We start from the raw sequence: 72,089 nt of genomic DNA, 5'->3' as shown, positions 1-72,089 counted from the left end.
TGGAATTGCATACAGTAGCACACAAAACATACTCCCTGGCGTTTTACGAAGAGAGAAGTTTGTTTAGCTTTTATTAATTTTTTTTGATACTGCAATAATGTTTGAGATTACTGGGGAATACATTTGTACCAATGAAAATGGATAATAAATAGCTTAAAATCAAAAAATTGCAATGGTTCATTGTTTGAAGAAATACATAAAGGTTAAAAATCTTGACCCATGAACTTGAATGTGAAAAATAGTCTTCATTATTTTTATGATATGCTTGAGATGACGTCTCCCTATGTTGTCCAAGTACCCAGCTGCTTCAGTCTCTCAAGTAGCTAGGACTCTAGCTGTACACCATGGCCAAGCCAGTTTTTATTATTTAAAATCAATTTCTTACATTTCTAAAACCCTATACAAGAATAGAACATATCCTTTGGGGGAGTTTCTATAATTTTAACTTTCTTTACCATTTTATAAAACATGTCTGAGCTTCATTTTTTAATAAAGAAACCATAATTATCTGCATAATCTAGAGTAATCATTAAAACTACTTCAGACAAATGGAACAAAAATTCTATCACTGTTTTTCTTCTCTTCCAAACACTACTGATTCTCTGTCTCAGTATTTTCTAAATGCACTATGCTCAAATATTTTCCACATGCAGACCAATTTTCTCTTCTCCTTTTATTTATCCTTACCTTTTGCATCTTCTCTTTATAATAAGCATTAATATTTTTTACTCCATAAGAAATGTGTGAGCATATAAAATAAATAAACCATTGAAGAAAAGCCGAAGACCACTTTGAGAGTGACTATATAACAATACACCCTACTTCACTGCAAAATAGACTAATCTGCTTACTGGAAAATACTCCAAAACTCATTTTTTTCTTTTTCTACACATTTGGTACATGCACGAATAATTGTAGGAAATAGATTAAGAAGTGGCATACGTTAACTCCAAATTGCATATTTGTAGAACTTTTTAACAATCTTTTTCTCTTCAAATATATTTGCAAATCTTTCTAACTACATCTCTTTTTAAAAAACAATAAAACAACACTACATAGAATTACATAGAGAGAACATACTAACATTATCCACCCTTTTATTAGTAAATATTTATGTTTTCCATGATTTCCCAACATTATAAGCACCATTACTTTCTTACTACAAATGTGTGATTTTGTACTTGTGTCAGGTTAAGTCTTACTAATATGTATTTAGTGGAATATACATATTTATGGTAGGTTTTTGAGACACAGCAATGTACAATTTTGAAGTAGATACTAGAAATAATATTCTCTGAAACTGTATACTCTGTTTAAGGTGTGGAATACTCATTCACTTATAGTTTTGTTTCAAAAAAAGAAAAATATTTCATTTTGACAAATTTGTTGTTGAAATGCTTTGCTAATGTTTTAATTTGTAGCTTCCTCATAATTAGTTAATTGGACCATATTTTTAAATTTGATGAATACTCTAAATTACTCTCCACATAATTTGCGTTCTCTTTATTGGGTTGTCTTTTCCTGTTATCTTTATGACTGTAGACATTCTTTAATACTCTTGTTTGGTAAATCCCAGTGTACAAAAGGTACATGTAGCAAAGCAAAATAAGGTTTACTAACTTTCTGCATGAAGGGAGAATATACATGTGGTGAGAGTTCTCGGGGTATCTCAGAATATTCATGTGTTGAAATCCTAGCCCTCAATCTGATGTCATAGGAAATGGGGCATTTGGAAAAAAGTACTTAGGAATGACCCTAGTGTTCTTATAAAATAGTCTCCAGTGATTCCCTTCTCTCCTCCTGCCATAGGAGAGTACAGGGTCAGAGCAGCTCTCCCTGCATCAGAAAATAAGTCATCACCAGACATCAAATCTGCCAGTACCCTGATGTGAGTGAAAAGTCAATGCTCCAGGTATGTGATTTGCTTGCACTTTCTATGTCTGTTAAGTCATGACTAAAGTAAAGTTAATCTCCCCATTATTTCTTCTTACTCTAACCAATGGCAACAATTCTGTACTCACCTCTTCACCATTTCTATATTTATGCAAACTCACAGTAGCATATATTGCTTTCTTTACCTTCAAAATATTATCTGGTTATTATTATTATATATTATTATTAGAATTTTTCATATAAAAGCTATCTTTGATGGCTTTCTCTTTTACTCAGGACTACTAAGGAAAAGTCTTTAATGCTGAATCAGAATATGAAAAAAGATTAATAGAATAGTGAGAATCTGGGCAGAGAAGAACTTAAAACAGGGTAGTCAAATATTTTAGACAAAAGCTAATATAAAGTAAAAGGAGAAGCCGAAAAGGAGTGCTCAAATTTATTAAATTAACAGTGACAACATCTGCCATATCTGGGACCCTTGTTATGAGTTGGGAACTTAATTTCATGACATTTTGGCGGAAAAACATTGCTGAAGTCTATTTTCTATTTGTGTTTTGTTTTCCCATTGCAAATATGATGCTTGGACTATTATTTTCTATGCTATGCTTGTGAGTTTATGATTCATAAATGTTACATGTTGTTACAAGATAAATCTTCACCCCCTAAAACCATTTGCTCAAGGTTTGATCAAAACCCTGTCTGTCATACTATTGGGAAGTTGAGCAAATTTGAAGAGATGGGGTCTAGGTCACTGCAGTGTGGCTTTGAAGTAAATATTAGGACCTGAGCACTTCCTGCCTCACTTCTTGGCCACCCAGAGATAAGCAGCTCAGCTACCCCACCCTCTCCCACCATGGTGTGTTGCCTCATTACAGACCCAAAACAACAAAACCAACTAACTAGGGATTGAAAGCTCTGAAATCATAAACCAAAAAACATTTCCTGTTTTTAAGTTGTTTATCTCAAGTATTTTGTCTCAGTAGCAAAGACGTGACTAACACTCACACCCAAAACAGTTAACATGTTTTAGTTGCCTTCATTTGTTTTACAGGACATGGATATTTTCCCCATCTCAATTCAGAGAGTTGTAACATTATTTTCAAAGGCTGCGAAATATTGAAAATACTGACATACTGTAGTATTTTCCAGCTCTCTTCTTTTGACCCATCAAATTGGAAAACTTTAATATAAATTTATCATACTCAGTGCTTGACAAGGTTTCACAGAATCAGCATTTTCATTCATTTCTTGGATGCATGTGAAAACTACAAAACTTTGAAAAGACAGCCGAAAAGTTCTATCCTGCAGATCTAAAGGCAATAAATAATGTGTAGAAGGAAATATATCTCTCTGTTGTCTGTGTAATAAATAACTGTTAATAATAGACATTTTCTGCTGCATAATTATAGATTTATAAGTACCATTTTGCATTTTTAGTTGCTTCTTTTTCTGGAAATATATGAAACAATGCCATATGTTTTATTCCTGTGATTCATAAGGTCAAGGACGACATCTGTTCCGTTTTAACTGTGGACCACTAAATTCCACCATCAGCCTAGGAGGTGACTTAATTAATATTATCTGAAGATAATGATAATGAAGCACATGGAACCTTCTCTTCATCTGTTAGCAATTCCGTCTCCTTCACTTTGCATGAAAGATATTAATTAGGACATACTCGAACTTTTTCTGAACCCATGTTAACCACAAATTACGCTGAAAAACTTACCACCACCATAGATGCTTTAGGTGAACCAAATTATCCTTCTTGTCGTCCAAAATTTAAGATTTCATAATCTTAAGTAAGTTAGTTACTTTCACATACATTAATTTCATTTAAAATGAAAAACATTAATTTTAAAACTTATTGATGTATTTTGTCATGGTTTTTGAAATCTCTGATCATTCTTTGTCTCATTCTTAGCTGTCTTTGCTATTTTTTAACTTGACTTACCCCTTTCTCTCAACTTTGATGAATTTTATTTTCTTGTGAGTGCTCGGAAACTCTTTGCTTTCATTTTGCTCTTTCTTAGATACCATTATAAATTTTTACCCATATAATTTTTCTTTTATAGAATTTTATAGGCAGTATTATTTAGGTAGAGCCTCGTGGTACTAGCGAGCTGAAAACTCACATGTGATGATACGTGTGAGAGAATGTTTCAGTGAGAAGCTTATGTTTGATCCTGTTGGGTTGTATTCTCATAGAAGCTGCTAGTGCTTATGACTCTCACTAGCCTTATTACAAATATGCTTTCTATTTGCACACTAAATACTAAAGGTGGAAAGCACAAATAATAACATTGTATGTATAAACACTTCCATAAAAACGTCAAATAATATAGTTTACTGAAAATAAAAAATCACAAGAGTTAAAGAATCATAATAGATATAATGCAAAATAAAAAACCAATTTAAATTGCTTTTAAATTTTTATTTTATTAGTATATGTTTGTAGTTCATGATGTTTGCATGCCTTGTGGGAGGTGGTACTTGTATACAGCTCACATTAATTCCTTGTTCATTCCCTTTTTCCTATCTCCTTGCTCATCCCAATTATTGCCGCCCTTCCTTTTTTGTACGTTTGCAGACCGTGTTTGTGCTCCTTGTGTGGTGTTGGATATGACCATAACACATCCCAACTCCTTCGTTCATCTTCTTGCTCTTTTCTTCATTCCCTTCTCTCCTTCTCTTGATCGCCTCCCCTTTTGAGAAACGCATGCAAGTTTCTAAGGAGAATGAAAAAGGAATTTTTCCAGCAAATGTACAGGGTTTTCAAAGGTCTTCAAAATCCTGTGATCTTCTGGACATATGTGAATCATGAAGATCCCTCACTATGTGGTATTTTGTTCTCATTTTCTTTTCCATTGTGATTTTCTGAAAGACCAGCTACATGTCTTATATGTGTCTGTTTCCCTGGTACTTAACATATGTATGTACTCAGTGAATGTTCTTGGCCCTTCATTAACTTACAATTTAATTGAGCTACAATCGTCCTCTTAATAGTGAAGAAATGTATGTTTCCATCCTATCACTAACCACCTGCTCAGCTATGAGAAAGACATGGAAAATGGCAGATCAAAATTGCCTCAAATAAGCAAGTCTTTATAAAGAGAACTCTGTATAAAAAGACTTTGAGGAATGACATTGAAATCATTTGAGGAATTATTTTTGTTTGTCAACATCTTTTGAAAATCTGAAGGTCAGTATCATATCTCTTTCAAGTTAGTTTTCTGCCAAGTTCTCACAAATCGGCTAACCAGATGACACCTGCTTTGAGATTTCTTCAGTCTAATGGAATCAGCACGGAATTAATGCAGAACTAATAGTATCTCAGGAAACAAGTACTCCAGGAAAGAGGGCAGGAATGGCCTTGAACTCAGTCTGGCCTCAAAATGTCTCTGATGTTAATTGACATCATCTATTTGGTTTTGATTGTTTGATTTTCCTGCACATTGGAAATATTTAAAAACTACATCTTGGCCCTATTTTGAGTCATCTATTTGTACTTTGGTGTCACTTTTTTCTGCCCTCTAGCTGAAGAGAGAACCATAACTCTCTGGTACTGGAAAGTGGATTATAGATGACCATTAGCAACATGAAAATGTGGTATAAATGCACAGTGAAGTACTATTCATTCATAAAAACGACTGAACTGAGTCATTTAAAAGAAAATGTACAGATCCTGAGACCATAATACCAAGTGAAGTAAGTCACAGAAGATTAAATATATTATAGTTTCTCTAATGTGAAAAAACCTAAAATATAAGTGGTTTTAAAAGCAAAACAAAAGAAATATATTAAGAAATGAAAAGAGGACCTGGGGAAGAAGGAAGAGAATTGTGAAGGAGGCAGTGGGAGTAATGATGATCAAGAACTATATATGTATGAATTCTTCAGGAAGAATGTAAGAACTATGTGCTGCAAGCATATACCAGTAAAATTTAAATTAAATTTTAAAAAATTCATAACTAAGAGGTCACAATTGGTTGTAATACTTAATGTATGAATAAATATGAAATTTATATTTGATATGCCATTCAGAACTATTTCTATTTTGTATTAATTTGTTTCACTGAGATACTCTGTACCAACTTGGAAAAAGACTTGCAGAATTTCAACAGAGAAAGAGAGAAGTGCAAAGAGCTACAAATACATAGTCTATTCCTTTTCCTGCTACTTATCTCTTTTGCAACTTAAAAATACTACTTCTTACTTGATAATATCAACAAAAATAAATGTTAACATTTCAGTGTTATCTCTTTTGTAGAAGTTAAGTTGCAATATGAATAGCAGTATTTAGGAAACATGCTACCATCACAAGATGTTTGTATTACATTTTCTATTTTAAATTCATGCTATTACTGCTACTTTTTTTTTTTCTTTTTCGTTTTTATCGGTACCAGGGATCGAACTCACGGCTGCCTGCTTGCAAAGCAGGTGCTTATGCCACTGAGCTAAATCCCCAGCCCCTACTTGTTATTTTTGAAAGATGAGCTTATAGTCTGATTGACAGGTGACAAGCTTTCTGATGAAAGACACACACTGTATTTTAATAGTGGTCACTGAATGTGACTGTCAAGTAAAAGGCCAGTAGCTGGTGTGATAAGATGTTGAATCCATCTCTCCCAGAGTGCAACAGCTTGGACTACTTTTTCCACATACATAGTAAGTTTTGAAGAAATGTATAGCTCATCATACGTTGTCATATCCCCTAAAATGGTCTGGATTTGTGTAACTTCCACTTTCCTGGAGATACTTATTATTCACCAACATGTAGATTTTAATTTAAAAACATTATTGAAAAATATCCAACAAAAAGAATTACAAGAGAATCACACAGTGTAGCAGCATTATCCGAGCTGCCATTCCAAAATCATTACTTTCTCAATCATGAAGTTACAGGAGGAATTGAGGATAGACTGGAGGACTACATAACGCCCAGAGTTAAGATAATGCCACGTATATGTAACATGTGATGATCCTAAACTTTTTGCTATTTAAAATGAATATTCATATTTCATTTACATGCATTACTTTGTGAATAAACAAATAACTCCAACTAATTTTAAATACTAAAGTTAAAAATTTCATCATTCCCTAGATGCTTCTAGATCTAGCCATGTAGCTCAAGAGAAAGAAATGCTTATGTTCATGTTTCAAAAAAAAAAATTCTGTACTCCTTGAATTCCATAGAATGAGACAAAGAAATAGAAATTAAAATGAGTTCAATCATTTGTTGGTACTGCTCAAAAAATAAGTGAAGTTTTAGTATTAAATTATTGCAAAACACCAAACAAATGAGTCATTTCTCCAATGAAAACAAAATATTCTTATTTACTGCTTATAAAATTTTATTTATTTACAAGATATTCTGTTTTTACTATAAATCGACCATTGTTCAATATACTAGATATAAATTGGCATTATTATCACTATAGCTCTCTGAGGTTAGCATTTTTAACCACTGTATTAATGGAGGAAGAAAAAGTTATGCAGAGATTAAGAAGGTTTCTAAGGAATGCACAACAGTCAAGTGGGAACACAAGGACCTAATGCCGTCCTGTGGGGCTCCAAAGCTTGTGATCTAGACAGAAACATGGTGTGACTGTTCTTTCTTATGTAGAGTAATTACTTCACACCCCTCTCAAATACCCTAAGATTCTGGGAGTTGTATTGACACACCAGCGACATTGGGCAATTCCTCCACTATCAGTGGAGTCAGGATTTTCTAAATTTTCTCATCCGCTCTAAATGCCCTGTTTACTCTCCCTAGCCTTAAGGGCACGGATGGCTTCAGTTAGTAATTGACCTCAGATGAATTCTTTTTCCTTACATCATAAAAGCCCATAAATATAAATGCCCTTAATTACTTATATAAATCAAGAATTTAGGGAAAAAATGATGTATTTTCTCAGAATTAATAAAAAATGGTCAGTGACTAATAAGATAGTTACTAGAAGGCTTTTCAGCTCTAATGTCTAGAGAGAATGGTTAAGATTTTAGAGTTCTCAGCAGATCTTGAATGGTTTTAGTTAGGAGATTTAATAAAAATTAAATTTAAATGAATAATGTTAATAAAAGTAAAGCCCACTGCATCAAATACACATACAGTAACTTCTTCATTTCTGTCAGGCGTCAATGCTGTATACCCTGCAAAATATCAGTTAGAAAATTGAGTAGGGACTTAATTAATGAATCTCATGGTTATACATAAGAAATAAAAATAAATAAAAACAATTAATTCTGGATTTGAAAGAGGGAAGAGCTGAAAGACAACAAAACCAGCATGACAAGGGCAATGAGGAAGAGATGAATCAGAGGATGATATGGGAAAGTAAGTCTCACATTAAGCAGAATATTTGGCAGAGACGTGCAAGGAGGTGCATTGCCCAGAAGCCTGGAAAAATCCACAGAGCTAACAGCTCTGAGGATATCTGAGACAAGGCTGCTGCAGACAGGATAGTGGAGTAGCTGTGTAAGAGTCATGCTCCTGCCTCCTTAAGAGCAACACCTGTATTTCACTACACCAAAATCCAATGCTTGAGGACACTAAGTTTCTCATTTCTCACCAGCTTCCCGGTTCCTGACAGCTAACAACAATCATACACATTAAAATGCTCATATTTCAAGAGCACATTTTGAAGTGTTTCAGCAATGTCTGAGCCCAATCGAACATATATCAGTCAAAATATAAAATATTTTCATAATTTAGAGTGTCTGTCAAATTGTTTTTCAGAAAGTTCCATTCCCGACCACAGAATTAACTTTTCTCTTAGGTATTCCTTTCTTATATATTTCTCTGATGTGCTACATTTCCTGAATTTCATAGACCAAGAATTTGCAGCGTGTATTTCTTATGCCTGGCTTCTGACATTCTCAACACATAATCTCAGATTCCTTTGTACTGCTAAGTGCTGTCTATATACCAAAATATACTCATTTCAACTTGTTTTCCTGTTGTTGATGGATCACTGTAGTAGTCAGAGTTTTGGGGGGCGGTTGCATTTTGAATTTAGTCCTTCATTTGTTCAAATAGACAGCTGAAATACACAAGATTTTAAAACACAATTTTAAACATTGTTTGAATAAATACTTATTGTAAGACTAACATTGCTAGATGATAAGCAACGTTTAATAAGAACTATATTCTTTTCCACAGTGTTTGTTACACCCCACTACAAATGGGTGCACTATGCTTGATTTTATATCTACTCACTGGTCGCTATTTATAGTCTTCATAATTTTAACTACTATGGGATGGGGATTTAACTCAGCGGCACAAGTGCCTGCCTGGCAGATGCGCGATCATGAGTTCGATTCCTGGTACAAAATAATAATATTAATAATAATTTTAACCATTATATTAACTAAGTTTAGTATTTCTAGTTTTAATTTTTATATTCCTAAAGATGATCACAATGTTGAGAATTATAGTAAGTGCTTTTTGTCTATCAATAGATCCTCTTAAAATGTCTCTATATTATTTTAATTATTCTGATATAGTTATTTTTAACTGAATTTGACAGAAGTGTTTTATCAGTAATATATGAAAATATATTTCTTTCAGTTTGTAGCTCTTCTTTCATGTAATAATAGTGTTTGTGGATACAAATGATTTCTTATATAAACCCCAGTTTATCAAACTTTATGCAGGTAGTACATTTCATAAAAAATATTTTGTTTACTTTAAAGAAAAGTATTTCTTCTAGATTGTGCGTTTATCTTTTATATCTAAGTCAGCCATGCAATTTGAGAAAGTTTTAACATTGTGTGGCTATAATTAGTGAATTTTCTTGTAGGAAACTTTTGCCTTAACTTTTAAATTTAAGTTTGAAATTCTTATTAAAATCAGCTTTTACATGGCATGAGGTAAAGACCAATGTTCACATTTAATTTTTCCATTTGAATATTCAGCAACCTTTGATACTAAAACTACAAGAAGGAAAACAAAAAACTGAACTTCTTTGCCTAATTTAATTTCTGAGAATCTATTTTTAATGATGTTTAATTGTTATATAATAAACTATGTACACATCATTAAGTGTGTCATATTAACATTTTTGAAGATTTCATTTCCCTGTAATTAAAAAACGTTTAATAGAAATTTAATCTTCAGTGTATGCAATTTATACAATCACTTGTCTGCAACAAGCACCTTGATTAATGAAAGATTTTTAAAATTTTATAGTTTGCATTTTTGTATCTAGAAATATTGGTTAGCATACATGAAAATGTCACAGTGTAACCCAAAATTCAATCATTATTATGCACCAATAAAATATTTTTAAAAGTATATCACCCTAGATTGATCATAAACAAAGCTTATTATTTAATGTTTTAAAATATGTTGTGCTTAATGTTTGCCAATTTATGATATTCTTCTAGTCCTTTAAATTCATGCAGTAATTTCACTGACTGTATTTACCGTTAAATATTAAATAAACATTTCAACGAAGTTGGAAATTGAGCTATTTGTTCATAGAATTAGTTGACTTGAGACTATGCTTTTATATGAAATAGCCATTTTTGTGATTACTAACATACAGAAGCATTTTCTTCCAGCAGACAAGACTATAGATATTGACTACTTTGTCCTAAATGTTTATGTATTTGTAGATCGACTGGTTAATTTAGTTAGTTTATGGAGGAAATGGCTGAGAAAGTGTCTGACTATCTGATCTAAGTTGACCCTGTAATCACTATGGATTCCAGGATGACTTGGAACTCACAATATTTCTGCCTCAATCTCAGTGTGTTTCCTTCATGGAAATAATTAAATTGGCTTTTAAAAGCAGAGCTAAAATTAAATGTTTCTATTATTAAATTACATTTCAAGTTTTTTAAAATAGTACAACTTAATAAAATATGGAAATCATATTTAATCTCACAATAGTAAGTAAATCCAACAACATATAATTCACAAAAACAACTTGTAAACTAAAAATGAAATAGAAATATATGAAATACTAAAGTATACTACATGATTAAACACATGTTTCCAAATACAGAAAGGTAATACCACCTGTTTTTAATGTTGCATACAATTTTTACTTGTATTTTGTGATGTATCACTTCATAGAGGCCTTAAACACTTCCATATGTAAATACTGATACTGCCATTAAAACAACAATGAAACACCATTGTTCAGTTTCATTCTGTACAGTGATTTTTAGTCCTTCTTATTCACCACGGATGTCTTGATCACTTCGTGTCTGAGACAAATTTCGCTGTTACTCTGCTCTCTCTAGCTCCTTCTCCTTTTTCGCTTTAGTTAATCATAATCTATTGTTTCACACTAAGGATGAAATCACTCCACTTCCTTTCTGCAGTTTTGTGCATTTAGAAGCATATGTTACAGTAACTGTGCGTTTATTCAGTATTGTACTGAGCAAAACACATGGTGTCAAGAGGTAAGAATTCAGCTGGGTTATCAAAGAAATTTCCTGGCTATTAAGCATCACATACTGCCCTGAGATCTCCTTATATGAGCAGAGGTCTGTAGAATTCATGTCGCCTTACATTGCCTCCTGTTTCCCATAAAAACTTACAAAGTTTGCTATTTTATTTGATATCATAAAAAGCCCTCTCATTTTATGAGCTTGGGCTCAATCCTCCAAATCAATCACAAACCATAAGAACTCAAATACTCTCCACATGTGTTCTTTAGGAGTTCCACTGCAAATATATATTCTACAAGTGTCATGATGCTAAAGAACACCCTGACTGTCTCTTCACTAATCTATAATTATATCTTGTACTGAAATTTGAGCTATGTTTAATTTATTGCTGTATCTTTTAAACCAAAAGTTGGCTGTTTGCCTCTTCATTATTCATCTTCTACTCAGAGTTGGTTTTAAAGCCAATTTATTTTGGAAATAATCAGTGTTATATCTTCAGTCCTCAATATGAAATCTTCACACATCCGTTCCTCTGATCACCCCCGCCCCCCGCTCCCGCTTTATGTTACCACGCTTCAACTTCACCCCTTTTTAACATCTAGCAATCCTTCACGTGGCTTTCATTTCAGTTCTCTCTCCTCAGATTTCAAAAGATGTTTGTATCATTGATAGTTTTCAGACTCCATGGCTTGTAAATTGTTTTGACACCTCTGTAGACTACAGTGTGTAAACTCACACCCACTGGCCTCTAACTCCTGACTGAAGTAAATGTAATTTGCCTGAACCTCAGAAGTTACATTGTCTGTACTGAACCTTGAAATGTTTATTTGCTCTTTACCCTCCAAATGTGTCACATTAAAATATATCCTTCTGAAACCTAATCTCACTTCTCTTCATCCACTGCCTCTTGTGCTCCCTTCAAATTAAAATTATATGGTATAATTATATGGTGTTTAATTTCATGTCCAACAAATACCACACGGTGTGATTTTTATATGTGTTTCTCAGATCACCTCTTCAACTGCTTGATAGAGAAGGCAATGAATCCCTCAGAAGTGCACAATGCGTTTTATTTCTTATGAGGTTTACCAGATGTCAGCGGCAATCTTAAAAGCTCTAGTAATCAGAGAGCAAGAACAGAAAAATTTAACAGTGTTTTCAAGATTTGTTGTTTGTTTGTTTATTTGGTTGGGTTGGTTTTTGTTTTGTTTGTATTCTGCCTTTGAAAGGACATTTCTTTACAAACTATTTGAAACTTCGAATTAGTGGCCTAAGAATTATCCAAAAAAGTGAATTCACACTACAAAACCAAAAATGTAACATGAGAAAAATGAAAATTTCCCCTTTTGCAGCTCTATTTATTAAAAGTCTTTATGCAAGTGTCACCATGGTGAAATTAGACAGATGTTCTCATCAACTGTGCAAACAGCTGACTAAACATCTCCCGTAATGGTAGTTGGAAACAGCATGTTGAGTCCTTGAGACGCATTGGGACCTTTGAGGGTATGAAGACAGTAAGCTGAAATATATAGTATTCAATTCAGATTTCTAATAAGTGAATGACTTGCTTAGCACAGGTATGTCTCAACCAGCACTTGGGATAGATTTATATTAAAACATTGACATCTAAATGGCCATCCTCTGTTTCTATTTGGGTAAAAACTTGAAATATCATTGATACATATAGCAACACTCTTCATCTATTAGAAAAACATGATGTAGAATCAAGTCACCCAGTGACTCTAGTCACAACAATTAATGAAGAGCACCTGTGTATGTTCTATGCCTTTCATTCTAACAAATACATAAAAAGGAAAGGATTTTTTAATGAATCCTCTGCATCCTTACCCCAGCCTTTTTAACAGGAAAACCACAATCAGGCCACCTTTTATCCTGGAACCACAGGTTTATGACACTAGTTTATGTTCTGAAGCTTGTTTTGAAGCATTTAAAGAGCATTTGTCAACCATTTTACAAAGCATCGTGCCAAGCAGTACTATTACCTCAACACCTTTGTACCACATTTAGATCACTGTTCCAACACTTATTAGAACAGAAGATATAATTCAAATAAAACACCTTGGTGAGTATTGGTAGCATGCCATGCTTTTAAAGATACCTGTATCTTCTTTAACAAAATGGGTAAATATGTGCAAACATGAAAATACATGTACTTTTAAGACATAGTTTTTAAAAAATATATTTCCAGTCTCTATGTATATCTAGTCAAAAACAAATCAGAATTACATAGTAGCCCTCTAGATTTCTGTGATTCCAAAATTTTAAAAGAAAATGTAAGCAAGAATGATTTTTTTGAAAAAAGTTGGGAAGGAATATATGCACATGTATACATGGTTTTTAACAAGATTGGATGTACAGATAGTAAATTACAACAGTAAGGTTTTTTTAGGTAATGTGAATTGTACTTTAACATTTTTCTAAATTTTATGTATTTGTAATGTGATGAAATGCTACTTGCATAACCAGAAAAATAAATATTATGAAAATGTATGTTTGCCAATGGATAAATTAAATAAGAGAATGAAGTATTTTAATAATATCCAGCATTTTATGCTGTTTAGTTTGTGGTGGCTGCCATAATAAAATTCTACAAATTAGATATTTCTATGTATTGTCATTTGGTTCTGGAATCAGAAGTACGTATTAAAAATATCATTGATTTTTTAAATATTAGCAGGCTTAAGTTCCTTCTGAGGGCTCTAAAAGAGAGTCAGTTCCGACTCTCTCCCACAAACATTTCTTGGCTTATAGATTGGTCCCACCTGGGTCTACACATTGTCCTCTCTGTATATATTTGCTTCTGTTCCTAAATTGTCCTTCTTTGTAAAGACACAATTACAGTGCACAAGAACCTATCCTGATGATCTCTTCTTAGTTTTATCATCCACAAAGTCACGATGTCCGGATAAGTTCACATTCATAGGTCCTGAAGGTCAGGACTTTGACACCTTCTTGGGGAACACATCTCAACCTGTGAAAATTGCATACTTTTTTCTCTCTAGAAAAAGACAGTCATGTTGCTGAAACCAGCAAAAAACATGCTGAATTCTATCACTCTAGAGGAAGATGCCTCATTTTCTGTACTATAGAAGTTATATTTTTAAATGTCCAACATGATCTTCATATGTAGTCTTCATGAAGTCGTATGTCCTAAAATATGAAAGAATTTAAGATTTTTCCAAGTCACAACTTTTTAAGTTAAAACTATTGATATCACAAGTTTTCAGCCTTCGTTTTCCATCACCATTTATCCCGCGGCTCCCTTAGACTGCCCCGTACCATTTACAATTCGTTCACTGCTCCTTTTTCTTGCTCCATATTTGGTCTTTGTTTTGCATCAGATGTGCTCATTCAATTTCTTCATTCTTTTTTAATGATAGTGGTTAGTGTCTTAGGAATTCATAATCTTTCTCCATATATCTGAAAATGCCATAGTCCTCTGGTCTCAGAGCTATCTGAATGCAGTGTTTGATGAAGAATGTGACTGACACCAACAAGAACTCCATAAAAACTTACAGAAGTCGTGTGGCTTCCACACTACCTCATTTTTATTTTCTCATCTAATTTGTAAACTTTTCTTTACTTGGATACTTGTACATTAGATATCATAGATATCTATAGTGTGCCACCCCAAAACATCAGAATATGCATTCTTGTCAGCTGCATATGGGACACTCTCTAAAATAGGTCATATATTAGCTGACAAAACATGTTTATTTAAGTGTAGAGGAATTGAATTCATCCCATGCATACTATCTGACCATAGCACAATGAAATTTGAAATCAACAACAATGGGAACCACAAAAAGTACATAAACACTTGGAAATTGAATAGCACCCATCTGAATAACCAATGGATCACAGAGAAAATTAAAGACAAAATTAACAGTGTATACAATTAAATGATAATGCTGATACAATATGCCATAACACGAAATACAGTAAAAGCAGTATTAAAAAAGAAATTTATAGCGATGAACTCACACATCAGGAAAACAGAATAAGCTCAACTACACAACCTAGTACTAAATCTCAAACTTCTAGAAAAAGAACATACTAACACCAAGCTTGTACATGGCAAGAAATTATAAAAATAAAAGCAGTTAGACAAGACAAATAAAAGGAACAAAAATAGAGAAGTAAGAACTTAAACTATCATTACTTGCAGATGACATGATAGTTCACATAAAAGACTCTCCCAGAATGCCACCAAATACTTGTAGACTTAATATTCAAGTTCAGAAACATAGCGGGATACAAAGTCAATGCTCAAAAACCAATAGCATTCCTGTACACAAACAACAAACTCAAAGAGAGAAATTAGGGAAAGCACACTCTTCAGGGCAGCATCCCAAAAAATGAGATATTTAGAAATCTATCTAACAAAGGATGTAAAAGATGCATACAGTGAAAATTAAAGTACAAAAAAGAGATTTAAGAAGATATCAGAAAATGGAAAAACATCCCTTGGTCTAGGATAGAAAGAAACAACATTGTGAAAATGGCCATAGTCCCAATATTGTTATACAGATTTAATGCAATTCTAATCAAAATACCAATAACATACTTCAAAGATCTAGAGAAAACATTCCTAAAATTCATTTGCAACCAGAAAAGACTCAAACTAGTGAAAGAAATTCTGAGCAACAAAGGCAAGTTAGATAATATCACAATCCCAGACCTGAAATTATACTACAAAGCTACTACGATAAAAACAGCATAATATTGGCAAAAAAAAAACAGGCCTGAGGATCAATAAAACAGAAGATATAGACACATCCCAAAACACATTCAGTCACCTTATCTTTCATAAAGGAGCCAGACAGATTCACTATAAGAAAGATGCCTCTTTATTGAATGCTGCTGGAAATATGGCTCTCCACATGTCAAAGACTGAAACTAGACTCATGTCTATCACCATGTGTTAAACTAAAGTTAAAATGGATCTAAGATCTAAATTTTAAAGCAGAAGCACTACATCTACTGGAAGAGAAAATAGGCAGAAATCATGAAGACATAGGAATAAGTAGAGACTTTGTGAACAAACCACAAACTGCTAGATAAATAGTGCAAGTACAAGGAATCAACAAATGGGAACTCATTATTAAAAGGCGTTTTCACAGCAAAAGAAATCACAAACAGAGTGAAAAAACAATGCACAAAGTGGGAAAATATCATACCCAGTTTTCCCAAGGCAAAGGGCTTGTATCTAGAACATACAAAGTATTGAAAAGAATCCAACCTCCCAAATTCAAAGACCAAATCCATAAATGGACATCTGAGATGAATATACACTTCTTAGATGAAAAAATACAAATGGCAAATAAAAACATGAAAAAAGTCAACCTATTGGTCATTTGAGAGATTTCATAAAGTACTAAGATTCAATAAAGAATACCTGTCATCAAAAAAATCAACCAGTAACAAATGCTGGTGGGTCTGTGGGGGAAAAGGAACATTTCTCCACTGTTAATGGGGATATAAACTGGTGCAAAGACTGTAGAAATCAGTCTGGTGATTCCTTAAAAACTGTAGAACTAGAGGTCCCATTCAAACCAGGTAATCCTCTTCTGCATATCTTCTCTGAAGAATTAAAAATGTCATACCACAGAGATATATGTGTGTCGATGTCCGCTCCCGGCCGGCAGGAAGGACACACGACAAAGTCTGGTAGTGGACAACCTTTTCTTTTTATTTTCCTTCTCCGTACAGCCTGCCCTGGGTTCTCCCAGCTGAAGCCTCCTCTGGTCCGCTCCCCGCGGCTCCTTTTGTGCTTCAGTCTGCCCCAAAGCCTCTACCGGTCCGCTCTCCGCGGCTCCTTTTGGGCTTCTACTTCCGGGCTTCTATCTGGCTTCTTCTTCCGCCCAGGGGTGGCACCGGTATATATACGGGTACAGTGTCCAATCATGTTAAAGTAAGCAAGGCAAGCTGATTGGCTAACATCATCAGTTGCCAGGCAGACTATATTGTTGAGCGGGTTGTTTACGCGGTAAGCAGGAAACTAACATATTCGATGGGAGGGGTAATCTACCTCAGGCCTCACTCTTTACTACAGGCCTCACGTCCGCCAAGTGAGGCAACCGGGCTCGGGGCTGCGGCTCCCAACATCTCCCCCTTTTTTATTTTTTATGAATGTGCGCATCGTAGCCCTTCCTGGACTGGGTGCAGAGGCTTATGCCCTATGCGTAGGCCCACCGTAGGTCCTTGGCTTAGACCCTGGTTGGCCATGCCATGGTCTGCCAAGGCCCTGAGGCCCTCGTCCTTTTTCTAGGGCCAGGCACAAACTGGACGGAACCTGGATGCACACAAGCTTGCACTCATTCTCTCTCCGTAAAGAAATCCCCTCGGAGAGAAATTTAGACCTGGGCAGCATCTAACAGTCCAGCGGCTTACGTGCAGGATGGGGTAGGGCCTGGCTTAGGTTGAGTCGCACCGGGGGAGTACGCTCTTACCCGTCATTGACTCATCTACCCTGCTATATCATAATTTTTTAGAGGAGGAGTGTGGGAAGCTCACCGTCCCTAGACTCGGTCGTAGGCTAGGCGAGCGAGCCATGCATATGCCTGAGGATCTTCTTGTCCATTTCGGGCTACCGCTATTTCTATTCATCTTGTTGGTTGGTCTGTGATGGATCTCCAGTAGGGCAGGTCTGATCTTCAGTCGAGGGCTTTGTTGCCCGTGTCAGTCTCTCCGGTATCCACAGTGGTTCTCGTCCCGGTTCCTGTGGGAAAACACAAACCGCGCCTCGGTTCCAGCTGACCACTGGATCCGGGCCCATCCATTGTCCTGTCAGGACATCTTTCCACTTCACCCACCCTTTATGGTTGGGGGAAGGGTTGCAGTGCTCCACAGCTGGGGAGCGATTATCATTATTTAAATTTAAAAAATTGTGTGTGAATAGTGCCATGGATAATCGTGCCTTTGGGGCCAGGCCTTGGCCTACTCCCCCTTTTTGTTTTTTATTTTTTATTTTTTATTTTTTATTTTTATCTTTTTCGTTTTTTTTTTTTTTTTTTTTTTTTTTTTTTTTTTTTTATTGGTACCAGGGATCGAACTGGCGATTGCCTGCTTACAAGGCAGGCGCTTATGCCGCTAAGCTAAACCTCCAGCCCCCATTTCCTCGACCGGCGTTTTTCTCAGCCTGCTCGGCAGAGAACTCTGTGTACCAGGCTCGCCAATCCAGGTAACTGCCCGAGGGCAGACACGCCTTTGCCAGCTGAATCCAGTCCGCGGGGGTGAGGGGCCCAGAAGACAGATTCTCCAGCATGGCAATGGTGTAAGGCGCAGTCGGCCCAAAGGTTGTAACTGCATTTTTAAGTTCTCTAATCTGCTTTATCTCAAAAGGCTCCCATACATTGCGTCCCTGGCCCATAGCTACTTGTACAGGAAATATCCCGTAGGGGTCACTATCTATCCCAGGTGGATGTACCTCATGAGACAAGCGTCCCCCCTGCCAAAGCCGCCTATAAAAATACCGACCCGCCGGCGGCGGAGCATAAGACAGCGGCCGTGATTGGGCGGAAAATGGGGGCCCGTGCATCACTTCCTGTTCTGGCGAAAGGGGAGAGAGCTCCCAGGCGGCCGCCTCGTGGCGAGGAATCGCCTCCGGAAACGGCCCCCAAGGTGGGGCGGAAGGCTTCGCCTCCCTCTCGAGCCGGGGAGCGCTCAGGAGCTCTCTACTCCTCCGCAGACCAGGTTGAGCAGAGCGCAATTCGCGGGGCAACGCTGGAAAAGAACCCTGCGACTCCTTATTGAGCGACTTAGGCTCCTGACAGCTGGTCTCTTTGGCCTCCTTGCCATTCAACTTTCCCTCGTCCTCGGAGTCAGACGACTCCGAGGCTAGAGCCCCGTCCTCCTCCTTAGCATCCTTGTTCCCCTTGACGGACCCCTCTCGGGAGCTCCCTGACTGGGCCTGCTCAGATACCCTGCGTACTTTTGTAAGCTCTTGAGAGCTTTCTCCACAACCACCCTCGCTCTTAGTGTTGCTACCTAACATGTTTCCCATCTTTTAATATGTTACTCACCGCGTGAGGCCCAAGGAATCCGCCACTTACGCGTGAGCCTGAGGGGAGTCTAAAAGCCCTGTAGGTGCGCGCCACCCAGAGCCCAGGCTTATCCCCAACTCACCTGTCTCGCAGCTCTGTACTGGAGCGTTGTCCACTTCCACGTCTCGGGGGTGATCAGTCCCCGGGCGGGCCTCCAAATGTCGATGTCCGCTCCCGGCCGGCAGGAAGGACACACGACAAAGTCTGGTAGTGGACAACCTTTTCTTTTTATTTTCCTTCTCCGTACAGCCTGCCCTGGGTTCTCCCAGCTGAAGCCTCCTCTGGTCCGCTCCCCGCGGCTCCTTTTGTGCTTCAGTCTGCCCCAAAGCCTCTACCGGTCCGCTCTCCGCGGCTCCTTTTGGGCTTCTACTTCCGGGCTTCTATCTGGCTTCTTCTTCCGCCCAGGGGTGGCACCGGTATATATACGGGTACAGTGTCCAATCATGTTAAAGTAAGCAAGGCAAGCTGATTGGCTAACATCATCAGTTGCCAGGCAGACTATATTGTTGAGCGGGTTGTTTACGCGGTAAGCAGGAAACTAACATATTCGATGGGAGGGGTAATCTACCTCAGGCCTCACTCTTTACTACAGGCCTCACGTCCGCCAAGTGAGGCGACCGGGCTCGGGGCTGCGGCTCCCAACATATGTGCACCCATGTTTATAGTAGCACCGTGTGTAATAGCTAAATCTTGGGAAAAACCCAGGTGCCATCAATTGAGGAATGGATTAAAAAAAAGATGTAGCTTTTTTATATAATAGAATGCTACTCAGCCATAAAAGATAAATTTGAGACTTTTATAGGTAAATGGATGTAGCTCAACACCATACTCATAAGTGAAATTAATCAGGCCAATCTGTGTAAACACTGTATTGTCTCACTAGTGCGAAAAACTCAACAAATAAATGGAATGAAAATGTACATAGATACTGTGAAGTGGGAAGAAATTATTCAAAAGAAAAGACAAACTGTGATAGGGGAAAAAGGAAAGGAAGAAAGAAAAAAAGGAAAAATATAGATATACACAATTTGTGTTCACGTTGTTTGGACAAGATAGCATACATGTATTTTGTGGTCTGAACAACAATTACAAAGAAAATACACAGTGTATCAACTATCATAAAGGCTGAACTAATCTGTTTAAAAATAGTTTCATTGTTGTATGTATCTTTTTCTTTCTTTAAAATAAAAAAACTAAAAAACATTAATTAAGGCTTATGTGTTTAAAACACGAGGTTTGATGCCTTTTACAAATAAAAGCCAATTTAAGAATGTTGTTTATGGCATAATGCCTTATAAGAATAATTGTTTTAAAAGACCAGTTAATGGAGATAAATGAACACACGTTTTGTGAGGGCAGAGTTCTCTTACTTGTTCTTTCTGCTTCTCTTTATGGAACAAATAGTAGGAAAAGTGAAATATAGTAAGCAAAACAATAGTTTTGTCTTTAAAGATTTTGTACAGCATAGAATTCATTCTAAAAGTAATGGAAGTAAAATAAGGCTTTGAGCAAATAAATGGCATAACAAGATAGAAATTTTGAGATGCAGAAATCATCACTCTCTATCCAATGCATTTGGCTGTATCATTTTTCTTCAAAACCATTACTTGTTACATGACTCTCCTGAGCAACAGTCTTTCCAGAAGTTCTAGACTTGTGGCAGTTTATCCTCCAACTGCTTTTCCAGGAACACAGGAATGGGAAGTATTAAAGTCACTTCCAAGAATTTTTAATATGAAAAATGTGCTCTTGAGCCCTATTAACTAAAATTGCTTTCAGGATATTTATGATTTATATTTATTTTAAGTTTTCCATGAGCCTGCACGCCTGATACTGTAGTAGGATTCAAAACTAGGCTGCAGTGGAAGTATTTTAACTGTCCTCAGATTTATAACTGCATGAAAAGAATCAGCCTGACACTACTCAGTAAGCTGACTATATTGTGATGAAATAGCTGTGGACATCAGCATGCTAGCTGTCCCAAGAGGCCCAGGGATACAGAGCAGTTCCTATGCCAGGCCCGTAGAAAGCTGTGCAGTCTTTGGGACCTGTTGAGAAGTCCTAAGGTTCTAGCACCTCTACTGCACAGGATACAGCGGGTCCTTCCATTCTTTTATCTCTTTGCTTTCTTGTCCTAACTAAGACTGCTCTATCAATTGATCAGAGCCCACCTGATCATGAGCTGGAACCTCAGAAACTACGAACCAAAGTAAATCTTTTTATTTATAGGTTTACTACATGAAGTATTTGTCACAGTAATGGAGAATTCACTGACATAACTTATTAAGTTAAGTTTTAAGTTTATAAAACTTTTAAATTCTTTAAAAAGTAGGAGAATACGCATGCAAATGAAAGACTTCAGCCTGGAGAGCACAAGGTCAGGAGTTTGATCTCTAGTACTCAAAGGGAAAGAAAGAAAGAAAGAAAGAAAGAAAGAAAGAAAGAAAGAAAGAAAGAAAGAAAGAAAGAGAGAGAAGAAAGAAAGAAAGAAAGAAAGAAAATGAAAGCCTTATGAATACACAAGCTTCCAGACCATTGAGAAAATACTGGTTTTTCTACACAACACAGGGAAATAGACTACGTGATATCAAATATGACATCTTTTAAAATAATCATTTTGTAAGCAATTTGCCTGAATTAACTGAATTTCCATTATCTTTGGCAGGATTACAATATTTTCCACTAAATTAGTTTTAATTCACCCAAGTATGATAGGTCCTTAACCAAGAGAATTAAAAAGCTTTGTTTTAGACCTGAAGTCAGGAATGAGTTTTAGACAGTTGATGATAATTATACCATTGATAATTGGGAAATTAAACAGAACGACATTTCTGAAAAATTTAGAGAGCTTCTAAAATCTGGGACTTCATTTGAACCAACTTTTCTACATGTAAACAATACATAGACAAATGTATTTGTTCCTTCACTCACATGCTTGTCTTATGTTACTAGTTGTAGCAATAACAAAGTAAGAACTTTAAGTTTTGCTTTTGTTTGGTGTTTCTCATTGCATTCTACAGCCCCACAACTACTGATCTTCCTACCATGGTGTTGGGACTACAATATGCATTTTTTGTTGGACTATTTTGTCTTATAATGTTATGCATTTAATTATCTGTTCCTTTTTACATTTTAGATTTTTATTGTTGATTGGAAAGAATTGGGCTGCCATTTTTCTTTCACATTCCCAAAGTCTGAGTTGTTCCAGAAAGTGTTATTTTACCATATTAGACTTTATCTTAATTGTGGAAACTTCTTTCTGCTTAATTTCCCAATTATTGATGATATAATTATCATCAGTCAATAAATGATGGATAATTATCATCAGTTAATAAAAACTTAAAGCACTAAAATGTAGAATTTATTACAAATTTTACTTCAATTTACCACAAATGTATTATATGTTCCCTTTCATCGCTATACCATGGTCCACGCTAATCATCTGCGGGCTCTGTACCACTACAACTAAGACTCAGCACTTCTCAGTCCCAACCTTTTGTAAAACACATTCCTGATTCTTTGACTGAATAACGCTGTCCATAAAACTATCGATATATTTCCAAATTATTTGATGATAATTTTTTTATTCTCCATCCAGATATTTCCTGTTTCTTACAAAATGTACCATTGGCTTTGAAATCATTTTGCTTGAATTATATTTTTATACTTAGATACCATCAAATTTGAGACATTCCCTGTTCCTCCCCATGAAGACTGCAGAATTCCTGTGCTGTCTTCCACTAGGACAGCATATCTCTAGATCAGGTTAGACAGTGTGTCTGCAAAAATGATCTTTATCTGGCTGCAAAAAAAAAACAGCCACAACAAAAGCAGTTTATTATCAGAGTAGGTGCCATATAATTTGTATTTATTAGATTTAATTACTCTTATTCTGCAAAATATCCATATGAAAAGTCAATACTATCTAATGCTAATGGAATTGCTTTAGTTCTAAGTCAGTGTTAATTGCATATGTACTTTCAAATGCAAATATAATTTATGACACAGTATAATCAATAAATATTTAATCTTTATAGATTTATTTGAAAAATATAGACCTATAAGCCTGAAATATGGCTATGTTGAAAATAAATTATGTTTATTTTTCTTTTACATGATGAGGGTTATTCAGCTTTCCTATAATCGTGAATTCTCATTTTCATTTCTCACAGCCTCTTCTTTCATCTGTCTCTTCAACTCTCCTTCTTGTCCTGCCTATTGGACTTGTTGAATGCTTTCTCTCTCCAACCTTATGGTTTTTCTGTTATTATTTTCCTTGGCCTCTGTTGCCATGATTTATCAAGTCCTTCTTCAAATTATTTTAAATATGACCCTAATTCTCTTTTCATAATCATATCCCACATGTTTCCTTCAATTTACTTTTCCTTATACCTTTGCCTCTACCTTTGTCTCAGTCCCAACTCAGTATTTCTGGACTTCTCGCCTTCATCCTCTAAGTTCTCCCGTAGATTCCAGTTCAGTAATACCTGAAATACAGAAGGTGCTCTAATAAATCATAAGGAATTAGCATGTGTGACTAAGTATTTTTATGTAGTTACCGTTTCAGATAACAAGGGCTGGGGATTTAGCTCAGCAGCATCAGCGCCTGCCTTGCAAGCGCACAGTAGTAAGTTCGATCCCTCGTATCGATAAAAAAAAAAAAGAGTTTTAAATAAGAAATCACAAGTTGCTTTCAAAACAATATGTCATATATTCTTGAATGTATAAATTTCTACTATTCACTTTTTTTAATGTGTCATAATAATAAAACTACATATTTAAAATCAAATATATCTTTCTAGGTAAGCTAATGGTGCGGTATACCTGTAATCCCATCACTCTGGAAGCTGTAACAGGATAAGAGATGTGAGTTCGAGGCCAGCCTGGGCTACATAGCAAGACACTGTTTCAAAAGAAAAACAAAACAAAACAAAACAAATGAAAAACTTCTGCATGTTAAAGAAACTATCTTTCCCGATTCTTACCTAAATTCAAAATTACCACTTTTATTTGTCACTAAAGCCACTAATTTTGCACAGAGAATGTGATTTGTCTTTTTTTTATTTCTTACTTCCGTTTTCTTGCAGCTTTAATCTTCTCACTCTTGTATTTCCCACAGTGGATTTTAACTCTGGGTACTCAGAATATTTTTTATTCCCCATTCCCAACTAGTTCTGCACATTGTTACTAAGTTTATTTTTCTTATCATTTTCAACAATGATTTTTTTCTTAACATTCTAACTTCCTACTGTATTAATATAAACCCTCTTCTTTGCTTACAAGATGTTTAATGAAATTCCTCCTCCCCAACACTTCTAAACCTGTTTACAATTCTGAGACACAGTAATCATCAAATTATATATCAAATTTAGGTGTTAATACACCAACCAACCTCCATAGACAGTTGGTTTAGCATCCATTCTCATAGCTCCTGCCCCCGTGTTATTCTCTCACCTTACCTCCCTTCTCTTCTGATCTATAAGTGAAGCACCTAGAGGACAAGTTCAAACGTCTGACATCAACAAAAGATTTCTGTGGCTAGCAGAATCCTTATTCCTCCAAGCTGTTACCAGCCTTTTCAACAGTGTCACATAGGCTGGCATGCACCACTGTTGTAGTCAGGGGTTGTGAGGAGAACCCTTAGAATCAGGACACAGAATTTGTATTATTTTATGACGGTCACCCAGAGATAAAAACAAGAAAATGCTGGAAATCTGTCCACAACACTAAAGACCTGGAATATTCAGCTAAGGGCCTGGATCCCACAGCAATGTCCTGCTTGAGTTCAGATGAAGACCCTGAGCTCATGACAATGCCTCTCATGAGTCCAACAGGAGTTTTGAGCCCAGAGAAAGACTCACACCAGTCTGTTTCATGGATCTGTGCTGAGAAGGCCCAAAGATCAGCAGTGGGAGCTAGAAAGTCTATGCAATAGGGTGAGGAAGTTGTGCTGGTCGGAGGGTTCTACTCTAGAGCTGAGAAATCATACTCAAAAAAAGGACCAGGAGTTCCCTGAAAAGCACTAAAGCCATCCTCAGCAACACAGAGGTCCTGAGCTCCTCTGAAGATAAGAACAGTTGAGAACATGCCAGAAAGCCAGTATGGTGAGTTTCTCCTGAAAATTAAACAACACACATCTTCCCCTCCAGAGCCAGGAAGCGATGCTCAATGTAAGGACCAGAGCTCCCCCAAAGTGAACCACAGCCATTCTCACCAACAAGGTCCCAAGATCCTCCGATAACAATGATCAAACTCATACTGGGGAAACCAGTCATGACGAGTTCCTCCAGGAGAACCAAGGGCTCAATACAGCAACACAGAGACACCCACAATGCCTAACTCCTCTTCTCCACATTTCTATTTTTGCTGACAACTTTCCTCAAGTGCGCCATCTATGCTCAGCACCATGCAGATTTCATGCAGCTGGTGTTAAACTGACCATCAATTTTTAATCTATAACAACCACAATTTTTTCTTTACCACAACTAAGCATGTTAAATTTAATTTCCACGAAGAGTGGTTAGTCCTTTGATGATAGAAACTATATCTTATCTGTCTCCACAATATCCCCCATGGCATATTAAGAATTTACCATGCACTGACTTAGGGTTCAATACATCCCTGTAAATCACCTATTTGCTTTTACTTTCTTTGATTAAACCATTTCTTTGATTGCATTTTTCATAATCAGTATTTTTGAATATAAGGCCAGAAGTATCAGGAGCACCTAGAAGTTTGCTAAATTGGAGGGTTTTCAGGTCCCAAGTAAGACCCATGAAATCACAAAGTCTAGGAGTAAGACCCAGATATCAGTCTTCAGTTGTCTGACAGCACTGTTATATATCAACCATTTATTCCTCATAACAGTGTTTCTAGCTAAAATAATCCTGGCCAGCATAAATGGTTAGTTTAATAAGCTTTTATTTTTGATAACAGTCTGTCCTAAAGCAAGACAAATAATGATTAACAATGTACTTTCTGGACATGTGAAGATTAGATGATAACAAAACATACTCTATTTGAGCAAAATTACTAAATGACTCTAAAATGTTTTGCAGTGAAAGTTACTGTTCCATGTTCCTTTAACTTTAACCTTGTCCTTTCTGCAAAACTGGCTTATTGAGCAGTGCTAGAAATAATTGGATTCCAAAACCCAGAGGTTATTGTTGAAAGCTCAATTTAGCTACCATGTACCTTTGACTTGAAAATATTTCAGGCACCAAATATTAGCTTTAAATTTTCCATCAACCTTCCTTTTTGACCAGGGGCTTGCTAAGGGTGAAAATAAAGCTGAGATCAAGAAAACTGAAGAATCCAAATCTAAGGCCTCAGAGAGACTGTTAACATGCTCAGAAGGTCTTAAGGGTCTCCGAATACTCAGTGTTCATCTATAATCTGTCCAGGGACAATCACCTAAAGGAAAGCCGTGAACCTCAGAGACTTAGCAGTTATTTTTACTGCCACCTTGTTAGATGGTACATTCAGAGAAAAAGACCCAGTAGGAGATATAGATACAAATTATGATTTATTCATGTGTTTTGTGTGCATTTTACATAGCATTTTAACTATAGAGAGACTAACAGAGATAGAGAAACAGAATGAGAGGTTTTTAAGGCTCTGGATACATCACTATATGCTTTGAAAGAAACTGAAGGCAATTTAAGGGCAGATTTTTTTCTTTCTTTTGTACAAATCAGTCCTCTCTCAAAGTCTTCAGCTGATTCAGAGAGTCTTACCAATATGATGGAAGGTAATCCACTTTCTCAAGTATTGTGATTTAAATTTCAGTCTTACCTAAAAAAAAAAATAAAATAAAATATCACCACAGAACATCAGGGCTCCATAGACTAAGTTAAAACATTATACCAGGACACCACGTGATAGATAATGAACTCCTTTAGTTCTCAGGGTCATCATAAAGTAATTCAAACTCTCACACATTTAACAAAAGAGGTTCTCTTGAGTTCTAATCTTAAACTGAAACTCTGCATAGTTGGTCCCTCGGTATTCCCAAGGAATTAGTTCCATTATTGTGAACCATCTTTGGACACCAAAAATTCATGAATTCCAAAATCCTTGTATAAAATGATCAGAATTAGCGTATAATCAACTCACATCCTCCTATGAACACTGAATCAGCTCAAAAAATATACCTGTGAGATTATTCAGCCATAATGAAGAATGTAATTCACTTCTAGGGAAATGGAAAGAACTGGAAGGTGTCATGCTGAGTAGCATAAGACAGACACAGAAGATCAGCATTATATGTTTTCTTTCACAAGACAAATTTTTTAAAAATGGCCTGAAAGAAGACGAGGTAATACAAGGGATTGGGCAGGAGCAAAGAAAGATGAGATAGAGGAGAGTAGAGGAAAAGGTAGAAATAGGGAAGATGGCCGTGATCGATTCGTGACATTTGCATGCATGGAAACATCACAGTGAATGCCCTTAATTTTTACAATGTACATGCATTAATAATTCTAATAAAATACAATTTAAAAATCAACTCCAAATTATTTAGAATACTATGCACATTGTCAATGTTACATAAATAGTTGATACCCTATATTATTTAAGGAAAAATGACATGGAAAATGTATGCACATGTTCAATAGAGATAGTTATTTCAAATATTTCTAGATATATAAAACTGTTACATAAAAATTTACATATTAGAGTATTATGCAACATTTCAATACATTATGTATTTTATAATGTTTACATCAAGTTTAAAATATCTTTTCAGACCATGATCGTTTCTTATGGTAAAATATTTCACAAACTTTCCTCTAGAGTTTTGAAATGTACAGTTCATTATTGTTGTCTGTAGTCACTCAATAATTGCACAGCAGAACTTCTTGCTGGTAATTATCACTTGGCCCATTTCTCCCTCGCCTTGACTCTATCCAGCCTCTAGTAACCACCATTTCATCCTCAACTTTGAGGCAACCTATGGTATCCTTATATTTAGTGAAATAAGCTGGAAGCAGGAGAAGTTTAGTGATGATTGGAATGGAATTTGATTGAATCCATGGATACAGAACCAATGCATAGAGAGGGCCAGGTGGCAGGACAGACAGGTCATCTGGCTGTTAGAGAAGTCGTCATATCTCTGACCTGGAGTACAATTGCTCTTGCAGACTTTGCGGTCATAAGGAATCTCTTCCTCATCGTGGAACGGTGTTAGCTTTCCTCGGGAAACCCTTATGAAATATTAACGTTTCCACCAAAGACGAATGAAGTAAAAGAAAATCTGAAGTTGGGACCGAGCTACCAACATTTAGTGAAATCTCCCCTCGACCTCTCGGTTTATCATCACAAATTAATCATCAGATGATCAGACATTGCATTATTTGAGGAAAACAATCAGTAAATATGGAACTGTTCACCACAGAACGGAAATGCTGAAAAGTTTGAAGATAAAAGCTTCACTAACAAGAGTGTGACTGTATTGGAGGCTTGTCTGTGTCTCCTGTGCCATTTTATCTCCTCTTTCCCTCCTGATCCTTCTCCTCTTTCTCTTCCTCTTCCTCTACCTCTTTCTTACACTTCTTGAAAGTTTTAAGAATGGCAGTACAAAAATTGGACACTGGATTTGGTTTAATGTTAGAGTTTCTGTCTTTGTTATCTGCCTCTAGATTTTAGAATAAACATAGATTCATTCTTGGGGACTTGAAGACAACAATGGATGCTGAATCACATGTAGGCCTTTTTTTGTTGTTTGGGGGGTACCAGAAATCAAACTCAGGACCTCACATTTGCCAGACAGGCACTGTACTGCTGAACCTAGTCCGTGGACCCTTGGAAGCTGAATTATAAAGTCTCGATGAAAGAATGGATTTTGGAGCTTGGGGTGTTCATCATTAGAGTAGCAAATGTAAAGACTGTTAGTGGTTTGGTCTTCCTTAAAATATAAACGTGCATTTTTCAGCTATCAAACGTAGTCCAGGAACCTGTAGGATTAGGATGACTTAGGAAGTTGTCAGTAATTCAGGCTCAGGCCCCAGCTAGAACTAATGAGTCACTTGAAATACATCCCACTTTATTTTAATGAGCACAGTTACTAAGGTTAGTTATTCTGTATGCCAGCTTGAGAACCACTAGTATAACCTAAGTAGGTGAAAACTTAGTTTTCGTTTCACTTTAATCTTATTTCCTACCAAGTTTCATTACTATTTATTTTGGTTCTATTTATTTACAACTGACTCCTTGGAAAATCAATTTTTTATTTTTAATACTTTTCAGTGTTTCACTTGGGCTTTCCAAGAGCCAACTCATCTAGGAATCTGATTAATTTCATTTCATGCATTATTGAAGGTATGAAAAATGGTAAAAGAAAAACACAATTGTCTTGTTACTCATATGAAGGTATCTTTACAATTTCACCAAGAAATTTCATGCTGGGATTTGTTTTAAGAAATATATATATTCTTCACTACTTTCATTCTGAGCTTTTTTATTATGAAATATTTTATCAAAATTTTTTCAGAATCAATTAATAACTTTTATATGTTTTAAAATAACTTTATAAAGTTACAATACATAGCACACTATAATTAATACTACTTCAATAAAAGACTTTTGAAATATAATTACAACTATGTTTAATATACTTCTGGTTAAAATTATAAAATTTGCCTCAATAAAGTGAAAATACAATTTTTTATTTTAAAAACAAAAAAGGATAAAAAGGATACAGAGTTTCAAACAAAATAATAGGAAATGAACACTAGTTAATATATTGTATATTGATACATTAAAAGTAGCTTTTAATGATTAATTTAACAAATTTTAATTCTCTCCTGCCTTTTTCTATGTGCTGCTATATTTTCTTTTTCATGAAACTTTTTATTTTTATTTCATTTTGCCTTGAATTTAACATTTAAACTTTTAGTCTACTAGAACATTTTCAAATGATACAATAGAAGGTACATTTTTATTGTGTTTTGAATGGATATGTGGGGTATGCTATGTTCTTCAATGTACTTGGATGTATTTCTAAATTTTTTCTCATTTCTTTACATCTTTTTTCCTCAGTAATATAGTGCATAGTGGTTTTGTTGTATCTTTGATTCTTTCTGGTTAATTTCTTTAAGAATTTACCTATATCATAACATTGTTTTATGTATTTCTAAATCTATACTCAAAGAAAAATCTAACATACTTTCCCTGCTCATGTATCTTACAAAATCTCTAATTTATTTTAGTAATTATTTTATTCTAACATTTTGATATTTTTTTCTGATATTCTGATGTTTGTGACTGTACTTTATTCTGTACACTTCCTATACTTGATAATGATTATGACAATTGGCAAAATCTGGCTTATGTACATAAAATATTTTACTTTTATTTTTAGCTAAAATTTTGAAATAATTTTCATCTGTTTGTATTTTATTTCAAATACCTTCAAGAGAAAATTAGTTAATTCTATCAAAGATTTCTGATCAATATATACCATAGTCAATATCTTAAGTTTCTATATCATTTACGGTCATCAAGATATTGAGGATTTGGGACCATTTCAGTTTTCAGGAAACGGTTGAGATCTTAATAAGATTTGCACTTCAAACAAGGACTTATGAGTGCTGTTTGCTGCACAACAAACTAACCCTGGGAAATATCTGCATTTCCAGAGCAGAAAGCTACTTACCACAAAACACATTTGCAATGAAAAAGTTTTCTGATAAAATTTGTTTTTGCAGTGTTTTCATAGCTCATGATGCTGCTTTAAATGTCATGTCATGTCTCCAGCCTTAGGGTAAATTTACTAGTATGATTCTCCTGTCTTCAAAGATTTCAAGTACCAGTTTCTGCATTATTTTCCAAGCCTTATTTGTCAGCATTTGCCACAATTAGAAAATTACCGGCGTTTAAAGAACATTTCATTTTCTTTCTATTTTGGGACCCATCTTTCTCTTTAGTTACAGTTATTTCTAAATGAATATCTATGTCTCTTGCCCTATCCCAAGAACACAAAAATAAATTTTGCTGAATTTGCTGTTCTATTTTCAGGATTAAATGATTTTGTAGAAAAATTTAATGCAACATTAAAAATCAATATAAAACAGTTTTGTCCAGTATTTTTGCTAATATAAATTTTTTCCAAATTCTTTGTATTCTTCTTGAATACAGTCACTTCACTTACAGAAAGTAGTTACTGAAATGTTCTCTCTGCTTCTCATTGTGGATCCCATGTTATTTTCTATAGCTAGCTTGTAATCAATTTTCTGACACACAGAGCCTTTTGTCTCTTTATATACATAAGATTTATATAATATATAATAAATTTTGTGTATATAATTTATTGTTCCAAGACTAGTTTTTAAGTCTTTATAGTGTGAAAAAGCTTTTAAAATCAACGGGAGCCGGGTAAGATTCCTGATTTCATCATTTCTGGCCCATGTTCCTTTATTCATGTTGCCTGAAGAAATGTCCTTAAGCTAGTGGAGCAGCAACTGAAAATGTGTTTGATAAAAATGTTTATATCAAACATTTTGTCAGTATTCGCTAATTTAACTTAAATTAAGAAACCAAATAAAACAAAATCCTGAGAAACTAATTATCCTAATGTTAAAAAACTACATTATGATTAAAAGCATTTTATACAATAAACTTTCAGTGGCACTTCTATGTAAGTTCATTGCAGCTGTAATTATAACATTTTCAATAATTATGAGGTACATCTACTACCTATAAAATGACTAATCTGAAAATATTATATGCTTTAAATATATAAAACAGTTGTTTTTTAATTTTATTTCAAATTTTGATATAACTACATGGATCAGCATCCTAGGAGATGATATCTTGACAATGTGAATATTTAACTATACTCAGAATTCAAAATCTTACATCTGAAAATTTAAGCAAATACAAATCTGAATTACAAAACAGACAGCATTAATAAGCAAAACTATACTTCATATATAGGAAGTATGTTGGTTACACTTGTAAAGCTCTGATTACTATTCTCTATACTCTTAAAAAGAAACTCATCTTAAAAAAGAAAAGAGTTTCTTAAAAAGAAACTCATTCTTAAAAAGAAACTCCGTGAGGACAGATCTTTGCAATACTTAAAATTAGGCAAGTTGCCTTTGAAAATATTGATAATATAAACCTCCCAACGACATTGGGAAGGTACTCTGTTCACATTTCATATGTAAGGATCCTGAGTTTTAGGAGAGATTGCTACTTTGGTTAATTTTTTGTTTCAAAATCAACAATCATTTTATTATGTTTTAAGATGAACAAAAGTTTCATTTTGCTCCAATGTTGATGTTCTTGAAGACAAAACTAAACACATAACATTTACTATGCAACATAATACAATGAACTTTAACAAGTAATTTTTCATGCCTTTGAAGAATTTATAAGAAAATATTCTAGAATGTCATTTCTAATCCTCTCACTTGTATCCATTTACCTTTCTGGTCACTGAACTCTCACATTTTCTTGAAAGTCTTTAGTGATCCACTTTTTATTTGCTAAACTAAATTAAACTCTTTTATTTATTTATTAAAAAATAAAAAAGGAGATTGAGATAAAAGAGGACATAACAACATAATAACAAAGGTCAGAACAGAACAGTTTAAACAACATAGTGTTTCACCACAAGATTGTTATAACGTGGGCCCCGGTATAAAGTCCACGGAAACAAGAGTCCAAAACTTAAGTGGCAAAGGCTTTATTGAGCCAGTCCTGGCGGCACAGTCTCTCCTAGATCAAACCAAAGACTGCGCGCCCAAGACTGGGGAAAGGGGTTTTTAAAAGTAAGGGAAAGTGGGGAGGAAACCTGTAAGGCCATTAAACCTGTTGACCCGCATCTGGAAACTGTATTGCTGTCCACTTAGCTCTGACAGTCCCGGGAGTTCCTGGTGTTGCTCAAATTACTCCCATCCTGCAGACTGACATTATCTCAGAGTGGCACATCTGCAGCAATATTTGGGGAAGAAAGTGGAGAGTTAATTATCCCAGGACAGCTTGTCTTCGCCAGTGAGTGCGAAGGGGTCACGAGTTATGAGATGCTGGAACTTAAGTTTTACAAAGATCTGATATCTAACCCATTGGTACATACAGAACAAAAGGAAAGCACCGATCGGGGTTTGGGCCACAGTATTTCCCGGTAATTTCTTTGAAGCTAAACAGTTCTTAAAATTGGGGCAGGCTCATTTTATGACAGATCATCACCAGGTCGGGGAGAGGTCACCAGAAACCCAAATTCTTTATGGCCCAGATAGGTGGGTGGGGGGAGGCAATAAGGCGCGCTACAGAACAGGAAAACGGCGAGTATCTATCTTGTGGGAAGAGTAACTAAGGTTAGGTAAAAAGGTTAAACTCATGGGCAAATCTCCCTGCATATAAACACACTACTTCAAACAATGTGTAAATTAGTGGGCCTTCTTGTCTTCTTTAGTTCTTTAGCGAAGACTAGAGGCGCCTACCCGTGATTAACAGCCCTTGTTAGCTTGTTTTAGCACCACTCTTCTTGTTTGTAGAGGGCCGCTCCGTGATTAACATTTCAATTAAGTGAAATTCTTGCAATTCTTTACAGGGGAGAGTATTGCTCAACATATCAATTGGGTCACTTAACATATCAGTTAAGAAAAGAAAACATTTAGTAAGCCGCGGTACAGGTTTGCTATAATACACAAAATGATGAAGCTACTTTCTTAGAGTACAACAAAGATAACCTGACATAACAGTAGTTACCATAGTGTCTCTTTCCTAAAATATTTGAGTATAACTTCGTATACTATAGCAGCAAACATATCAAGACAGTGTAAAACCATTCAAGAGAATCTAAGTATTACACGGTATTTAGAACCAACTAACAGAAAACGAACAATGGTTTCTATATTATCTCCTTGTCTATAAACCAAAGAAAGAAACCTAACATGCAGCAAAGTACATATCCCCCGTAAATGATCATGTCACTGATGCTTGAGTAGTCACTAGCGTGAGATGCCTGTTTCCAAAGACAACTGACAAGGGTACCAAACCACATCATATCCTCTCAGCTTCTGACAGCAAATTGTTCCCAGCCCCCCTTCAGGAAGTTAAATACACCCTACTCATGATTTCACTGATCTCTGATCACGTCCAAGAGTTAAGCAGACTATTTGCATGTCTGATCCCTATTCCTTCAGCTTCCGCCACAGTTCATCTGCACAGATTCCCAGAGATTCAGTAATGTTGACCCAATCTACAGTTCAAATAAATAAAATTTTATCTCAAACTAAATACTCTTCCTTCTGAGTCTACAATTAAAATGAGAATCATTGTTACTGGCTTTCTGGCCCATGCTCCTTTATTCATGTTGCCTGGATGCACCTTCTATTACTCTTTACACGTACAATACTCAATATCAAAGTAAAATGTGTGGTGAAATTAATTAAATCTATATTCTAGAATCACACATGCATATAAGCTTTTTCTAAGTGGACATCCAAACTCAAAAGCTCCACAATAAACACCTAAGTAGAACCTCTTCTGCCTTCTTAGTCCTCTAAGTATTAGGAAAATTTGTTTATATTGTGAACTCTGTTTATCTTCAAATTGCACTCATTGGATCTTGTTCACTTTCATGGAAATAAAGTGGAATGAATCTAATTATTGATCATAAAAAGTCTTTAAAAAATAAGACAGATAGGCATAAAAAAGAACTTGATAGTTCAAAGACAAACTAATCCATATGTTAAAATTAAATAATGTGATTGAGTTAGCACACCAGTCACAGAGTCACAACGGATGGGGTGTTTAGTAGGTGGAGAAACTTGATCAACATAGTAAAAAATGATCAACATAGTAAAAAATGAAACCATGAAATTGAAATCCAGGTGAATTCATGATTTCAATGTGAAACATCAAACCATAAAATTAGTAAAATAAATTAGAATATCCTTGACGTAAAGTTAGGATAGATTTTAAACAAAACTGTAAGTGTCAAAATATATGTTTAACTTTTTTAATTATTTATGTTGCACTGCAGGTAAAAATGAAAATGTGACATTATACCTGTAATAGAGTTGAGAATATATACTTAATACCTATATATCAGTAAGAAAAAGAAAAAAAGTAAATGCAAAAATGAATGGGCAGATAACATGAATGATACAATTAAAAAAGAAGGGTTAATACACATTTAAAGAAATTAAAAAGTTCTAACTCATTACTGATTTGAGATGTCTAAATTAAGACAACATGATATCACTTTTTAATTATTAAAGGAGAAATACTAAAATGTGAGACAATCCCAAGTTTTCTTACTAGATGTGAGCATTTGAGAACTGCAATTTTAGGATCTGAACTGCTGCACACATCCTGGAGAGCAAGCTGATGGTACCTAGTAATGGTGAACTTACAAACACACTTTGTCCCAGCAATTAGATGCTGGGTTGATTGTTCCAAAGACCACATGGAATGAGGTTCACTGCAGCAATGTTGCCATGAAAAGAAGCTGGAGACAGTCATACACATTACTGAGGTAATGAAAGGACAAAGTCTTAGGTATGTGCTCCCTGTATGCAGCACAGGAATACTGATCTAAAGGTGCACATAGTAGTATAGATAGGCTTTTCCACACAGCTCGTACTGAGTAAAATTTTCTAAAAGATATAAAATAATGCTGCACACACATATATTAAAATATTTAACACAATGACCAACACTCCCAAGATTATTGCCAGATGCAATGGGATGGGTGCTAATAAAAATGAAATTTAAGGAAATGAGATGAGTGCATACAAAATAACATAAATTACAACATGGAAAGAGAACACAAAAAATAAAAGAATAATCAAACTAATATGTTAAAATCAATCTCTGAACCAGAAGAAAGTTGTATTTTGAAGACATCATTCATGCACCCAAAATTACTGTAGGACATACACATTTACATTTCACTTTTTGTTTTGCTTTTTCAGGCTTAGGTCCCTGCCACCAATATCCAAAATCCTTGGCCTTTTGGCACACACTTTGGTGACTAGCACAATTTTTGCCCATAGACCTTTTTCCCTTTAATTTTCCCTTTTTCCCTTTAATTTCAGCTAAATGTCCCTGTGTAATTTTCAAAGAGAAGTAATTAAAATTCTTCAAAAGCAGCTTCACTTCCCAAACAAAAGGCCTAAGTGCTCTCCATCACTTGTCTCTCTTCTTTCTTTCTGCCTGAGCATAGCATGATGTTGATCATTCTTAGGAAGCCATTTTGAAACTTTGAACAAGGAAGAGAAAAGCAAATGTAGGAAACAGCAAGAGAGAGATCATGTTGACTGCTGCTTTCCTTGAGCAGCTGGAATGGCTTTCTCTGCTTACCCTGTACCATGGTCTGAATACCTCCTCCAAAACTCTTGCTGAAATTTAACTGTCATGTTTGCAATACCTTTACAAGATGATGAGGTCACGAGACTTCTGTCCTAGTGGATAGAGGAATGCCATTATCATTGGTATATTTTCTTTTGGTCAGTTTTCCCGTTGCTGATACAAAACACTGAACACACACAATTTAAAGGCTAACAGGTGCAACTTGGATCATGGTTTCAGAAGTATCATGGTTGGAAACATCATGGGGGAAGGCTGTGCTGGTGCTAAGTTCCCCACTTTACGGTCATGAGAAAGTAAGGCAGGGGAACAGCACTAAAGGGAAAGGGTCAGTGACCAGAAAGAGTACCAAGGTCATCCCCCATGACTCCTGCACACACACTCACAATCTGCGATGTGTATACAGGTCAGCTGGGTTGATTCAATTATTCTACTGAATTTTTAAAATTTATTCCCACTTTTTTATTCTAAAACAGAATTTTAGTATTCACTTACACTTTGTTCAATATGTTTTAACAATTATAATATGCAGGATAATTCATTGTTCACTTGTATTTCTTTTTCATCCTTACCTTTAATTTCATATTATCTTTTCCCATGGTTCTATGATGGGTATCTACTCCATGATTTTTGTTATATACACAAATCTTTCTTGAATTTCCCCTGGTTTCAGATTTCTTCTCTTTTTCTTTACCATGAATCTCTGCTTCTCATTTTATACACTATCAATAAGTAAACTAAGGTACACAGGAAATGAATCCTACAATAGAAGGTCCATGAATCTATCTGAGCCCGATAAAGAGAAATGAGCCACATGGCTGAAACAGAGAGACTTTAACATAACAAGAACTATTAGACTATGGAAAAGAGTAACAAAACTATATGATGGTATTCAGTGTAATACTTTAGGGCTGTGGACAATGCTCAAGGTAGGAAGATCTAATTTAAAAAGCAAAATAAAAAATAAAATTTAATTGAATTTAATTTTTAAAAATAAAAATAAAAGATAGTAACAACATGGAAATAGGTCTTATGCAAATGAAAAAGGGACCAAGAGACAGAAAGAAAAGAGAGAAGAAATGGACATAAAAATAATTAAGATGTAGTCTGCATTATGTGCACACTCCCTTGAGAAATGTAATCGTTATATACTCCAAGCAAGTAGCGATGAAAATTTTTAAAAATATATATATAGTTCTACATCCACTGAATGAAAAGATAGGAAATGTTTGTGTTATGGATTATGATACATTATTGTGCACTCAAAATATGGTTAAAAAGTTAGCTATTACATGAACTGTTCCTATGACTAGAAAAAGAAATCAGAATGTGATCAAATATTTGGAGGTGATGAATATGTTTATACCTTGACAGTGATGATATATTCCTGTAAGTAAGTATTGTGCAAACTCAGGAGATTTTACACATTAAATATGTGCAATTCAGTGGTACCTGAGTTTATGAACTTAATTCACTCCAGGATTCTGGTGGAGACGCTGGCAGTTATGTTCCTCACCAACGCAGAGACTTTGAATGGACACAAAATTTTCTTGAACACCTCTGTTTGTGAACCAAATTGTTTGCAACACCAGCAGTGAAATTTATTCTGCAGAAAATGGACAAAGTGACTTACCCTCAGGAGTATAAGTGGTGACCAATCAATCATCAGACTTGTCACAGGTGTGGACAAGTGGAGGTTTTAAGGAGGAGGATCCTTACAGAGACACTGTAAGGAAGAGGATAGAGGATGGAGAGAGGATACCTGTGCATGTGTGTGGATGGAAGGTATCTAAGAGATCCATGCAGGAAAAGTCTTGTAGTTGCTTCTTTCTGTGGAGGAGGGCAAATCCAAATTACTGATTGAAACTCTACTATCATCAAGCTTCTAGGAATTTGTGGTCAAGAAATTCTGTTGTCATGAAGCATCCAGGAATTTGTGGTCAAGAGACAACACAGACCTAAGGAAACAATCTTACCACCATTGTGCTGACACATTTTCCTTCCTTCCAGCCTCTCAAGCAAAAATCCAGGAAACCAGGACTGGCTCAATACCCATGAACATGCTCTTCTGAGAAAAGTTTAAGATGTGCACTCCTTTGAGGAGACATGTGGCAAGAAATCTCATTTTTTCTCAGAGAGCAAAGGTGGAGCAAAAGGTTGGTTTGAAACTGAGAGCCAGGAAATTGATACCTGAGTGCATGTCCCTTCAACATTCCAGAGGCTAGGTAATAGAAGCAACTTTCCTGGGAAAAAAGTGACTAATTTCCTGTCTAAAGAATTTACTAATTATATGACTGTGTTTATCAGGTTTCTGTTGTTGTTATAAAATATCAAGAACATCAACTTAAATGACAACAGGGTTATTTGGCCCAAGGCTTCAGAGTTTTGCTGCACGCTCTTTGGATATTGCTTTCCATCTTTGGGATTTTTGTTTCTGTGTTTCTTTAAGGATGAGGTGCATGCCTTCTATATAACACACAGTATGTTTTCTTTTTAATTCAGCCTGCCAATCTGTGTCTTTTGATTTGAGAGTTAAGATCATTCACACTGAGAGTTATCAGTGAAAAATATTGACAGATTTCTATCCTGGCATGATTTGTCTCTTGCTGATTCCTCTTTCATTTGACTTCATTGAAAGTCCTTCTTGCACGTTCATTTCTTTAAGGTTTTTAGTGTTATTTTGGCCCCATTATCTCTTTCTAGGATTTCTTTAGGTACATTTTACAATGCGAGTTTGGTGTTCAGAAATTTATTATGGTGCTGTTTGTCATGGAAATTTCTTATTTTTTCATCAGTTTTGAAAGATAGTTTTGCAAGGTAGATTAATTGGGGTTGAAAGCTGTTAATTTAGTCTTTTAAAAATTTCACTCCATCATCCTTTGGTCTTTAGAGAGAAATTTATTGTAATCTTGATAGATTTATTTTTATAAATTGCTTATCATTTTTTTGGGTAGCTTTTAAAATTCTATTTTTGTCTTATAATTCTGAGATCTTAACTGTAAAATGGCATGAAGAAATTATTTTCTGAGCATAACTATTTGAGGTTCTATATGCCTCATATAACTAGAGGTTGAAATATTTCTCAAATCTTTGAAATTTTCTGCTACGATTTGAATAAATAAATTTTTCACATTTTGTTCTATTTTCTGATTTTTCTTTAACTATTCTTAAGTCTTAGATTAGTTTTCTTTGAATCACCCAAAAACTGTTGGATTCATTTTTATTATCTCTCTCTTTTGAAAGGTATCTCTTAGGATTTAGTCTCCTGGGTCAACAGGATCTTTTAGTTTAGATGTTCTCTCTTTGCGTTAATATTTTTGCTGCCAGAAATACTTGCAATAAAAATTTTTATTACCTGGATTTGCTTGACATCTTTTCTTGTTCTCCAATACTTCACTAATTTAGTCATTGATGTGTTGTATATCTTCATTGTTTCACTCAAATTTTTGTTAATAATCTCTGTCAAGCTCATTGATCACTTTATCAGTTATGTCCTTTATCTGCTTAAATTATTTTTGGCCTCTTGAATATCTTACTGACCCTTTTGTTACTGTCATTTCTCTTTTTATTTCCTCATACTTTTCAGTCATTTTGGTTTTCACTTTCTTCCTATCAGTGCCCTTTGGATCAGTTTTTGAAGGGAAAAGAAATTTTGAAGGTACTTGTCTTGTTTCTCACATGTCTGTATTTTTTGTGTGCTGAGGGTATGGGTCATTTAGAATGGAAAAACTGTCACAAATATAAAGATTTCTTTAATTAGCTTATGCTTCCCAGTACTGAGATCTTGACTTCGATTATGCTTTCATTTTCTTGTACATCTTCAACCTACTTTGGCTAAGAGAGGCCACATTACATAAAAATAATCAAGAAGTGCTAAGCAGTGCAGAAAGGATTCTCTTTAGGAATACGATGAGGAGTCTTTGAGAGACTTCATGCTCTTCATTGCTTGTTCCTCTCTTTTGTTACTGGTCGGGACATGAAAATTGTATTGATAATTGTAAGAAAGTACTATTAAATCATGACTACAAAAAGTCACATAGCATGACTGAGAAACATAAAGATCTTAGTTTTTTCTGCTATTTTTTTGAAGTTGTATTTTAATAAACCTAAGATTTTTATTTTGCATATATGAAAGAAAATCCAGCTTTATGTTAATACTTTTGCCTTGTGGGTGCCATGATTCTCAACTAAGGTCAAGCCAATCACACTTCAATAATGCATTAGTTTTATAACTATTGTTCCAACATAATGATTTTTATCTTTATTCACATAGAAAAATAAATTTGGAATAAGATATTTCTATTTTATTGAATATAAAAATACAAATTAATATTTAAAAATTTTGAGAAATGTTTAAAAGAGTTATTATTTGAATCCAATTTGAATAAAAGGTACTCATTGCTGAGTTATAGTGAGCAAACTTTCCAGGAGACCAAAAACTCAAAACTTCTTGGTGACACTGTACAAAACAAACTAGATTTTAAATAAATGCATTCTTCTATTTAAAAACACTATTTTTGTTTCAATTCAATACATAATAATTGACATCTTTCTGTGCTGCCGAATATAACTATAGCACAAAGAAATGGTTATAAGTATGTATTTTTGAATATTCAACAAATAACATCTGTCTTCAGTGAAGTGATGAATCTTCTCAGTCTAAAACCATTTCCAAATGAAATTTTCATGTTAATTCAGCTGCACAGCACATAATCACAAAACTTTACTTTAATCTGAAATTAATGTATGTGAGATTTCAAGTGAACTTCTGTTGGGGTAGAAATTTAAAGGGAAAGCATGAAATATTGTGGGGACTAACAGCAGGAAGAATAGCATATTCTGTACCAAAAGGCTCAATAGCAACAACATTTACAGGTGTTTCCACAGCCATGGCAGAAACAATATCCACAGCCAGAGCCATTTGCAACAATGTCATCTATCCAGTGATGCAAAGAGCTAATCAGTCTACATCAATGGACAGACGTTGTGATGTTAACACAGGCATCCAGCAGTCAGTCAGCAAAATTTTGGCTCAGCTGGAGAGAGGATCTACTTAACTTGTCCTTGCAAGTGTAAAGGGTAAAAGCTTCTTATAGGGGGATTAGAAGATAGAGCAATAGCATCTTTTGTAGCAAAAGGGTCTATAGCTACGGCACCCACAGTTCTATCTACACCCACACCAGCACCCACAGCCATAGCCACACTCCCTGCAGGAGCTTCCATAGCACCTGTGTTACGGGGTGCTAGGAGGGGAATTCTCAGTTCAGGGGTAGGAGAATATTTCTCAAGTATGAATGTTACCCATTCTTCCTAGACCTTTGTGTACTTAAAAATGGATGGGTCATACCTCTCCCGGGCTCTCTTCTCTCCTTCACAGTCAAATGCCTAAAATGAAGGCATTCTCTACACAGTCATTACATTAGGAATTCATGATTTGCTTAGCACTTGACTGGAAACTTCAGAAGCCTTCAAGGAAATAAAGGCACATTATCTAAACACCTGATCTTATGCTTCCAATACATTAATCTTTCGTAATTTTTTTCGTGACTATGATTTAACACACTACCAAGATATTTTGATCTATAAATGTTTCCTTGTGATTTTATTGTTTTATAATTTTAGCAGTTGTCTGTTTAATAATATTTTTAACTATAGTTTTATGATAAATGAGTTTCTCATTTTCATACACATGCCTCTTTTATGAATTTCCCTGAACTCTGGGTTTCATTTACACCTTCATTCCTACCTTTTCTTCTCAACCAACCCACTAGCAAATCTTGAATGCTACCATTGACTCAGCTATCGTATGTATACAGATGATTCCTAAAAGTAAAGTTCTTTTAATCTGTTTCTAATCAACTACACAGCGAGACAACCAGAGGAAGACTTGTGTAAAAATAATAGACAATGAAAAATGAAAGCTGTAATACATGAGAGAATTTAATGAAGTATTCTCGGGCTATATGCTCAGGAAAGCAAGATCTTAGGAGAAATACTGTACCTACTGTATGACTACACTGGGAAATTATTTTACTATGTTAACAACCTCAAACTGCATACTTGAAGTGTGTAGCTGTCACTTGAAGTTTCTTACTACAAAAAACAAAATGAGGAAATATTTGGAGGTGATAAACTTGCTGATACCAATATGGTGATGGAATGAATCATGAGCATATGCCTTTGTCCTCAAAAAATTACTAATTAAATTTGTATGTGTATATTTTTTTTATTTTAAAGAGAAAAAAACATAAAAAGCAAAAGGCAAACAAAAAACAACATACTCATAATTGAAATAAGAGTCTCATATGTCAAACCACGTTGTCTCGTGAATGTGATACGTATAATTTTTAGTAATTTTTCATGTCAGGTATATCTTAGTCAAGCTCATAAACACAAAGACGAGCATACTTTGCTGTATACTCACAAGACGATCAAGAATCAACCCTGTGCAGCACAGATGGTGACTGAGTGATCATCGGTTGGTGCTGTGGACATGTGCAGAGCCTGGGTGGGGTCACAGGCAGACTACAGGGAGGGTGGGAAAAACAAGCTTGTGGAGGGCATCAGAGCATCTGTGTGGACAGGAGTCTAACTACAGAGTCTCACACGTGACAGACCTTCAAGGTGGTAGCTTCCCTGAAGAGGGCGGATAAAAGTTAATGTCACACCAAATCTCCAATGGCATTGTACTTCTAGCGCTTCCTGGACTTAGCAATGATGTGTACTACACCACAACCCTCAGGGTCACTCTGTCAATGTCCTCTCCTCCCCTCCACTGCCTCAGCCTAAAAACAGGACCTCCTGCACATCCGTGTAGCTCCTCTGCTAAGAAAGCTTGAATTTACATGCACATTGAAGGACAAGTGTCAAAAGGTATCTCATCTCTTTCCAGAGAGCAAACATAGAAGGGTGAATCTGAAGCTGTGAGAGACTAATTTTATAGTTGGTGAAGTTTCTTCCAAATTCCAAAAGCTCTCTAGTAGGAATTGGTGCCCATGGAAGACAAAGTGACTGATTTCTTGGCCAAGATATTTGCAAATTATATAACCATGGAAAATGTCCTCAATTTTCCATGACTGCCTAGGAGAAAACAAGAACTACATATAATTAAATTTTGTCAGTAGACCCATGGAATTTATATAGAAAAGACAAATAGTACAGATCTTTACATATAATGGAGATAATGTTGCCTATAAATTTTCCAGTTCATTTATTGAAATATAAACATAGTAAAAATGCTGAAGTTGCTATTTCTACATGTGTTTTTACTGATTTACTGTTTGTGGATTTAATGCTGCTATGGTTTAATATATGACATATATATTCACATGACTATACATGTATATCTTGTATATGTTCATATCATGTATGAAAATATATATCCATATATAAAATATATACATACATATATATACCCTCCTTAATATAGTTTTAGAAGTGATCAAAGTACCTCATAAAATGAACCACAAAATAATAACTATGTATTGTGTACTGAAATTTTCTGAAGAACTTTTAACATATTTTTATAAAAATGTACAATTAATATGTCATAAATCTTATCTTTGAAACCTATTGTGGAGCTTAGTGACTGTAAAACTCGATTGAAATTTTAAAAACACCTACCTTGAGAACATGCCGGCATATTAAATTTTTTTGTTGCTGTTGACTAGGCATTTAGGGACATATCCTAACAATTACTGCTAAGAACAATGTCACGGACTTTTAGTCCTGTGTTTTCTACTGCCAATTTTATGCTTTCATGTTTTATATTCATAAGTAAAACATTTCAAAGTGATTTCTGCATGTGATACGAGCTAGGACACTAACTAGAATTTTCCACAGTTGAGTGTGTAAGTTTCCCAGTACCTCTTATTGAAGAGACCACCCTTGGTCATTGTGTTTTTCTGCCATCTTTGTCAAATGATTGACTTTGAAAGTTGAAATTCATTTCTGCACCTTCTATTCTTTTCTGTTGATCTTTTATACCAATACAATACTGTTTTAATTATGGTAGCCATATGATCCATTTTGAAAATAGATAGTATGACCCTCTAGAATTGTTCTTTTTCTAAAGATTTCTTTGGCTATTCAGGCTCTTCTCTAGTTTCAAGTGAATTTAGGTTGCTTTTTCCTATTCTGTGAGGAATGATGTTAGAACTGTTACAGGAATTGCTCTGTTTGTAAATGACTTCAGGCACTTCATACAATTTAACAATATTCACTTTCCCAAACCACAGCACAGTGTATCTTTCTTTTTATTTGTTCCTTCCTCATTTTCATTCACCATTTTATATTTTACAGTTTTTAATATACAGATCTTCACATGGCTGATTAATTTTTTTTCCTAAATACCTCAAGTAGATCTTGGTGCCCATTATGAATGAGATTATTTTCTTTACTTCTTTTCTTCAAATAGCTACTTGTTAAAGTATAGAAATGCAAATAATTATATGGCTTTATTTCTTATTCTGCAGGGGTTTTTTTGGTATTCATTTGTTACTTTTCAGACTTTTTTTAGTGGTTTGTTTAAAGTTTCCCACATATAAAATCATGCCACCTGAAAGCAAAAACAAATTTTCTTCTTTTCTTCTTGGATGGTTTTTACTTCTTTTTAACGTGTAATTGCACCAGCTGCAATTTAGAGTATACTATGAAATAGCAGTGGCAGGAGTGATTATCCCTATTTTGTTTCTACTTTAAGGGAGAAGTTTTCAACTTTTTCCCACTCAGACATGTCTGATCTTTACTGGATTCAGGTCTACTCTTCAGTATGGTCTGAGAATTTTCAATCAGAAAGGATATTTATTTTAACTGATTTTTTAAACATCTTTTAGATAATCATTGTTTTGTCCACCATTTTATTAATACAATATGCCATACTTTTTCTTTTGAGTGTAGTGAACCATCCTTACACCCTAAGAATGAAACCTATTTGGCCATGAGAAGTGTATCTCTCAACAAACTGTGGATTTTTTTACTAGCATGTTGTGGGGTTTTGTACTATGTTTACCAGGCACGTTGGTATGTCTTTCCCTTTTTTTTTAATGTTCTGCTTTGCTTTGCTATCAAGTAATATTTCATGAAACAAATATGCAAATGTTCCTTTTTTAATTTTTGGAAGAATTTAAGAAGGATATGTGTTAATTCTTCTTTTTAATGTTTTGCACAATTCAGCCATGAATAGGTCAACTTGTGGTCCTTCCTTGATGGGAGATTTTTTATTATTATTAATCTCTTCGTTCATTATTGTTCTATTTATATTGATATGAACTATATTTTGATTTTAGTAATGTCCATATATCTAAAACTTCACACATTTGTTCTAAGTTACCCAGTTTCTTGTTCTATATGGTGGGCAGTTGTGTTTCCAGACCCCTGGCTTCTCTGAGATCTTTCACAACATATCTTCCTTCCAATATCACAGTTCATTCTTTAATTTAACTGCAATAAAAGGTTTATTACATTTTGTTAATGTTATATAAAAACTAATTATTTTCATTGATTTCTTTCTTTTACTTTTGCTCACATACTCTGCTCTTTGCTATTGCTTTCCTTTTGCAAACTTTGGGCTTAAATATACTAGATTAACTTTAGTCACCATTAGTACCTATTTTTCAATGTGGGATACATCATCCTAATTGTTTAGTTTTCACATATTTGAAATATTCTGAAATTTATCCCATTATTTAGTCCTAAATTCACAGTGCTGTGACTGGAAAGATATTTGATATTCCAAAATCTATGTAAATACATGAAAATATATTTGGAAGTTAAATATGTTTTATATCCTAGTAAACAAAGTGCATTCTTGAGAAATTCTGTATCTGGTTATGGCTCTTAAAATGTTCTTGTTATGTCAATTGGGCCTTTACATACACCAAAAATCAACAGATAGATAGATTGATTGATTGATACTGCCTTGAAACTTAGAAACAAATGTATATTTAAAATAACATGGCAGAACCATATCAAAAAGGAAGCCACAGGCAATTATAAGGGAAGGGCTGCTTAGTAGGTGGTGCTGGGGAAACTAGCTTAGTATCACAGGAAATGAAATTGGAGCACCAAATGAACGGAAGAGTAAGAAGAATTAGTCATCCAAATAGGAAAGATAATTGTTTTATTTTTTATTTTAAAAGAGTAAAACAAAAAAAGGCATAGAAATACAGAATCTCAAAAAAGAATAGTAGGAAATTAACACTAATTAATATATTGCATTTTGTTATCTTAGTAGTAGCTGTTCAGGTTATAAGATTTAGGCATAAAAAATGATCAAACAGTCAAACAGTGAAAGCACAAACTGTTCTTTTGGATGAACTAACACAGGTTAGTAGTATAGCTATCTATCTTGTGTATATATATGTGTGTGTGTGTGTATCTATCTGTGTGTGTGTGTGTGTGTGTTTGTGTATGTATTCCTGTGTGTTTATTTCCAGTAAACATTTTTTACTTTTTTATTTTTAAGAGATTAAGACAAAAGAGGAAATAACAAAGCAGATCAGAACAATTTAAGCAACACAGTATTTCACCACAAGACAACCTGATATAACAATAGCTACCATAAAGTCTCTTTCTTTGAAATAGTTGAGCATACTTTTTTACACAATCGTATCAAACATAACAAAATAGTATAAAACCATTCAAGAGAGTGAAAGCATTACAGGGCATTCAGAACCAAATAACAGAAAACGAACAATGGCCACTATATTGTCTCATTGTCCATAAAAAATTTGTTTATAGTATCTCACATAATAAAATCCAATAAGATACTACATGATAGGAAAGATAAAATTTTTAAAGGCATGTTTCCATTGTTTAAAATTGGAAAATTCTAAATTACAAAAATTTATTTCACTCAGATCTATTTCTTTATAGTGTTTAAAGAGGAATATGTTGAGATGGTTTAATGACAAGGTGTCATTCCCTGTAATAAAGTATTTTTAATTTAGATAGTCACAGTATCTTTCAGTCAACTTCATATGAAGCTGACCCTTGTGTATTTGAGAAAACAGTCAGTGAAAACATCACTAGTACATGTAATCAAAGTAAAATTACTGAATTACATACTTGACTTTTGCTTGCTTGGCTATTCGCCGTTGGCAGTGTCACTGAAGGCCAAGGTAATATCATAAACATTCTATCTTACAAAACACAAGCCATGTCCATGAGCCTTTTCTCCTTAGCTACCTTTTAGCTAGGAAAGGTCCCATCATAGCAAAAGACCAGAAAGTGCCAAACGACAGAGAAGGAATGTCCTGTCCACATATTAGTACAAAGGTTCTCAGTGAGACCTCATTGTCTTCTTCATTTGTTCCTCCTCCAGTTCCACGCCTGGGTATTAAAAGGACACTGGTCTTTCTAGGCAACCACTGGGAAACCATAAGTATAGAAGTAAAGAAACAAGATTAAGAACAGGAGGAAGAGAGGACACCGTGCCAACCCTTTACGATTTCTTTGAGAGGTTTACATAAACCCATGTACAGCCTTCAACGTTTCTTTCTCACGTCGGACCAAAAGCTCAGTTTTAATTAATATGTTTATGTCTTCACTACCAGTTTGTAAACCTATGAAGTCAATCATTGCTGTTTTAATTGATTAATTTTAGGGACCAATTTTCTATCTTATTAGTCTCCCTAGCCCTTTGCTTTATCCTCTCAAAACACAAGACTTCAAGCACAGCAGTTGCCTTCATGCTGAAATGCGAAAGGAGTCCATTAACATACAAAGAATTATAAAATATATAAAAATGTTGCTGTTTGGATTGAAAGAATAAAAATCATGGTCTAGAGACTATCAGACCAAAAGTCAAAAATTAATAGTGACAGTAATTCATCACAGACTTCCTAGTAAATAATTTATTAAGAAGTTTATTTTGTTACATTTTATTATCTGTCAATTACATAAGCTTGCTATGCTTCTGAGATAGTTACAGCAAAGACAAATTTCAATAATTTATATTTGCATATTTGACATTATAGCATATGTCTTCAGTAATGTGATAAGAGGACTCGGCCTAAATGAAGTAGAAACAGTTAGATGTTAATTCAGTTGCACATCTGACAACTAAGCTTTTTCTCGTTTTGAAGTTATTGGATGGAGGAAACATTTCATCCAAACTTGCCTCACAGTGGTTACTTCAGAGACGAAGCATTTCTTGGCACAGTGATTAGCAGCAAGAGGAATAGCATTTTCTGTAGCAAAAAGGTCGGTAGCTACAGCAGCCAGAGTTGTATCCATAGCCATAGCCACAGCCAGGGCGATATCCACAGCCAGAGCCGTATCTACAAGAGCGGTATCCACAGCCAGAGCCACAGCCAGATCCATAGGTGCAGCCATAGCCGCAGCCTCCACAGGCGTTTCTGTAGTAGTTGCAACACATAGTGTCAGGGAGGTGAGTTTTCAGTTGAAGGATAGGGCACTTCTCAAGAGTGAAATCCTACAGTCTCCCAGCCCCTTTTATACTTCACAGATGGGTCATACCTCACATGGTCTCTCCTCTGGCATTTTACAGCTGTGTGTCTAAGATGAGGTCACTCTGTACCTGCTCATTTTGCTGGAAATATTGCACTCACAGGTGTCCTAAGAATCTAGCAAGCCTTTAAGGAAATACACGTGTACTCTCAATGCATAAGGAGCAATGATTTCAGGCTCCATCACATCATTCCATGACCATGACATGACACAACACATTACCAAAATCAGGTCCACCCATAAATACATGTTTCTTTGTTATTCAGTTGCTTTAGAGTCCTGGAAATTTTCTGATGAGCAACAATCTGCAGAGTCAAAGTTACTACACCATTAACAACAGCAAGGTCAACTGCAGGGGCTGTAAAATCATCAGGATTTGTTTGTTTCCTGTCCCCTATTTTTAACATCAGAATCACACTGAATTACTTTTTTAATTATACAGCTGAGTGTTCTCACACACTGCAATTGCTCCATGAAACTTACTCCTTCTCTTTGAAAGAAAAGTTGTCCAACCTGTCCCTGACCAAGCAGGTTCCTCCGCGCTTGAGATTTTGTTGAATTCCTGAGAGTAATGGAAGGAGATTTATCCTGAGTTGCTTTAGGGAACAAGTTTCCAAGGATTCAATTTAGAGTGCAAAAGTTGGCTTTGCTTGAGTTCTTTCTAGCTGAGGTCATGTAAGTTCAATTCCTGAATACGTGTCTCTGTGACATTCTCAGGAATGCCACCCCTTGGAATAATTAACCCATAGTTAGTTCTTCCGGAATAATGCTTCTGATGGGAAAATGGAGAACTGGTTTCATTATAGGGTCAACATTTCTATTAGAAGGAACACTATCTAGTTCTCTATTGCACATAAGGGTGAATACAATGAATGGTAGTGCATTATGTATTTCCACATGACAAAATGAATGCATTTTACAATGATTTTACCATGATAAATTGTGAATATATGAATGTCAATTAACTTATTCACCCCAAACAATTTTAACTTGGTCTTACTTTTATGTTCCAAAATAGTTTTGATTAGGAATATTTGCTTACTTTATTTAATTTATTCTAGAATTATTAAATAAGTGGTAGTAGATTATTCATTGGAATTTTTTATTCAACCTTACTTTTAATTTCAAATCACCTTCCCAAATTGTTTCTATGAAAAATGAGTATCAAGTCTGTGTGATCTATCTTATATTCCTATTTTATTTATTCCTATTTATATGAATTTTATCATATAAATTATCTTGAATTATCATATAAACATAAACAACTCCTGAAAATAAAAGCCTTTGAGTTTGTCTTGTTCTGGTGAGGAGACACAAACTACACAGTAGGTCATTCATGAGAGATTACCATAAGAAAATTAGAATATAAAGAGTGAACTTAATGTATTTTTACATGATGAAACTGAATAGAGTACCACAAAGCTGTGGAAAACATTCAAAAAGGAAAATACTAAATGAAGTACACAGAACCACAGTATGAATGGATTACACATATCCAGTCATGGCTAAATTTCTGCGGCTAAAGGCGGCAGAAAAAATCAAAGGTAGCTATCAAATTGTTTCCATTGTTAGAAAAATAATCAGAAGATGAAGAATATTTTGGAGCTGGTGAAGATATTTATGATTTTATGGGTGATGTACTCACTAGTGTATGCACTGTGTACACTAAGGAACATCATACACTAAATATGTTTAGTTCTTTATATTGACATCTAAATGAAGCTGATAAGAATAAACATTGACAAATAAATGAATCTAGTTCTGTTGAATTAAATCAAACTTCTGGAGGACAGGTGGTGCTGAAGTGACCATCAGCTGGACGTAGAGACACGCTGATGGCTGGGAACGATGGGTCACCGGAATATTCTGCAGGATGTCCTGGTGTCTATCTGAACAGCAGGCTGCCCACAGAGATCCTGCATGAGAGGCCTTCAGGGTGCTTCTTTCTTGGTAGAAGGGACAAAAGATTAGAGCCAGGCTGAATCTCCAATATGAATGAGCTTCTGTCACTTTCTGGACCCAATGATGACTTAGACCCCAGGAGATGTCCTTGCAGTCCGCTGTGCCAACACGCTCAACTTTTCTCCAGGACCACAGGCAGAACTCCAGCAGAATCAGTGCTGCTGTCAGCAGTCATGCACATCCTCACCTGGGAAAGCTTGAAGTCCTGAGCACAGTTAAGGAGAAATGTACAAAGAAATCTTATCTCTTCTCAGAGAGCAAATACTGAAGGTGAGTTTGAAGCTTAGAGGCAGTAAACTGATTACTGCTTAAAGATTTCTTCCGTGTTCCAGAGGTTCTATGGTAGAAACTGTATTCTTGGAAAACAGAATGACTGATTTCTTAACACATTTCCTAATGCTACTGTGTTAATGAGTTTTCAATTCATTAAGAAAAATACCAAAGAAAATCAACTCAAATGAAGAAAGACTTATTCTGGTGCACACTGTCAGATATTTTGGCACACACCTTTAACCTTGTCATTCTAAGGCTTGTGGTGAAGTAGAAAACCTTAGTATTAGTGAATAGCACAGGAAAGTGGCTCACTTCATAGTGGCTAAGAGTGAAATAAAGAGAGAGACAGAGAAAGAGACACACGTACACAGAGAGAGAGAGACAGAGGCGGAGACAGAGACAGACACACAAAGACACAGAGAGACAGAGAGACAGAGAGAGACCCTAACATGATAGCTCCCCAGAGCATAAATTCCCAATCCACTCCTGAGGAGTAGATTCTTCTCTCTATATTTTCATTGTCTCTCAAGAATCGGATCAGGTTATAAACCCATCAGTGGATGAACTCACCAGAGAATTTAGATCCCTCTTAAATGGTAATCTTCCAAAACATCACCTGTGAACGTTGCTTTACTAGAGAGCGACCTTTCACAACAGGAGACTGTTGGCAATATTATCTATTAAAGCCACAACAATCACCATAGAAAACAACTTTACCTTGTGTGAATATCAACTTCTTAATAGCCCTATGGACAAAACCAAAATTATATATGTTTAAAATTTTGCTAGGAGCTATGTGAGAGTATATAAAGAACATAAAGGGAAGGTAACAGATCTCTGTATACAATGTTAATATTGTAGTCTATTTTTTCTCCCTTTCATTCTTACAAATTAAAGTACTCTCAAAAAACACCTTATTTCCACATTTCTCTGTGTACTGGTACTCCTGTGTGTTTATTTACTAAAATTTGAAGATTCATTTTAATATTATAATTATTTAATATATCTCATACATATACATTCATAAGTATATGTATCTTATATATGCTTATCTTATTTGCATATGTCGATATTTAATAAGTTTTAAATTGTGATCAAACCTTTCAAAAGGTGATCTACATTGTGATTGAATTGACTGTACTTTGCTGAAAGTACTGTGATAATATACTGATAGCAAATACAGATTACTCTTTTTACTCTTCCTACATTAGAAATTCTTATTTTATTGGCTAGTAAAATCTGACATGAAGTCATGATGTATAATACAATGTTCATAGTGTTTATATACAAAGTGTTATATATGTACATTATAAATATACGTGGTTTATTATATGATATCAGTATATAAGACATATATGCATTGGGCAGTGATCCAATTAAGTTATTCATTATATGATTTATCTGAAGTATTTATCGTTTTGTGGGTATGAGAACACTTAAATTCTACTTTAAACAAACTTTCAGTAATAGTTCAAAATTGTTGCCTACATTCACTACATATTGCCCTTCAAAAGTTGCTGATCTTAGAAGTAAAACCACATGTCCTTTGACCAGTGTCTCCTGTTTCTCTACAAGACATGTATATTTATGTTTTCCATTGACAAATCTTCATTACTCTTTTTTCATTGACATACTTGCTTACTTACAGAATGGATTGATTTCCATAAGAATTTTGAGTGTTATCGCCCGATCACAAGTAAGTTTGGAACAAACCTGCCATTCTATAGGCTTTCTCTTCACTTCATTGATTACTTCGTGTGTTATGCAGAAGTTTTTAGACTGGAGTAAGTCTATCTGGTTACATCATTATCTAAACAAGCAAAGTAGAGCTTTTCCATTACGTTTTATTCCAGCAATCTTATATTCTCATGTTACATAAACATATTTGTGTCAGACCCTTTGGAAATCATTTTGTACATAATAGGAGATGAAAGTTTCATTTCTTTCTTCTGCAGGTGAGTATCCAGATGTCTAGCACCATTTATTGAAAAGGATTTTTCTTCATTGTTTATGCCTATCATCATTATCAAAAACCAATTAAATCTGTGTGAAGATTTGTTTCTAGGCTCTATTTTATTCCATTGTTCTTCTTTTGCAGATATGACTATGCTTTGGTTATTAATGGGTTGTAGCCAATCTTGAAGTAAATCAGTATCAAACTTTGATTTTGTTGTGATTTATTAAATGTTTCCTAGCAGTTTCACAGAATTGTGGACTTTTTGTCCAACATATTTGAAAAGTGGCAAAAATAATTTATAGGTGTAGTATAAGACAATACGTAAGCTATTAACTAGTGATTTACTTTTTCTTTTTTTGAAATTCTGTATTACTTGTACCCTTTTTCTGTTTTTTTTTCTTTTTCTCTTTAAACAAAATATAAAAAAGACTAAATCTGTACATGGTGTTAGGTCTTTTGACCATTTTAGCAATTCTTCATAAACATAACCATGCCATATGTTTCCACTTATTTTTGTCTTCAACAATTTTATTACCAATATTTTAGAGATTTAAGTGCACAGATCACTCTCCTCTTTAATTAAATCTATTCCTAAGTATTTCATTTTGTAGTTCTTGCTAATGAGATTATTTTATTGATTTCTTTTCAAGTAGCTGAATAATAATGTGTCTAATCATTTAGTATGTTGATGTTGTATTTCTTTTGCAAGTTTGAATTTTTTCAGTGTCTTTTCTTTGTCTTTGAGAGGAGTCTATGTGTTTTTCCCTTGATTCTGTTAATGTAGTATATCACAATTATTAATATGAAGTCATTGAGCTATCCTTTCAGCACAGAGATGAATTCTGAATCATACTGTGAAAGGATCCATATAATGTGGTATGGATTTCAACTTGCTAATATATTGTTGAGAATTTCTGCACCTATGTTTTTCAGAGACATTGGCCTGTCATGTCTTTTCCAATAGTGTTCTGCCAACAGATTAATACTGGCATAATAAAATGAATATGGAATTACTCTTCCTTCAATTTTCAGGAGAATATATAAAAGTATGTGATAATTATGACATATCAACTATCACATTAAGAAATACCCTGAAGATTAACAAAGCATACTTCTGAGTATGTCTGTAGGGTGCTAATAGAGATGACTCACATGCAGGCCAGAAAAAGGAGAGAAGACTCACGTTGATGTGTCTGGCACCATCCAATGAGCTTGCAAACCAGGTGGAATGAAAGGAGAGGAAGCCTACTACATCTGGGAAGCTCTGTTCTGCTTTAACTATCCTTCTTCTGCTGCTACCGTCAGCCATGGTCACCAGTCTTCTAAGAAGACTGTTTTAGTGACACTCCATGGAGCTTCCAGTCCTTTATTCTTACAGTAGCACTCCATCCTTTATCCATTTTGTTCTGCAGCTTTCAGCTTCTTGAGCTGAACAGTGTCCGGATCCTCTGGTTCTCCAGGACACAGGAGGCCATCGTGAACTCCCCACCTTTGGTCCTGTAAGCCTACATAATAAATCCCCTTGCATAATTCTATACTGATTTTGTTTCTCTAGAAAATCCAAATCTACATGAAAATGATTCATAGTCGTTCTTTAAACATTTTAGAATGGGCCTGGGGATTTAGCTCAGTGGTTTGAGCACCTGCCAGGCAAATGTGAGGTTGTGAGTTCAATCCTTGGTACAAAAGAAAGAAAAAAAGAAAGAGTAAATGTTTTGTAAAATTCAGTCATAAATCTATCACTTCCTGAGTTTTTCATGATAGACATTTCATTACTGAGTAAATTTACATATCTGTATCACTGAGCCCCTCACTAAATTTGTCTCACATATTTCAAAAAGTGTGAATTTTCTTGAGACAGATATGATTCCAAAACACCATCAGCCAATCACTTTTTTCATCAGTCCACTAGTTGCATAGTTATAATACTTACCTATTCATGTCCCTGATCCAATCCTTTATCGGAGGTAATTAAACCTGGAGTGTCATATTTATTATTGTGCTGAGTTATAAAAGTAACAAATTCTTTTTTTTTTTTTTTTTTTTTTTTTGTCTTTTTCATTTTTATCGGTACCGGGGATCGAACTCACGACCGCCTGCTTGCAAGGCAGGTGCTTATGTCGCTGAGCTCAATCCCCAGCCCTAAAAGTAACAAATTAACATTTATGGAATTAGGAAATATCTAAAAAGGCTAATATGGATCCAATGCTTAAAAATAAGATGTACTTATAACTATTTTTGTTTCATTCCAGTATTTGATAATTTCAGCCTTTCTATGCTACTGCAGATAACTGTAGCACAAAGATAAAGTTAGAAAATTTACATTTGAATATTCAAAAAACAGCATTTGTCTTCAATGAACTAATAAGATTTCTCTGCTTAAACCAATTGTAAGCTGAAGCTTTCATGTTAATTCAGTTGAACAGTAGATAATAAAAACCTTTTGATTTAGTTTAAATTTAATGAATGGGAGATTTCATTTGGACTTGTCCTTCAGATAGTCATTTAAATAGTAGCTCCTGTAAAAATATTATTTTGAGGGGATTAAAAATATTGGGGTGAAGATTGGCAACAAAGGCAGCCTCTCCAGGACCTAGAATTGAGATACCTGGAATAAAAAAGTTAGTAATGAGGAAAAATAGTAAAGCTCTGAAAATCACAGAAATTCACATAGGAAAATTAGAAGGTTGAGAGAATCTGGAAAAAAATAAAGATAATGCATGGCAAATTAACAAAGCAGTCTGGAATGCTACCCCAGCGTCTGAGGAGGAGATCTCTTCCCCCCCAAAACACAAGGTAAATTGAAAAAGAACCAGTAGCCACAGGGAGAAAAAATGAACAGATGCACTAGCCCTAAGAAAACTCCATGGACATCATGAGATACAAACACAGATTTACTCTGAAAGTGACACAATCCATGAGGTAAGCTAGAGTTGAGGAAGAGAGTCAGGGTAGCATCCACCACACATGGCAGCAATTTGATCAGGAACCATTTGATGAAGGAGTTTATATGTAAGACTGAGCTACGCTAGGAATCAGAGGTCACAGAAAAATTTCACCTCATTCTCTGGGGCCATCCTGGCACAGTGATTGGAGAGGAGACTGCCAAAAAGATAGTCACAGAGAGGCTGTGAACTAGTAACAGATCCCTGAGGAATAGTAAGCAGTGGTGGCTCAGGTTGTAGGAAACAGCAGTCCCGCCCTCATGGTGAAAATCCAGCCAATCATCTGTTTTTCTAGGAGTCCAGAAGACTCCTAGCCCCCATAGGTGTTTATTCCAGCACAAAAATTGGTGATTTGCTTCCTGTTTTCCAAATGACCAGAAATATAGCTTGGTAAGGACATTTGCCATATCCTGGGATATATGGACAGAAAGACCTCAGAGCCAAGGGAGGCATCTCATGAAATATAGGCCACAAAGCTAATCAGCGATAGCAGTGACTTTGGGTGCACAGATCATTTAGAGTCCTTGGAGTGAATGGAGCCTTAAATGCAGATGATTATTCATAAGCTAACCACACCTATAAGAAAGATGGAGGAATTCACACAGCAAAAAGTCAGCATGGAAACAAAATAGGCCACAGGTTGTGCAAAGAAATTACTCAACTAAACGTGCAGAAGACTTTGTGGGGCATGCAAGGCTTATCTTTTTTTTTTTTTTTTTTTTTTTAGGGAATATTTTGATTTTGGTTTTAGTTTATTGTCCTATCTTTTGTTCTTTTTTCTTATTTTTCTTTTCTTTTTCTTGTATGTATTTTTCTGTTGCCTTTTACTCACTCCTTTTAACTTTCTTTTTTTTTAGTCTCACTTTTCTCTTCTACTTCTCCTGTCCTCATCTACTTTTTTTTTCTTTACCAAATTTTAATTTTACCCTTCCTCCCACTGGCTCTATTTTTATTGTCATTACTATTAAACTTTATTAATATTAAGTTATTTAGTTGAATTATTGCTGAATTCTTTTCTATTATTAATGATATACAGTTGATAGATATACTAATGATCGTACAGTTGTTACATTTAGTAGATATGTCAATATTTGGCTTAATCTGTGTCTGTGTTATTTTTGCAGATATCTTTTCTTAAAGATGCTATAGTTGGAGCTATTGTTAGTTCTTATGGTATGTCAGTAATTAGTTTGTCTTTGACTCTAATGTTATTGTTCATTTCCTTTATATTGTTAATGTTGGTATAGTTTACCTTCCATTGGTTTTTAGTCTGTGACAATATCTGACTTATCTTTCTGTTATCAGCATTACTACCAGTTTTCTTTCTCTAAAGAGTCTTGAGGATCAAGGCTCCAGTAGCTTGTACATGGAGAAAACTCTCAAATATTATACTGAGTAGCTTGAAGAATAACGTAAACACCAACCCTAACCAAACCCAAAGACTCATCATGTGGTGACAGAATCTAACTAAAGAGATCTCTATAATAGTGACAGAGTTTCTCTACTTTAACTGATCTTCAATCCACAGCAAAAGAACAACAGAGACTTGACAAATTAAGGTAAAAAGATGACCCCAAACTGCTAACTCTTCATGAACTGATTTCATGGACACTAAAGTACAGAGAGCTATAGGCAAATATATCAACCCAGGGAAGACATGTCAGCTCCAGAGTGCCTCTTGGGGCAGGCTGACCATTATCCATCCTGTGATGCAATTCATCTTGCTCCTGTACTCCAGGCATGTCCAGTCCCACGACCATAGGCTGACACTGGTCCATGGACTGTTGGCAGCTGGGTCACAGAGTAAGAGGTGGGCTGTGAGGAGAAAGTAAAGTTTCACCTGTATTTACAGAACCTCGTCATCACTGACATCTCTGCCTGAGCTTTGCCCCCTATCAAATCAATAGTAGAATTAGATTCTCTAGGAACAAGATCCTACTGTGAACAGCACAGATGCCGGATCTAGGTGGAATACTCCTATAAGAATCCAACCCCTGGCGATTTGAAGTGGAGCTGAGGGACTGATTCTAGCACTGGAGAGTGGCTGCAAACACAGGTTAGCATTAACAAGGAGGTTTGGCCATACAGAGAACCTAACGAATAAACACTTGCAGACTCATATCAAAATCTAATTTGTGAGGGATAATTATGCTGTATCTGATGGCAGAACAAAATGAGAACATGGACTAGACTAGACATGAGCAGTGACTCTTTGGGTGTCTCTGCTTCCTGTTGCATGCAGATGTGAATGTCATCTAGCTTTCCTGGTCTGTTCTATGCTTACAGATCTGCATGGGTAATACTTTACGCTGGTTTTGTTCTGTCATTTCATGCCATGTGCCTAGGGTGAGCTGCTTCTGTCCACATTCATTTTGCTATTAATTCAAAGTTTACTTATCGCTTCCTTAGCAGTTTAAGGAAGCTTCCAGGAAATAAAAATCCAACCTTTATGCTATCATAAGTTTTATCTTTTGTAATTTCCATTCATGGCATAACAGAAAATATCACCAAAATATGTTTCACTTATATAAATATGTGTTGGCTTTTCATTCTGTTCTTTCGTGATCTTTGAAACTATCTTTAGAAATATTATTAATAGCAGTATCATGTCATTCAGCGGCATTAGGAGTAAAAGCAGGAGCCACAGAAAAATCTTTTTTTCTCTGTTTTCTTCCCTCACACTTTGTTTTCCCAGTCAAAAATCATTCAAAATTATTCTTGCTAAATTTTAGACACGAAGTGAAGTATTTCAGTATGTTACATCTCTTCCTGAAACTTCAACCTTATCCTTGAAATGAAGCTCACCCAGTTTGCTCTTTGACTTTAAAGTTTAAGCTCTTTCTACTTTGGTATGAATTTTTTCTTAAGCTCCTGAGGGTCACATACCTAAAGAGATTTATCAAACTACAGAAGGAATCTGGGGGTCTCTGTGGATAACAGGCTACCTACAGACACACATTAGACTCGTCAAAAGTTCATTGAGGGGACAAATAAAAATAAGGACAGACCAAATCTCTAATGCCTTTGAGCTTTCAGCACTTTCTGGGCCCACTGGAGATGCAGACTTTGACAGATCCCTTTACAGCCACTGTGCCAACATATTCTTTTCTCCATCACCTCATCCTGACAACCCAGAAGGACGAATAGCTCCCTGAATGTCCAAGGCTACTTCTTTATTAAGAAAGTATAATTTCATGTGCACATGTAAGGGGAAACATACAAAAGAAATCTCATCTGTTTCAGAAAGTACATTTTGAAAGGTGAGTTTGAAATTCATAGAAGTAAATTGAAATTGGGTTGAGTCTCTCTTCCCAATTTCAGAGGCTCTGTGGTAAAAATTGCCTTCATTGGAAAACAGAGATATGGAGTAATTATATCACTGTAGAATGTCTTCCACTTTTGTGAGTGCCAGTTTTTCAAGCTATCCGATGGGAAGAATAATAATTACATGTGTCTAAATTTTATTAAGAGATCCATGGGATGTGTATAGAAAATAAAAAGTCAGAATACAGATCCTCACATATTATGGAGACAGTGTAAATATTCACTCAAATGTAACCATTTTTTTAAATCCCTTTCCAGTTTTTATAGGTAATTTTAGGGAATAACTAACACTTTAAAATTAATCTTAATGTTGCTTGATTCAATGTATGACATAGGTATAAGTTTATACAAAAATATATATGTAAGGTTACATGGATGCATATGTACCTAGCATATCCTTATGTCTTACATGTAAGATGAATATATACATATGCACATAATCTTAAAACATCAACTACAAAGGGATAATATCACTACACACTACTGAGGCATTTCTACAATAGTGTTTACAAAAATTCAGTGTCAGAGGTTTTTAGTTTGATATTGTCTTTTGTTTATTTTGTTTCATTAGCTTTGAAGGACATATCTTAAAAATCACAGCTCAAACCAAAGCAATCAACATATTCCCCTATGTTTACTATGAAAAATTTTACGTTTTCAAGTTCTTCAGTTGTGATTAAACAATTTTGATATAATTTTGCATACGGTGTGAGATAAAGGACATCAGCTGTATCCAACAACTATAATTACTAGAGGATATATGTGCATTTAGTTACGTTTTCAATTCCTCAAGCTTTAACACTTCCTCGTTACCAAGACTGATTAGTAACAAGTGGATATTATTGCACATGACTGGCTGACAAAAATCAAGCCCTGTCCAAACCCCTGTCTTTGTAGCTACCATCACCTAGAACAGGTCATGTGGCATAGTGACAGGCAAAGAGGTTTAAACAACAGGAAAAGGATTGTGCCGCCCAGCATAGAGGAAGGTACTCAGCAAGGTTCCATTGTCTTCACCACCTGTCTTTCCTACTTTTCCAAGCCAGGACTATAAATGCGATGTTAATCATTTTCAGCAACCACTGTGAAATCACCATCATATGGCAACTGGACTACAGAAAGAACAACGGACCTCAAAATCTTTCAGATATGTTGGAGCAGGGATTGTTGTCTTTGCCATGTATTCCAAACTTCTTGTTTTGTATATTTCAAATAATTAACCTGACACTTAGTATAGTAACCACTTTTTAGTATAAGTCTAAGCTGGGATTTTTTATTGGTCTCCCTATTCCAATCAGATTATTATTCACACGACATTAATTTTGGCTACATTTATTTTTGTTTGTGTGTAGATATAAAGGTGATAAATAAATATTTAAAGAATTAGAAAGTAGGAATGAGCTACTCACTAATAAAAATAATTTAGTTCTCACAAATAAAAAATAATTTACTTACCCTGAATTGCATCCAATAAATAGACATTAAGGAGACTAAAGTTTCAAAAACAGATGATGATACTGATAAAGGATACCACAGTTCTCAATGAATCTACGTTTTTATTAAGAAAATGCTTTGTTCCATCTTAGTATATGACAATATTGTGAATTTTCTGTGCATCTGAAAATAGCTGTAGTACAGAAACAAAAAGAAAGTTATGAAAATTTATATTTGAATATTACACAAATACTATCTCTCCTCAGTGATAGGATGGAACAACTCAGTTTACATTAAGTGGAAACACAAATTTTCTTTTTTTTTTTTTTTAAGGGTCTTTGACCCTTTCATTTTATTAAAATGGCATGTAAATATTAAAACAGCATACTGATCACATTATACTTCTGCTTGCCCCAGGTATGAAGCTGGGGAGTGGAGTGGCATGAAGCCTTCCTCCTGAAGGTTGCAGACTCATGCATTGAGCAATTCATGTTCTTTATCAGTTTTCCCAACAGCATCAGGATTTGATAAGGGGTCCAGGTCAGCGAAGAGGCTGAACCAGGCAGTCAGGTCCGAGGCAGCCTTGGCAGGCTCTTTCAGTGCAGGGCTCTTGTCATTTGGATTGCTTGTCTTTGGTGCTGGCCAAGGAGTAGGAGGAGGACTGACATTGCTCTCTGACCAGCCTTGTAGGGAGGCTTGTAAATCTTTCATATTTTGGTCTAACAGCTGCGAAGGGAGGAATCCGGAGCCAGTCTGGAACTTGGCATCTGGCTCTCCCAGGGCCCCCGCTGGTGCTGGCTCTTTTAGCCAATTGTCTCCAAACACAGCTGCCCACTCTTTGCTGAACTCGCCCTCTTCCAGGGAGGAAGCGTTGAAGATCTCACTCAACAGCAGCAAGTCATCCTTGTCAGCGCTGTCGGGTTCTGGGGTCTCAGCCATCGGGCCCAGGCAAGCACCTTCCTCAGGTTTCATGTCTAACAGTTCATCCATAGGTCCTGAACGTGCATTTTGGGTAGAAGTTTTGTCTGAAGTAGATAAAATATTTTTTTCATCTTCATTGTCAAAACTGGAGGATTCCTTGCATTGGTTTTCATCTTCTAATGAAATTAATTGACGTGGCTCCTGGCCTGCTGCCTCTGTGCTATCCTGCTGGGCAATCCTCTTCTTCTCTTCTTTCTCAACGAGTTTTTTCATAGGGTCTTGCAAACTCTTTAGTGTGGTGAACTTATATGGCTGATAGCCCTTGAAGCTCTCATGGATGGCTGCCATAGTTCATGGTAATTCAGGTGCCCAGCAAACAATTCTCTTTGGCTTGAAGTTATTGGGTAAAAAGCTTTCAGCTGAACTTGTTCCTAGAGTGGTCCTTTCATGGCAAAGCCTGATTTGCCATGGAGATTAGTAGCAAGGGGCGTAGCATCTTCTATAGCAAAAGGGTTGGTAGCTACAACATCCAGCTCCGTATCCAGAGCCAATGCCATATCCACAGCCATAGCCACAACCAGAGCCGTATCCATAGCCATAGCCACAGCCAGAGCCGTATCCACAGCCAGAGCCACAGCCAGAACTATATCCACAGCCAGAGCCACAGCCAGAACTATATCCACAGCCATAGCCACAATCAGAGTTGTATCCACAGCCAAATCCACAGCCAGAGCAGTATCCACAGCTGGAGCCGTATCCACAGCCCCTGCAGGAGTTTCCACAGTAGTTGTAACACATGGTGTCAGGATATCAGCTTTTAGTTGAGGAGTAGGAGGCTGTTTCTCAATTGCTAATGCCGTCTGCTCTTCCCAGTCCTTTATATACTCCCCTGGGATGGATGGGTCATAGCTCACATGGACCCTGTTCTCTTGTTTTACAACCATGTGCCTAAAATGAGTATGCTCTGTGCACATTCATTTTGTTAGGAATTCATAATTTGCTTCCTAATTCCCTAGCCATTTTTAGAAACCTTTAAGGAAATAAAGCTATATTTTTCTAAATGCCTAAGCATCTGCTCCTATAATCTGATTTTTCATAATTTCCTTTCATCACCATGATGTAAAGCAACACACCACCAAAGTACGTTTGACCCATAAATATATGTTTTCCTGTCATTCTGTTCTTTCATGCTCTTTGTAACCTCCTATTATATAATACTACTAAGTCAACAGTCAATTTAATATCAGCAAAAAGATGTACAGCAGCAGGGGCTGGAGCATCATCTTGATTTTTTTCTTTCTTCTTCTCGTACACTGATTTCCCCATGAAAATTACTTGAAATTATTTTTTTCTAGAATTTGTACAAAGAATTGAGTATACTAACTTGCTGCATCTCCCTCTTGAAATTTTCTCTTTCTCTTGATAAAGTATAACTTTTATAGCCTATCCTTTTGCCACAAACTTATGACCCTTTCTTTCTTTAATGCTAAAATTGCTTTTTTTAAAATTCCTGATTTCTAAGTTATGTAGGAAGATTTATCATCAATAGGTTAAAGAGAAACCTTGTTGTTGAAGTGTAATTAAATCCAAAAAGTGAGCTGGACTTGGAAGATCACTCAAACTCTACTCAGATGTTTGTGTTATATCATTGCTTCCCATTAAAATCTAATTAATTAATAGTTAATACTTTCTGATCAGAATGTCTAATATGAAATGAGAAAAATGATTTATAGGCTGAGTATTTCAATAAAAAAGAAACAAAATTTTGTCAATATTTGCAGTAATTTGATAACTGATGAAGTCTCGCCACCACTTTTGAATTTTTATGGAAATTGCAATGTTTCTATACATTATTCTGAGGATTCAAACAATTGAACATTATTTATTACAATCCATGAACATAGTGTCTTCCAGGATTTCTTTCACCAAAGTTTTATAATTATTACTGTAAAGATTTTCACAACTCAAATTTTTACTAAAGTATTTTATATAAATATCGGTGCCTTCTAAAAAGGATTATTTTCTTCATTTCTTTTTTCAAAAAGCTTAATATTAAAGTACAGAAGTACAAATAAAGTTTGTTTTCACCTTCTATCCTAAAATTTTATACTATTCATTTTTTGCTTCTAAAATTTTTTAGTAGTATCTTTGGGGATTTCCACAGATAAGATCACGCCATCCTAAAAGCAAGGACTCGTTTTCTTCCTTTCTTATTCGAATGACTCTTGGTGTTGTATAATTGCTTTTGCTAAGATTTGAAATATAATGTTGAAAAAAGGTGGCAGGAATGATTATCTTTGTTTTGTTCTTGACGTTACAGAAGTTTTCAACTTTTCCTATGGACTTGTTTCTCTATAAGCCATATCATGTTCTATTGCACTCCATCCCCAAATTAACTTTTTGAGTTTTTTAATACCATAAAGGATCTTAAATTTCATTACTTTTTTCTGCTTCTAATGAGATGGTTATTGTTTTCCTCCTTTGTTCTATTAATAAGGTATAATATACTCACTGACTTGAGTGTATTAAGTCATCCTTGTGCTCCAAGAATAAATCCCACTTGATCATGGGAAATGTGTTTTCCCTAAAAGTTAGTGTTTTTTTTTTTACTAGTATGTCATTTTGATTTTTGCCCCTATATTTATCAAGAATGTTCATCTCTAGTTTTCTTCAAGAAACAATACAATTGTCCTGTTTTGTTTGCTATCAGAATACTAGCATCATAAACAAATGCAGAAATATTTCCTCTTCAAATTTTTGGAATAATCTGTGAAGGATTTTTATTATTTCCTCTTTTAATATTTTATAGAATTTGGTCATGTTTATCTGTGGGCTTACCTTGATGGAAGACTTTTCACTATTGATTCATTTCTGTTACTTACAGTTTATACATTTATTACCTTGTAATTTACCTTTGGTAAGTTGTATGTTTCTAAAATCTTATCCATTTCTTCTAACATGACCAATTGCTGTTGTATAGATATGTGTAGCTGTATTTCTGATTCTTTGTGTTTCCACAGTACCGTCTTTCCTGTCTGATATTAGTAGGTCTCTCTTTCTTAACTTCAGTAAAGTTTGGCCAATTTTGTTGATCTTTTTACAAACACTATTTATTTTAATTGATTTTTTTCTCTACTCTGTATTTAACTTCTTTCTGCTGCTATCTGTATTACTGTCTTTTTTCTACAAAATTTGAGTTTTAACTTTACTGAATTTTCTAGATCCATGAGTTGTAGACATGCATGGGCTGTATATTTGGGATATCTCAGCTATATTGTTTAATTTCTTATATTTGGAAATTTTCTGCAGTACATTTCACTATTGATATCTAAACTCACGTGGATTGGAAATATATACGATATTGTCAAAATCTTTGCAATGGGTGAATATATGCTTGAATATAATATATTATATATCATGGCAAACTGTGTGCTCTTAATAAGACTGTATGTTTTGATGATATCACTTGAAGTATTCTCTTCATGTCTATCAAGTCTTTTCATATGTAAAACAAATTTTTAAGATACGTAAAGAGACAAATGTAAGAAAATCTTAGAAAAAAAAGCTTAGAGACAAACTCATGCATATGCAGTGACAACATGCACCATATAAACAAGGAATCACCGGACTGCTCACTAGGTGGTGTTGGAGGAGCTGGTTCACCACAGTGAAAAAGGAAAATGAAGCAACATATAAAATGATAGATTTCAGGTAGACTCACAATTCACATATTAGCTATCAAGAAATGTAAATACAAGCTAAAATTATTTCTCATATCTCAAGTGAGAAATGTTAGAAAGTTACACATTAACAAGATTTCAAATAGATCTTAAATAAGAACTGCAGTTTTAGAGACTGGACCAGTGCAAATACACTGGGCAGTAAACAAACTGTATCCATAAAATGCAACATGCACACACTTCCCCTCAGCAATTTGTATCAGGGGTTGATTCTCCTGGAAGCACAGGGGAACACTACTTATTAGAGCAGTGCTGTGGAGAAGAAACCTGGGGAGACACCTGTGATCACCGATACACTGAAAAGGCAAAGTTTTGAGTATGTGCCACGTGATAGGCCATTCAACAACTAGAAATAATAATAGAATAATGGCCTTCACCAGTGTTCTTGCTTCCTGATTCATGGCTATAAAATGGTCATTAGAAATAATGATCTGAATGTATAGTATGTTACTAACACAGATGAATCTTTCACTACAAATCACGCTAACAGACAAAAAAGCCAAGATATATATTGTTATCTACACAGTGTCAATATATTTATGCAATTAAATTTGAATATGTCAAGTTGAAGATTGTTGATTTTATGGATTTTTGCAGTATTTGCACTACTTGCATATAAGTAATAGACATTTTGAAGTGGACCCACATCTAGACATGAAATTCATTTATGATGCATACACAACACATATAACCTGAAGACAATTTTTTAAAATTATTTTTAAGAATTCTGTGTGAAATATTCTTCCAATTGTAATAACTCTAAACAGTTTGAGATGGGAGATTCCAGATTCTAGATTTTCTATTAGGATACTGAACCTTTAAAATAGCCATCCCTATTAAAACCCTGCTGGTATGCAGGGGACAGTTGAATATAAAATACCATAAGCCATTAAAGGATTGTGAATGACAAATGTAAATATTTGTAGGGATAAAAATAAAAATAGTAGAATATCCATTAAAAATATTGAACAAAAATTTAAAAATAGAAAAATCTGTGTGAGCAAAATACATATATATGAAAATATATGTCTTGATCATAGAACACATTGCATGATTAAATTTATAAATACATCTTACAATAAAAGACACGTCAAGAACAATTGCATAATTATATGCAAAGGAAGTGGGTGTATTTTAAGTATTTTAGGGGATTAATAGTAAAGTGCCTTTTCCATAACAATTTTTTTTATTTAAACATCCACCATAGTCTGAACACTCCTCCTTGATTAGAAGCATACAACACTTTTCTAGCAAACAAAAACATTTTGTTATGCCCTCATCCACTTTACTCACTAGATCTGCCTCTGGGATTCTAGTTTTCCCCAAAGTCAAAATGACCACGAATTCATTCAGGACATCAAGGCAGCCATGACAACATAGCTAAGACACTTGTGACAGTGGGTTTCCAAGACTGCATCAGAAAACGGTAAAAACAATGTGGTAAATGATTTTGGTGTGAGGCAAGGGTGTGCCTTGTACTGTAATAAACTTACTTACCCATTCACTGTGTTTTTCAGTCTTACTTTAATTAAAATGAGTTATATACACTTGAGGGAAAATTAGGTGAAAATGTCAAAATTACATTTTCCAAACTCACAATCCTGTACGATGTATATCCACATGCTGGAGATCCTGCTTCCTTGGCCTTCAGCTTTTTGGCTTGTTATCTAACATCTGTGTAAGATCAGAACACACTGCTGGCTGACATAGAAACAGTCCTTAGTCTCAATCTTTTTTTTTCAGCTACTACTGCCAGCTAGGATTGGTCCCATCACAGCACAGTGGCTTGAAATTGCTGAATACTTTGAAAGGAATGCCCTTTAAGATTTCTTTGTCTTCATCAGCTCTTCCAGTTCTGTTTTCACAACTTGAATATCAGAATGTCATTGGTCATTCTCTGCAATTGGTGTGAGACCATCGATACAGAAGTCAAGCGGCTCATATAGGGAACAGGAAGAATACAAATTCCAGTCCATTGTGATTTCTTTGAGGTCCTTTCATAGCTTTATGTATAAAAGATTTCCTCATGCAGTACTATAGAAAGTGCTATTTTAAATTAATATTAATATTTTATTACCATCTAATAAACCACTATCATGTCAATACTCCAGCACTGATGCATTAATTTTATAAATAAATTCTTATTCTTATCAATTGCCCAACCCCAATACATTACTCATACGAGTCAGGATGTTCAGAATGTGGCAATTATTTTTTTGTTGAAATATAAAGGAAATTAATAACCGCTTAATTAACTATAAAATATATAAAAGCAGCTAATATTTGAATTAAACCAATAAAAGTGTATCCCAAATTGTTGGTTAAAAGATGATCCAAGAGATGGAAAAAATCCAAAACTCAAAGATAACAGTGACACAAAGGAGACAAAATTTCTTAGTAAAAAATTTATTAAGAAAACTACTTGTTTGTTACATTACAGTATATGCAAAATACAGAGCTCAAGATTCTCAAGATAGTTTTACAATAAAGAAAGACAAGTTAAGTAATTTATATTTCAATACTCAACACAATAAAATCTGTCTACAGTAATGTGATGAAACTATTCCACATCAAGAGTAAGTAGAAGCAGCAATCTTAACTCAGTGGTCCAGAAGACAACAATCAACCTCTCTTTTGGTTTGAAGTTAGTGGATAGAGAAGATTTCAACTGAACTTGTCCTTGAAGTGGTTACTTCAGAGACAAAGCATGACTTGTCAAGGTGATTAGCAGCAAGAAGAGTAGTATCTTCTGTAGCAAAAGGGTCGGAAGCTACAGCAGCCAGAGCCGTATCCACAGCCATATCCACAGCCAGAACTGCAGCCAGAGCCGTACCCACAGCTAGAGCCGTACCCACAGCCCCTGCAGGAGTTTCTGTAGTAATTACAACACATGGTGTCAGATGAGTTTTCAGGTCAGGAGCGGGAGAGCTTTTTTCAAGTGTGAATCTCATCTCTCCCAGCCCCATTATATACCTACAGGAGAGGATGGGTCATACCTCACATGAACTTCCTTCTCTCATTTTCCAACCTTGTGCCTTAAAATGATGTCATTCTATTCACAGCCATTTACTTAGGAATTCACAGTTTACTTACTGCTGCCCCAGGAGTTTTCACAAGCCTTCAAGGAAATAAATGTGTATTTCTAAAAGTTGAAACTTATACAACCATAATTTCATTCTTGAGTGTGTCATGAAATGATACAGCACAGCATCAAAATATGTTCAACCCACAAATAGATGTTTACTTGTTTCTTTGTTCTTTTAAGAGCCTAGAAATCATCGTGTGCTAAACAGTACTATTAAGAATCAGAATTATTATTTCTAGCAACAGCAAAAACAACAGTAGCAGTAGAATCATTGTGCATTCTTTTCTTCCTTTCCTCACTTTATTTTTTACACCAAACCACTCCAAATTACTTTTCTGGGATTTCAGACCAAGTACTGAGTTTTTCAACCACTCTTTGATACTTTCTCTTTCTCTTTAAGGGGCGGTTGTCTATCTTAATCTTTTCTGGAAGGTACTTGAATTTAAAATTGTGACAGCAATGTGATGAGATTTATCATGCATGATTTTGGGAAATTTTTTCTCAGCAAGTCAGTGCAGAGGAATGAAATTGATTGGTTTTGTAAGTTCTTTCAACTGAAATCCAACTAAGATCAGTTCTTAAATACATGTCATTAGTAAGATGCACTCTCATTGACTGTGCCCAATGTTCCTGCCACCCATAAAAATTAAATTGATCAATATCTAGTACTTCCATATTAGTGTTATTGATGGAATATTGAGAATTGGTTTGGTCACAGGATCAAAGAGTATTTCAAAGAATACTCTTTGTGCTTTATTACACTCATTGCTTATTAAAATAAATATTAATGCATTATAATTCAATGTTACTGAAAGAGTAGATTTTAAATAATTGTAACCTCCCCAAAGTGATGAATATGTGTATGTCTTATTCATCTGTACTTATCAATTAGTTTGCAATAATATTTCCACATAATCTTTCAGTTTAGTTTTGTGTGTCTGTTCCAGAACAGTATTTTAATAAGAATATTTACTTACACTATATCTGATGGATCCTAACAATTATAATATCAATGGTTTTTTACTGTTCATTGGTCATTCTTATTCATCTTTATTTTTAACTTCATATCATTCTCTTCCTTTGTTACTATAATTGTAGATTTTTAGTCCATGACTTCAACTTTATTCCCAAAATATTATTCAACGTCATTAGGCCTTTGAATTCTTTTGTGTTTTCTTTACTCTGAAATCTTCTTAGTTCCCACACTATAAATCTGATATGCTTCTACTGAGTCAGCTATCACATATAAAAATAAAGCAAAACCAGGACCTTTTCAAAGTCCATGTACATTCTCTCTTGAGAAAACGTAAGGTCATGCAACCACTTAAAGAGGAATATACAGAGAAATCTCATCCCAATCCCTGTGTCCCTTTTCTGTCAACTAGGTCCCACCTCTTAAATTTCTATCACCCTGCAATAATGATTTCGGATTATAATCCATCAGTGGATTAACACACTCATTAGGTTAGAATCCTTTTAAGCAATCACCTTCCAAAACAGCCTGTGACTAAATTTTCATCAGTGACCTTCATCACAATAACCATTTGGAAACATTTCATATCTAAACCCTAACTACAGCCAGGGTAATGTCCTGAACCTGTATGAACATCAGTTTCTAAAACAACCATTTAGAAATGAAAAGTTATGCACGTTTAAAATTTTGCCATAGGTCTAGTAGGGGTTTTCAGGAACTAGAAAGAGCAGTGTACAGATCCTCACACAGTGATACCTCAGTTATCGAGCTCACTTCATTTCAAATTCATATTCGAACACCAAAAATTTCAAGAACTGAACATAGCTGTCCCATAAGAAATAATGGAAAATAAAATAATTGTTTCTAAAGCCCAAAAATTACTACTGATGATATCTCTAACTTTCTCTGGAGTCATAGTAATGTGATTTTTTGCAAATAAAGTGCAAAATAAAAGCACAATGACAATTATTTCAATGCACCAATACAAGCTCTATGTCTTGTCTGAGTGAGAGCAGAGCTTGACTGAATCATCTTCCTCTGGTGTCTACAGTGAGATTTTCAGCTCCAGCATCTGGCAAAGTTAATAAACAAGGAGCAGTTGTTTTTCAAACTTTGCTGGTAAGCAGTGGAAATTCAAGCTTGGAGCCATTAGATAATGAAGGTATCACTGTACACCTGTAGAGAATGCTTTCAATTTTTCTTCTGCTTTTTTTCAAATAGAAGCACTCTCAATAAACAATTACTTTTCAAATTTCTCTGTATACTTACACCAATGCTTTTATTTACTTCAGTTTGAAGACTTCCTCTAGTCCTGCCTTGTTACTTACCTATTACTTCTTTTTTAAATTGTTATATGTATGGTACCATTTATGATACCATAATATCAGCATTCATCTTTGGGAATTGGTATGTATATGTACCACACCTTAATCATTTTTGTTTGCCCGCCAATCCCTACCCCACCTTCTCCTCTGGTCCTCAGCTCCCATTCCTGTTTCTTCAAAATCAACCTTCCTGATAGCTATCATTTATCTTTTATTTTGTTCTTCAAATTATTTATATTTTTGGTTCCTTCTTAAGAAAATTCATGTTGTACTTAAGTTTCTGGTCTGGTTTATTTTACTTAGTACTGTGGTCCCAAGGATATGTCCTTTTGCTATGAATGACCTGAGTTTTTCCTTTCAGGATAGAAAAGATATACAGTTTTATATGTACAGCATATTTTTATCCATTGATGTGAGAATATAAGCCACTTCCATAAATTAGGAATTAACCATACTATAAAATAATTAATCAACTGCCATTGTAACATTGTGTCTTTTTGTCTTTTGAGAAAATATTTGGAAGAAGTATACCCAGATCAGATGGAATTTCTATTTTTAGCTGTTTAAGAAATTTCTATACCGATTTCAACAGAAGTTTCACACATTTACATCCCCACCTACAATACAGAAGTGCTCCTTTTTCTCTAAAGATTCACCAGCATTTGTTATTTTTTGATTTCCTAATAATAGTCACTCTTTCTGGACTGCAATGAACTTTCAGTGATGTTTTGATTTGCATTTCTCTAATGCCCAAATACGCTGTGCATTTTTATGATCTTTTTAGATTCCACTGAACAAGGGAGATCATATGGTAATTTTTCTTTCTCTGTGTGATTTATTTCACTTAAGTTTTAATGCCCTCCAACTTCATTTATATTGTCACACATGATCGAATTTTTTCAAGTGTAATAGCATTGCATCAGTATTTATTCTATATTTTCTTTAGCCATTTCTCCTTAGATTCCACATCTTCACTGCTGTGAAGAATGGTGCAATGAG

At 35.0% G+C, this 72,089-nt stretch overlaps 3 protein-coding genes across 3 annotated transcripts; all 3 read right to left on the bottom strand.

The window, feature by feature from the left end:
- Positions 1-48,527: 48,527 nt before the first annotated feature.
- Positions 48,528-49,158, bottom strand: LOC111755988 (keratin-associated protein 21-2-like). The gene has a single exon (XM_063252383.1). It carries the CDS (start codon positions 49,057-49,059, stop codon positions 48,847-48,849), a length of 213 nt encoding a protein of 70 aa, XP_063108453.1. The 5' UTR covers positions 49,060-49,158; the 3' UTR covers positions 48,528-48,846.
- Positions 49,159-61,356: 12,198 nt separating this feature from the next.
- LOC111755993 (islet cell autoantigen 1-like) lies at positions 61,357-62,337 on the bottom strand. Its single transcript, XM_063252521.1, has one exon. It carries the CDS (start codon positions 62,313-62,315, stop codon positions 61,518-61,520), a length of 798 nt encoding a protein of 265 aa, XP_063108591.1. The 5' UTR covers positions 62,316-62,337; the 3' UTR covers positions 61,357-61,517.
- Positions 62,338-62,343: 6 nt separating this feature from the next.
- Positions 62,344-68,623, bottom strand: LOC111755987 (keratin-associated protein 21-2-like). Its single transcript, XM_063252436.1, has 2 exons — positions 68,437-68,623; positions 62,344-62,776 (listed from the first exon to the last, which is right to left on the bottom strand). Exons 1-2 carry the CDS (start codon positions 68,597-68,599, stop codon positions 62,442-62,444), a joined length of 498 nt encoding a protein of 165 aa, XP_063108506.1. The 5' UTR covers positions 68,600-68,623; the 3' UTR covers positions 62,344-62,441.
- Between the last annotated feature and the right edge of the window lie 3,466 nt (positions 68,624-72,089).

The sequence above is a fragment of the Cavia porcellus genome, unplaced genomic scaffold (assembly GCF_034190915.1).
Source record: "Cavia porcellus strain 051 isolate PalLab524CR breed Dunkin Hartley unplaced genomic scaffold, mCavPor4.1 scaffold_7, whole genome shotgun sequence".
Lineage (NCBI taxonomy): Eukaryota > Metazoa > Chordata > Mammalia > Rodentia > Caviidae > Cavia > Cavia porcellus.
The sequence above is the reverse complement of the archived record's forward strand: the minus strand, read 5'-3'. Positions and strand labels throughout refer to the sequence as shown.

Bases quoted from the DNA above. Each gene is read 5' to 3' on its own strand.
- LOC111755988 (XM_063252383.1), bottom strand. From the start codon at position 49,059: ATGTGTTGCAACTACTACAGAAACGCCTGTGGAGGCTGCGGCTATGGC.
- LOC111755993 (XM_063252521.1), bottom strand. From the start codon at position 62,315: ATGGCAGCCATCCATGAGAGCTTCAAGGGCTATCAGCCATATAAGTTC.
- LOC111755987 (XM_063252436.1), bottom strand. From the start codon at position 68,599: ATGTGTTGTAATTACTACAGAAACTCCTGCAGGGGCTGTGGGTACGGC. The intron at 62,777-68,436 runs GCTAATCACCTT...CTAAAAGCTGAT, and splicing joins AAGATACTACTCTTCTTGCT to ATCCTGACACCATGTGTTAC.